This window comes from Triturus cristatus, chromosome 3_1, assembly GCF_964204655.1.
Source record: "Triturus cristatus chromosome 3_1, aTriCri1.1, whole genome shotgun sequence".
NCBI classification, from domain to species: domain Eukaryota; kingdom Metazoa; phylum Chordata; class Amphibia; order Caudata; family Salamandridae; genus Triturus; species Triturus cristatus.
The window spans coordinates 1012673653-1012745741 of record NC_140583.1 but is presented as its reverse complement, the minus strand read 5'-3'; positions in this window follow the sequence as shown (position 1 = coordinate 1012745741).

Below are 72089 nucleotides of genomic sequence, written 5' to 3'. Positions count from 1 at the left end.
AAGCAGTAGTGGTTTGCTGTATACACTCACATTTGTCACCATAGTCATCTTTAGCCTTATGTAGAGCTGAGTAGGGGTGGTTCTGACGAACATGTTGTGATTGGTGATATCTCCGGATCTGGAGGGTGCTGGGTTGAGGTGTGGAATGTGCATGGGCAGATATGTTTGTGAAGATCCAGGAATGTTTAACACCACTAGACCACAGAAGGAGCCATAAATCACCTTCTTCTATAGACTATGTAATAACAGTTTAGAGAACGGCTTAATAATGCTGCAGAGTTTACCAATCATATGTTGCTCTTGTGTGTACTTTGGGTAAAATCACGTTTCAATCTATTGCTTTTGTTGTGAGGACCAACTGGTTGGTTTGTTACCTCCAGGTAGATCAGATTGGCTCCATTTCTGGGCAGAGATGTTTGGCACCCCATCTTCAAGGTGGAACAATTTGGCACCCGGTAAGCTGCTTGGCAAGTGGTGCCAACGGAAGAGCCAGTTGGCATCCAACCCTCAAGGTAGAACCGGCTGGCACTTGAACCTAAAGGTCGAGTGGGCTGGCACCTACCTTTGCTCCCATATCCCATGAGTAGTCAGCTGCTGGTGGTGTCATGCAGTTAATACAGGGTTTGCTGGTCTGAAAAGAAATGCTTTGTGAATATCCATCACTCGTTTTGTCATCTGAGAAGATAACTAGTCATGGGCCAATGTCACTGAAATCATTCTTTTAAGTGCGCCACAGATTTACGAATCACTGACAGAATATCGACGTGAAAAACATCAACGTCAAAAATATCGGGGCCGAAATATCGATGTCAAGAATATCGAAGTACTATCTACATTATGCTAAGTACAAAAATATCGGGAAACAAATATCGTTGTCAAATAAATCGTTAAAAAATATCGTTTATTTTAATGTTAAAAAATAATGTAAAATAAAGTAAATAATCCATATATTTAAAATAAACATAGTTAAAAATATGTTTAAAATTATAAGTAATACATATAATGTAACAAAATAATTAAACATATACATATAAAATATAATGTATATACTTAATAATATTTACAATTAATTATTGTAATAACTTAGAAATTGTTAAAAAACATTTTATAAATTATAAATACATACATACACATACAACAATAATATAAATAAAAATATAAAAAATATATATAACAATTTTTTTTTTAATTGTTAAATAAATTATACACAACATTAGCTAAAACAGTAAATATTGGATAGCGTAGGGGTAAAAATTACTATTCCCACTCCAGAGAGTTCACAAATAGGGATAGTGTTGCATAGCGACGGTAAAAATTACTATTCCAACTCCAGAGAGTGCAACAGTAGGGGAAGTGTTGGATAGCGTAGGGGTAAAAATTACTATTCCCACTCCAGAGAGTGCAAAAATAGGGAAAGTGTTGCATAGCGAGGGGTAAAAATTACTATTCCAACTCCAGAGAGTGCAACAGTAGGGAAAGTGTTGGATAGCATAGAGGTTAAAATTACTATTCCAACTCCAGAGATTGCAACAGTAGGGAAAGTGTTGGATAGCGTAGGAATAAAAATAACTTACTAATAATTAAAACATTTTTTTTTAAATAATTAATTATTAAATAACAATAAATTAATTAACAATATCAATAAATAAGTAATTACAAATAATAACCAATTAATAATTAATTAACAATTACATTGATGATAAATACAATTAAATAATAATTATTAACAATTAGGTGCCGATTCCAATCCGGTAAATATAATTTGCGTACGACCCGTATCCGTATTTTTTTACGTACGAGTCGTACAAGTACCGTACAAACTGCCAAGTACGATTCGTCCGTGAAAAATAACTACGAATAGTGTCGGGAAAAGTCTACGAGAGTGCGTCGGAAAGTGTTCACGTCCGAATATCGTCGGGAAAAGTGTACGAAAGAGAGTCGGACATTTTTAGGTGCAAATCGTAAAACACAAGTCCGAGCGCGCAAGTACGATCCCGACCGTCCGTCCGAATACACAATTGCACGTAAAAAGGCCCGTATGGAGCCAACGCAGGAGCACACATTTACACGGGTAAACTCATGCCTGTGTACGAGCCGTACAGCCCCCCCCACCCCCAAATATGTCAGCACCGTACACCACCCTGTCCGCACTGTACCCCAGCCCCGCAACTGTATGTGCCGTACCCCCCATGTACGCGCCGTACCCACCCATGTACGTGCCTTACCCCCCCTGTCCGCACTGACCCCAGCCCCACACCTGTATGCGCTGTACCGCCCCATGTACGCGCCGTACCCCCCCTGTAGGCGCATCACCCCCGCATGTACGCGCCGTACCTCCGCATGTACGCGCCATTCCCCAGGGCCGCACGTGTATGCACCGTACCCCCACCGCATGTACGCGCCTTACCCCCCATGTACGCGCCGTACCTCCGCATGTACGCGCCGTACCCCAGGGCCGCACGTGTACGCACCGTACCCCCACCAAATGTACGTGCCTTACCCCCATGTACATGACATACCTCCGCATGTACACACCGTACCCCAGGGCCGCACGTGTATGCACCGTACCCCCATCGCATGTACACGCCTTACCCCCCATGTACGTGCCGCACCCCCCCATGTACGCGCCGTACCCCAGGGCCGCACCTGTACGCACCGTACCCCCACCGCATGTACGCGCCTTACCCCCCCATGTACGCACCGTACCCCCACCGCATGTACGCGCTGCACTCCAACACCGTACCCCAGCACCCTCACCCAGCATCGCGTATGTACGGATCGTACCTATGCAAAAATGACTCTTACAGAACCAGAACACAGTAAAACAGCACAAGGAGGGTCAATTCGACTCGCACAACACCACAATACACGTCTACATGCCAAAATACATCTCAATGACTGACCTGGCACATCCAAACAGGCAAACAGAGGCCCCAAATCACAACCACCACTTATAACACACCCACCAAAATTCAAACATAGCCACACCCAAAAATGGACCAATAAAAAGGGCCCACACACAGAACCCATGAGCCTTTGCAACAGACCTACTGCTGCCAGACCCCACTGAGAAACAACTCCACATAGAAACTACTCCACATCACTCATACCTCCACTACACCTTCACTCACACACCTTCACACAACCTCCTCCACAAACATCCCCCTCTTCACATTCACACACACACCGTCACATTCACACCCACACACCCACACACCCACAACCATCCACACCCACACCCCACACCATGCCCATAGACAAGAATCCAAAGTTCACAACGGCGGAGCTGGACCTCCTTGTCAACGAAGTAATCAGAGTCGAACCAGAGCTGTTTGGAACATTGGTCAGACAGACCAGCATGTGGCAGAGGATTGTCGACAAGGTGAATGCTGTTGCGCCCATCCGAAGGACCAGGCATGAATGCCGAGCCAGGTGGTACGATCTGCACAGGGCGGTCAAGAGGAAAATGAATGAAGAATATGCCCAGACTAACATCACTGGAGGTGGGCCGCCCCGCAGACCCGTACACTACCATCCCTGGGAGGAGAAGGTGATGGCCCTGCTACCACCGGTGGGAGTCGAAGGAGTCGCAGAGCCTGGTGAGTACACAAACAATTCACGTAACATGGGGTCAATGGGGTCCACACCACATACACACCAAATGCACCCAACTTCCCCCAAGCACTCACTGCAAACAACCACACTCAAAAACCACGCTGATGCCACTAACGTCACCATGCACCCTTCACAAATCAAGGCTAGGCCATGTCCAAGCCTACAACAACCACAAACACAAGACTGGATGTCCGGGAGGCTGGGAGTGTGGGCCCCACACAACACATTGTGAACATGAGACGCAGACACCAATGCCCTCAGCCCATATGGCATAGGTACATAACCATGCACAATGCACAGGGACTGGCAAAGTACTGACAAGGTAGATGACACTTGGCCCTGCTGTATGCAGCACAAGGCCCTCCTGGGACCACTGTACACTCAAACACCAACTCCACAAGCACAGGTATCTAGCACAGGAACTCACACTCACTGTCATGCCAGCATGCACCATGAGGGGACAGACACATCACCTGGGAGACCCAATGACAACTCACACTACACACAACAGCAGGCCCGGTCACAACCCCCCTCCCTAACACAAGCACACACACCCGGTGCAGGCAACAGATTTACACACTCCCACAATGGACATGTGACACAACAAGACCGATCCAGAGCCAAATAAGCATCAGAGCAAACAATCTACAGGTCAAACACTCAGGAGAACATCCCAATCTGTCCCCCGCAACATACCCATCCCCAAGTGGACATTGAGAGGAATGCTAGGCACATCCAACTACCTGGAGGAAATGTGTCAACTTGAATATGTATGAAACATAGATGTCGCATGAAACACCATTAATATTGTCTCTCTCTCACACACAGGGCAACGTCGTCGATCTCCCCCCAACACTGGGGGGGAAGAATCACAGTCCCAGGCACCGCGTGAAGACGATCCCACCGGCAGCGACGACTCTCACCACTCCGTGGATGACCCCGACCAACCTGGACCCTCTGGTGCCCAAGCCCCTGCAGCACCTGCGTCAGGTACATCTGTGCCAACAACCACCACCATTCCTGCCACATCCCAGGACACACCCAGGAGCCCTGCTCACTCTGAACAACAGAGCCAGTCTGACCAGGAGGGACAAGGTTCTCCGGGCACCCAGGAGGAGGCAGGCAACCCTGCAAATGCCCTCCCTCAGGGGTCCCGTAGACCCGATGTGCCCACAAGGGCAGGCCAGGCTCAAGTGGGCAGGGGTGGTGGGAGTGGAGGCAGGCGGAGGCGCGAACCTGACCAGCCAGCTCAGGACCCCGGTATGGCACGCATACTCAACATCCTGGACTCATACCGGCGAGACACCAGAGGCATCAACCAGGTCGTGTCAAGACTCTCCGAGATGCAGGGGACCCTCGATGACATTAAGAACCTGCAGGTCGAGCATCATGCCAGTCATCAACAACACCAAGGACGGATGGAGGCAAGACTGGCTGAGCTCCTGGCGGTGCACAGGGACGTTGAACCAATCACTCCGTCAGATCGCCCAAAGCCTGGCAAACCCTCCCTGTGCCACCAGGCGTAGACCAGCACCAGACACAGGGAGGGAGGAGGAGCAGGATTCATCTGACGGGGCGTCCCCAGCATCGTCAAGGCCTGCATCTGAGGGTCCCCGGAGGAAGGTGGGTCGTCCACGGAAAAGACTGTGAGAGTCAGCGGACCATCCCCATCTCCCAGGTCACCTGGCCTGGCACCTGGCCCTCCGGCGTAACAGCAGCACCTCATCCAATAACATTCTCTGCCACATGGACTTGCTGGTCACAGTCTGACCAATGATGACCAACACTGTGGTCTGGATTCTGATGACTTCCAATGCCAAGGATACCATCTCCCCCTGTGAACTTTGGATTTTATTCCCCCGGTACAGCACCCAATTGCATCTACCAAACCACTTACCCCACCGTAAATAAATATTTCTCTGTAAACATGAGACGTTCCTGTCATTTTGCATCATTGAACGACATATGTGTGTGGAAATGTCAAACTATGGCTGAGTGTTGAACCAACTCCAGCCATCCATACCCGGGGATCAGAGTCTGGTACAGGACACACATGGGTCACAAGGTATAATTCAATGTAGGCATGGAGCACAACACTCACCTGTGATGGCCTCTGGCTGCTGAGGGGGGGCTTGCTAAACTGTGCGTAGAGACCTATTTGGGAGATCATCATCAAGGCGTAGAGGTCATGGCTCATGTGGAGGTTCCCGGGGAGGGAGTCCCAGGTATGTGTGGCCAGGTGGGAGAACAATGTCCTGTATGCTGGAGTACGGTGGATGTGAAGAACGGTGGCCAGGGCAAGGTTCGATGCACGGAGATGGCCCAACGGGATCTAGGATGACAGACGTACAAGGTTGGTTGGGGTCGGGGATGTGGACTGCCTCCTGAGTGTGGGTGGGGAGTGTGGAGGTTACCCTGCAGCAGACCGTGATCCATTGCAGCTCTCCATGGTGGACGGTGAGGTGGCTGGGGTGCAGGGTGTTGAATCTGAGGTGTGCAGATGCCCCCTGGAAGTGGACCAGTTTCCTGGGAGTTTGGATGTACTTGCTCCGTAGAGGGCAGGGCAGTATTTGACACGGATGTTGTCATGGACCTGGGGGATGGTCTGTCTTTTCTTGGAGTGGATCCATCTGTGGATCATGTGCATAATGCAGAGGGCGTTGCAGCATGAGGTACAGATGCTGTGGACTAGCACTGCATATGTGAGCGAGCCAAACATGATGCACACCATCTTGTGTGTGTGGTACTGGGTGCTTGTGCAGGGCTCTTGCGGGTGGGACACAGGCACTTGACCCAGCTGGAAGGGGACAATCCTCAGATGTTCACCTCAGTCCTGTACAAGTCCAGCCTCAGGTGCCTCGTGTGCAGCCATCCATCAATAGATCTCATGCATACTTGAATGATGGAACTGCCAATGTCTGTGTCTTTGTTGAGGGTGAGGAGCACCTGGCTGTCAATGGCATACGAGCTGATGATGAGGTGCTGTGCGCAAGTGATGGTGGAGAGGGGGGTCCTGGACACTCTGTAGAATGACATGCTGAGAGATGATACCTGTGCCATGTCCCAGACGATGACACCATACTACATGCTGAAGCCTTGAGTCCCACTCCCATGCCCTTGCTGGGCTACAGAGCCGGTGGGGAGTATCAGGGATGTGACCTGGTTGGTGTGACAGGGCCTGGAAGGCGGGACAGCGCAGTGTAGGCAGTTGGAGTTGCACACTCAGCATGCAAAGGTGTCGTGTGTGTGCCCAGGGTATGTCTGACAGCAGGCGTTAGATGTGCGGATGGACATAGCTCGGAGTGTGGCTGATACATCAGACTGTAGTGTGATGTGGGTAATGCAAGGACAGGATGGTTGTGCAATGTGCACCTTGCATGTGCTGATGGTCCAGCCTTTGGCACTGCGTGGAGGCAACAGTGGCATAGACAAGCTGAGGACAGCAAAATGAATGGGTGGAGGGAGGAAGTGAGGAGCATCCTGGAGGCGTGTGTGTTGCCAAATCTGGATGCTCTGTTGGCCCTTGCTGCAGAGGCCGCAGCAGCAGGCGGCATCTCCTTGCAAAATGACAGAATGTGCACACATAGACTAGGATGTCAGAAGGACAACTGCAACAGGCGCGTGTGTAAAGTAAGGAGTGTCCAGTGTCACATGGCACACCCAGAGACAATGCATGCACAATCACCAAAGAAGCATGACACCGGATCAGGAAACTGAAGGCCGACCTGCGCATAGGAGACACACCCTCAGCAGCTGTTGGTGGCCCATTGTGTGGACCAACATGCCCAAAAACATACACGACCATGTACTTCATGCCCAATAGGGAGCCTAACCCATGAGCAACTGCATGCATGTTGCTAAACTACACATGGACTCCTATGCATAATCTTCCACAACTATGCCAGATATGCCGCATGCAAAGTGGCAAGAGACCTGCATTGACAGAGATGAGGCAACTTGGAGTGTGACAAACACCTTTATTACTCAGCTGCACACTAAGGGAAATGCATCAATTGGTACAGACTTACAGGTCATTTGGCTGACCATGTGTGACCTACACTGGACACCCCCTTCAACACACAGATGTGTAAATCCTACTGAGCTGGCACACAAGTGAAGGGGTTGAGCCTAACACCCCTTGCTGCACACGGAGAGTCTACAATTCCCCATTGAGCCTCATATGGGGATGTCCCACACAATGTCCACCATTAGCATCCCATATGTTCCTTGGAGCCGTTATACACACATTGATGCCTTCATCAGAATCCACACACCATTACAGATGACTGTCAGGAAGGGTGACCATCAATTCATGGGCGCCATGCAACACGTCATGTGGCCCATGGTGAGTCGACATGTATGCATGGTAACACAACATGCACAGGAGCAGTCCCCACATATCACAAACACGTACCACCCACAAAATGCCTTGCTGCACTCCTTACCCCAAATGACTTGTCACCATGTCTGTGCATGTAACTCTGATCCAGCACACGTTGCAATACTCATGAGGAATAGCAGGAGGGCAATGATGACATGAGCAGACGACAGCTGCAAGAACCTGGGGAGGACAGACACACAACAAGTCAGCGAAGAGCTAGTAATCCTCAGACATGTACATGTACTCTACAGAAATGATGTTGTCACCATGCCCTTAACAAATTTAGTGTCCCAGCTAATATGTGTGGAATGACATCATCACTTGAATGACACATCAGAACACACCTCCAAGTCACTTAGCACACAGTCAGCTGGACAGACACATTGCAACACATGCCACACAAGGCTCAAAGCGTGCACACTCAGACACAGGGGGGCCGATTCACAGAACTAACTTAAGACAAAATCCTAAACTTACTACTTTTGGTATTCACAGAAGTTAGGATTTTGTCTTAAGTTTGTCTTAAGACAAACTTACGACAGACTTAAGACAGACTTAAGACAAACTTAAGACAAACTTAAGACAGACTTAAGACAGACTTAAGACATACTTAAGATAGACTAAAGACAGACTTAAGACAAACTTAAGACAAAATCCTAACTTAAGTCTGTCTTAAGTCAGTCTTAAGTCTGTCTTAAGTTTGTCTTAAGTCTGTCTTAAGTCTGTCTTAAGTCTGTCTTAAGTTTGTCTGAAGTCTGTCTTAAGTCTGTCTTAAGTCTGTCTTAAGTTTGTCTTAAGACAAACTTAAGACAAAATCCTAACTTCTGTGAATACCAAAAGTAGTAAGTTTAGGATTTTGTCTTAAGTTAGTTCTGTGAATCGGGCCCAGGGACTCACCATCATGAGAAGAAGTTGCGGATAAGCTGACTCCGGATGTCCTCATCCTCATCCTCATCCTCACTTGCCCCGTGCCCGAGCCCTTCATCCTCCACGGGTGGATGATCCTGCTCATCCGGATCAAGGATGAGTGGCACGGCCTTCTCCACTGCCATGTTGTGCAGCATGCAGCACACAATGAAGATTTTGCAGACCTTCACCGGGGCATATGGGAGGGCGCCGCTGGTCTTGTGGAGGCACCGGAATCTGCTCTTCAGGAGTCCAAACGTCCTCTCAATCACGCACCTCGTCTGCCCATGGGTGTCGTTGTACCGGTGTTCTGCGGCTGTTCTGGGGTTGCGGAGAGGCGTCATCAGCCATGGCATGTTGGGTTAGCCAGAGTCCCCTACATGGCAACATCATGTGAAGAAGTGGGTCAAGGGATGCTGGAAGATACAAAGATAGCGCTGAACACAGGACTAACAGAGTATACCCACCAACAAGACATGCTCGTTCCGCGTGCAGCTGCAGCATCATTTCTGGCACCCTGCTAAGCCTCATGATGTATGCATCGTGTGCAGACCCTGGAAAACGTGCACAGACATGGGAAATCAGCATGTTAGCAAGACACACCCCAAGGGCATTAATGGAGTGGTAATGTTTACGGTTACGGAAGGCTACCTCCTGTGCCTGTGGTGGTACCAAAGCCACATGTGTCCCATCAATGGCCCCAATTACATGAGGCATCCCTCCCAGGGCATAGAACTCACCCTTGACACCTGTCAACTGCTCACGAGTGGGAAAATGGATGAATTCATCCAGGTGCAACAACATGGCTTCTATAACATCATGCAGGACACGGCTGACCATAGTCTGGGACATGCCACCGACATCAGCTATGGTCAATTGAAACGTGCCGGTGGCAAAAAAATGTAGGGCTGCCATCACCTTCACCTTGGGGGTCAGAGCTGTAGGATACCTGTGTTGTGGTTGGATGTGTGGTGCAAGCCGGCGGGTCAAGTCCTCTATCAACTCTTGCGAGAATCTGCATCTGCGTATGCAGTCATGTTCACGCATGGCATCCAGGTCTGGCATTCGTCTGGGGAGAGGCGGTGCCCTGCAGAGATTTGGAAGGAATAACGAAGAGTGAGTACATTACCACACCAATGTCACTGAGGTGAGCACATGTTCAACAGCTAATACACATCTGCTTAATACAGAGTCTGTGCTGTGCAATACATCCAGGACACGCGGGCCAGCCAGGTGATACTCCTACGAAGAGCCAGCCACAATAATTGCATGGCAATGTTGACGTGACATGCCATGAAATAGCTGTTGGCCAGTGTAAGTGACAAGCCAGACACATTACATGAGTGACAGACATCCACATATCAGCATTAGAAGGATGTCATCTCATACAGACAGCTGGCGGGAGTCTAGACGCACAGGTCACATGTAATCTGGAAATGGACAGATGACACACATTTCCATTAAGGGGTCCATGTCAAAAACTGATGTCACAGAGATTGAGACAACGCAGACATTGCCTCATGTCAGGAAGGCATCTTCGAACCATCATGACACATGTAACGTGTGAGTCCACATGTGGCATGGTGTGCGTATATGTGTGTCATGCACAAATGCACACATACACATGTTGGATGCTGCAACAGCAGATGGAGTTGACGGAACACCAACGGAAAGCTCATAGGGAACACATGACACACACATGACATAGTCACATCGTGGCACACTGGGAGTCACATGTGAGGTGTAATTATACATGTACCTGCCATCAGGGGACAGTTGCGGGTGTTGCTGACTGTGCCATACCAGTGATGCAGTGCTTGACACGTGTGTCGCACATGCACACATGTGCAAAGTGTGAAGGGGAAGTGTGCCACGTAGTGCCCCATCACACATGACATGTGTAAACAGCTCATCACACATCTATTGTGCCACAACATGAGGAGACATGTGCCACATCACTGCCTGACACACCTAGGCCCTGCACATGAAGGACTGCACTGACAATGACTTGATGTACAGCCTTGTGCGAGTCTGACACCTCTATTCCTTTCGTGTGCGCCTCCTATCACCAGTGTAAGCAGTGAAACGCAGTACACACGCTCTGAGGGCGTGTTAGGGCCCGTACTCACGCGTATATGGGCCGTACACGTGTGAGTACGTGCCTATCACTATGGTTGGGGGTACCGTAGGGCCTAGTGATACGGCACGTACTCACGCGTGTACGGGCCGTACACGTGTGAGTATGTGCCGTATCACTAGGCCCTACGGTACCCCCAACCATAGTGATAGGCACGTACTCACGCGTGTACGGCCCGTACACGCGTGAGTACGTGCCTATCACTATGGTTGGGGGTACCGTAGGACCTAGTGATACGGCACGTACTCACACGTGTACGGCCCATACACGTGTGAGTATGTGCCTATCACCATCGTTGGGGGTACCGTAGGGCCTAGTGATACGGTATGTACTCACGCGTGTACGGCCTGTACACGCGTGAGTACGTGCCTATCACTATCGTTGGGGGTACCGTAGGGCCTAGTGATAGGCACGTACTCACGCGTGTACGGCCCGTACACGCGTGAGTACGTGCCTATCACTATGGTTGGGGGTACCGTAGGGCCTAGTGATACGGCACGTACTCACGCGTGTACGGCCCGTACACGCGTGAGTACGTGCCTATCACTATCATTGGGGGTACCGTAGGGCCTAGTGATACGGCACGTACTCACGCGTGTACGCCCGTACACGTGTGAGTATGTGCCGTATCACTAGGCCCTACGGTACCCCCAACCATAGTGATAGGCACGTACCCATGTGTGTACGGGCCGTACACGCGTGAGTACGTGCCGTATCACTAGGCCCTATGGTACCCTCAACCACAGTGATAGGCACGTACTCACACATGTATGGGCCATACACGCGTGAGTACGTGCCATATCACTAGGCCCTACGTTACCCGAACCATAGTGATAGGCACGTACTCACGCGTGTACGGCCCGTACACGCGTGAGTACGTGCCGTATCACTAGGCCCTACGGTACCCCCAACGATAGTGATAGGCACGTACTCACGCGTGTACGGGCTGTACACGCGTGAGTACGTGCCGTATCACTATCGCTGGGGGTACCGTAGGGCCTAGTGATACGGGCCGTACACGCGTGAGTACGGCCCGTATCACTGTAGTGATGGTGCCCTAGGGGTACGTGTGAAAAGCGCCGTACCTGTGTGTGGATTTAAGAATTACAATGGGGACACATGAGGGACAAGGATTAGGGCCTAAATGCATGCTGGTTGTCATGGATACTGAGTTTCAAGTTCAACATTTTTCACCATGTGATCTGGAAAAATCAGTTGGCCACATTTAACATTGTTGCAAAGTGGTTGTTGACTTGACATGATGCTGCAAAATCGAAAGATGCAAAGGCTGTCACTGGTGTATGTTTAAAGGGATTGGAGGAAACGTAGGATGCAAATGAGTCTGACCAATCACTCTGTACTCCTGTTTATGAAATAGGCCAGCAAGGCAGATATAAGGCAGGCAGAACCCATGAGAGGGCACTTGCCTGCACAACATGTCAGTCGATACCACTGCTGCTGTATTGTCTCCCTCTGGCACCATGTCAAGGACTGTGGAGAGGGCCCAGCCTTTCACCCAGGAGGAGAACGAGGCCCTGCTGGATGTGATCCTCCCACAGTACCCCATGCTGTATGGTCGACCAGGGGAGCAGGTGAGTGCTGACTCCAGTACCTTTGCCTGTGCACCGTTATTGTGTCTGTCACTTCTGGCATTGTGGCCAGGTGTGACAGACATGCAATGTTGGGTGGAGTGGGTCCCAGGGGGGGGATGGCTTATGTCTCTCATGCAGGGCTTGATGTAGTTCATGTGTGCACTCCTCACTTGCATTGTGCTTACTGTGACATTCACTGCATAGTGCATGGCACATTCCGCCAGTCAAATCCTCTTGGGCATTCTTGTTCTATTGTCCTGCGGTGATTCAGTGGTCACCCCGGTGTGACAGGTGACTGCACCCACAGATGTGTGTGAGAGTTGAGTGGAGCTGTGGTGAGAGTGGTGAGAGTGTCCAAAAGATGTGTACGCTCCCCTGGACATCGATGTGTGTGAATGTTTCTTGTCATGTGGATGAGTGTCTATGTGGAGTGTTGCACCACAGCTGCATGGAGGAGGCAACTGCTCAAGCAATCTGATGTGTGAAGTAATACGTGCTTTGTGTCTGACTTGCTGAGCTAGCCCCACACCTGTGACCCCCCCTGGCAAGTGGCACATGTGCAGAGTGAGGTTTGCATCCGCTGTTGCCAATGGCAGGTGATTGATGTGTGCCTGTGTGTGTCTGTGTACTCTGCTGAGGTTTCGTCAGTGGCCTGGCGCATGTGACTGCTTTGCGTTGCTGTCCATCAGCCTTGTGTTGCTTGGGATGCACAGTGTGTGCCATGATCAGGGATTGGTTCGCACCCCTCATGCCACCTGTGTACTTACTATGCCATGTAGTGCATTGCTGCGTCCCCAGTGGAAGAAGTCCCTATGACTAAGGTGCTATTACTTGCCAGCATACTATGCCCTGTTGTACAAATCTAAGATGGTCAACTGTGTGTCTCTGTGACATGGTGCAGGTGTAGTGATGTTGTCCCACTTTGTCATCCACACAGGTATCCCCCTACCACAAGGGGAAGATCTGGAAGGACGCCGTCAAGGCTGTGCAATCGGCGGAGGGTCGCAGTCGGTGCCTGCCACAAGTGAGGAAGAGATGGCAGGCCATCCGGTGCTGGACCCGTAGGATCGCCCGGGTCATGCTGAAGGAGGAGGCTCCTCGCAAGGATGGCAGGCACCGGCGCCTGACCCACCAGTTGCGGCGCGTCCTGGCGGTGGTCTTCCCTGACCTGGTTAGGCGGATACGGGAGTTACAGCAGCAGGAAGGGGGTAGGTACATGTGTGTTTGTTGTGTGTCGCAAGCTTTTGTTGCTGCTCAGTCGCCTGGAGACACTGCCAGGGTATATATGTGCAGTGCATATCCTGTTCCCCCACAGTCAACCTGTGCTGTTCTTCCTCCCTTCCCCTCCTTGACATGTGTTACCTGGTCTGTGTGTGATCATTATTGCACATGGTCATCTAGGCTGCCAGTTTATCAAGGTGCACACTGCTTTCAGCATCATGTGTGGGGGTGGTCTGCCTGTGCCCTGTCCTGACAGTCATTAGGGGGTGCATATTTGTTGCCACTGATGCTGAGTCCCAACATAGGAGTGTGAGGTTTATAATGAACAGACTTGCTGCATGCATTACCAATGTTGTGGCCTCAGACATGATGTGCATGAGTGGGATATATGCATAGTGCCGGGACGGTTGCTCCTGTAACAGTCATCTCATTCCAGGACCATGGAGCAGTGTGCACACTACAGTCCCCTGTCACAGCCTGCCCTCCTACTCATGTGTGTCATCCAACACTGTGCACATTCACTGTGGGTTCATAATGGCTCTGCCTCTGTGGCATTGTTCCCTGGCCTAGGTAGTAGTTTTCACATGTGTGATACATTTGCCCACTGGACAGGGATACACCACTTTGCTTGTGCATACTCACACTGGGCAGTGCCTGTGTGGCTATTCACAACAATCTGTTGATGTTTGTTTGTGACCAATATGTTTTGCCAGCCCTACAAGGTGATGTTGTGTTAATGAAGCTAGTTATCAAGCACAGTTATTGTAACCCTGAATATGAGCTCTCACTTCTTGATTGGTATTAGTCACATTGACTCAGGTATGGGTGGGTGTGCGCAGGAGGGGCATACATGTTCAACCCTGATGTTTCATTGCCAGTTCTGACTTGTGTGTGAGGATTCAAAGTACAGACAGTCATCGTGCAGTGCCCCCGTGATGTTGGCCAGAGCTTGCTGTTGGTGCTTCATTGCCTGTGTCAGTTCTTGGCAATCATGTATCCTGCTTGGACATTTTTGGCACCTGTGTGTGGTTCATATGCTACACAGTTGTGACTTTGTGTGCTGAAATCTGTGGGTACATTCTGGCTTGCCATGAGGGGGAACCCACAGTACAGCTAGGCTGTTTTGCTAAACAATTGCAGGCACATTAGCTTATGCATTGTCCTGGGTGTAGACATGTGTGCCACTCCAGATGACAGTCAGTAGGTCATATGTGTAGCCAACTGTGTGATCAGGTGACGGATAGCCATGTGACAAATGACATTATTCAAGTTGTTACTCAGAGAAATTGTCCCTTGGCAATCACTACACCTGTTAACATGTCTCAATGTTTCATATGCTTGACCTTGTTGTTTGGTTGTGAAGGACAATGATGTGCCTGCATGACAGATGTCTCCCAAGGAAGTGCACAAGACACCACCTTTACACTTTCCAGGGACACACTGGCACATTTTACAGTAATGCACAGTTTGGACAACACTTGTTTGGAGTTCATACATATGCATGTTCCCACAGTGTGCTAGCATTTGGGTTAGTCCTTGGTTGTTGCTGGTACCAAATAATGGTGTCAAGTCATCCAGCCACCCTGGTGCCATGTATATGTACTTACTGCTACGCCATTTCTTCCTAACAGTGGCTGATTTGAATGAGTCTGGCAGCTCAGACAATGACTGTGTACATGTAGTTTGGTGTGCACCTCCTTGTGTGACTTCTGCTACACAGACACATGTGTGTTGTGTTCACAGAGTGCCACATTCACACATGCTAGACATGTCCATTTTGTAAAGGGTTGTGATTCTCCAGGAGTCACAATGTATTTCTTTGGGGTGTAAAAAGTACTCACAGGTCTCTGAGTGTGGGGACACCTTCTGCATTGGCATGTGGTATTTGGCCTTGGGTGCGACAATACTGTTTGTTTCCCAGTGAACAAGAGGTGGCATGCCTTCATAGTCTTGCTGTGCTCAACTGATCCCAGACACTAGCTTCTCATGATCTTGTGATTTCGAGTTATTTGCTGTTGTGTCCTAATTTTCATTGTTTGCAAGTGGCATGGTGCGTCAACCAACTGGGGATTGCAGGGCTTACATATGTGGGGAGTATCCTAGATGTTACTCCTGATGCCTTTCCTGATATGCACTGTTGCCTATTTTGTTTGGACTCATGTGTCAGATGTATACAGGTGACTGATTTTTTCCTGTCTCTTCACCTTGCCCACAGCATCATCGGAGGACACCGAGGGAGACACCAGCACGGACGTGGAGGAGGGATCGAGCAGTGGTGCCACCACTGCTGTGGAGTCGGTGGAATCTAGTGGCACGGAGGGCGAGGGGAGTGAGGCGGAGGACCTGCCCAGTACCAACACAGACTACAAGGCAGACGGGTCCGAGGCTGAGCTCCCAGAGGGGGCGGAGGCTGCTCCCAGAGCTGAAAGCAGCAGTGCATCTCTCGCCGCCCCCTCCATTCCCATCACCGCCCTCCCACTTGCTCGGGTCCCTTCTGTCCATGCTAGGCCACACCGTGTCTCCTTCGTGCCAGGCACCGCACCCCCTGCCCCTGTCCCCCCTGCTGCCCTCACTGCCGAGTCTGAGGACATTCAGCGGCAGTTGCAAGTTGGGCAGACATCGATCCTGACTGTCCTCCATGGCCACACCAGACTGCTGACACAGATGGTGTCGTACATGGAGGGCATGTCATCAGCGATGTCTAACCAACGGATGTTGCTGAGGTCCCTGGACTCATCACTGACGGCAGTAGCGATTCACCTGCAGCGCTGCCTCCCCCCCTACCCCTGGCCCATCCACAAGTCCAACACCCATGCCTGTCCCAAGCACACCCAGACATCCACACACATGCACCCCACCAGACACAAGCAGCACACCACCACGTAAGGGCAAGCGCACACCTCCTGACACGCACACTCAGGGGGTAGCAGGCAAACCCACTGGGTCTGGGGCACACAGGCAGGCACGCAGCCACAGTCCTCATCCACATGACTCACTCCCCAGTCCCTCCGATGTCACTCCCCTTGGCTCCCCTGCCCCAGATTCAGGGAAGGAGGCCTACTTTGCTGGGCTGGGCCTCAGCCCCACTAGTTCACCTGGACGCAAACAGTCACGGCACTCCACGGGTAGGGGAGTTAAGTCCCCCAGCCCGTCCACCACCTCCCCCAGTAGCGCTGCAACCCATCCCTCTGACCCCCCCTCCTTGGGGCCTGTTGTTTCTCCGGGTGCAGGGGAGAAGCTTGAAGAACTGGCAGAAGTGTGCAGCGCTGAGCTCGCCTCCACCTTTGGCGCTGCCCCCACCCCCTGTGGTGGAGTCGTCCGTCCCTGCACCCACAACACCTACCCTTACCCCTCCTGTCCCTGTGGTGACTGGTCCTTCCCCACATGATGCCCCCCCTCAGTCGACGAAACACTCTTGTGATGTGCAGGCAAGCTAGGGGAGACGCATGGCCATGTGTCCCCCCCCCAAGGACTGCTGATATGGACTGGCCATTGGCCTTTGTGAATAGTCTCGTTTACACATTATTATTTTCATGCTGAATAAAGCATTTTCTTTTGAAAAGTCTTGTATTTCAGGTATTGATGTTGATGCTGTTGCTACAGGAGTTGGGGTTGTGGGCATGTGTTATGTTTCAGGCAAATGTTGTGGTCTGCTGCTCATGGGGTGGAACCTGGTATCTGCGTGCCATCATGCGATCTCTGCAAAGATTCTTTGTCGTGTATGCTCTTTGTGTTTGGAGACATTGTCCCAAGGGGTGTTCCTTCCTCTGTGGCACTTGACATCTCCCCTGCAGAGAGTTGCACAATTGTTGTGTTGCCCTGTGTCTACATGTCCTTTGTTGGTGATGGATCCCTTCAACTCTGGGCATGCCTGCTCAGCAATGTGTCCGCCTGCATTGTCTGTGCCATCCTTGATACACACTGTACTTGTGTATAGAGTATTTTGCCATGCCATCATGGATAAATGGTCCCTTTTCCGCACAATGCATGTGTGTAATCCCAGCCTAGTACACATATGGTACTTGTTCTGCTGGGTATTTGAACACCTGACTCACAATTGTGGGCATTGTATCTGTGGGAACTCCACACTATTCCTTCCATGACAGACAACATCTTGGTGGCTAGCCCAGCACCTGAACATTCCTATCAGTCCTGGGATGTGCGTGACAGTGTGTGTTCTCTTTGGCTCTCTTAGTTTGTTAGGCAGTGACATGACTATACAGTCTTGTGGCATGATCTCAGTGTGTGTATTGTGCTGCATCTGCCAGGGGTGGGTATGCATGTGTTATTTGTCCTCACACCCACATGTGGTGTGTCATGCAGTGGGGGTAAGACCTCCTTCCTCCTGGGAGTGGGACAATGCTGTCAGTGATGTGTTGTTATGGCACTAAACTCATTGTCCTAAGTTAGGAATATGTACATTCACCCATGGAGCTGTGGTCATCTGATAATGATGTACACCCCCCCCCATGTCTCTGTCGACTGCTGGGAGTCCTCTGCACCCACCCCTCATATGTCTGGGCACTGCTGGGAGTGATAGGCACCCACCCCTCATATGTCTGGGCACTGCTGGGAGTGATAGGCACCCACCCCTCATATGTCTGGCCACTGCTGGGAGTCCTCTGTACCCACCCCTCATATGTCTGGGCACTGCTGGGAGTCCTCTGCACCCATCCCTCATATGTCTGGGCACTGCTGGGGGTCCTCTGCACCCACCCCTCATATGTCTGGGCACTGCTGGGAGCGATGGGCACCCACCCCTCACATGTCTGGGCACTGCTGGGAGTGATAGGCACCCACCCCTCATATGTCTGGGCACTGCTTGGAGTCCTCTGCACCCACCCCTCATATGTCTGGGCACTGCTGGGAGTGATAGGCACCCACCCCTCATATGTCTGGGCACTGTTTGGGGGTCCTCTGCACCCACCCCTCACATGTCTGGGCACTGCTGGGAGTGATATGCACCCACCCCTCATATGTCTGGGCACTGCTGGGGGTCCTCTGCACCCAACCCTCACATGTCTGGGCACTGCTGGGAGTGATAGGCACACACCCCTCATATGTCTGGACACTGCTGGGAGTGATAGGCACACACCCCTCATATGTCTGGGCACTGCTGGGTGTCCTCTGCACCCACCCCTCATATGTCTGGGCACTGCTGGGAGTCCTCTGCACCCACCCCTCACATGGCTGGGCACTGCTGGGAGTGATAGGCACCCACCCCTCATATGTCTGGGCACTGCTGGGAGTGATGGGCACCCCCCCTCATATGTCTGGGCACTGCTGGGAGTGATAGGCACCCACCCCTCATATGTCTGGGCACTGCTGGGAGTCCTCTGCACCCACCCCTCATATGTCTGGGCACTGCTGGGAGTGATAGGCACCCACCCCTCATATGTCTGGACACTGCTGGGGGTCCTCTGCACCCACCCCTCACATGTCTGGGCACTGCTGGGAGTGATAGGCACACACCCCTCATATGTCTGGGCACTGCTGGGAGTGATAGGCACACACCCGTCATATGTCTGGGCACTGCTGGGAGTCCTCTGCACCCACCCCTCATATGTCTGGGCACTGCTGGGAGTGATAGGCACCCACCCCTCATATGTCTGTCCACTGCTGGGAGTCCTCTGCACCCACCCCTCATATGTCTGGGCACTGCTGGGAGTGATAGGCACCCACCCCTCATATGTCTGGGCACTGCTGGGAGTGATAGGCACCCACCCCTCATATGTCTGGCCACTGCTGGGAGTCCTCTGTACCCACCCCTCATATGTCTGGGCACTGCTGGGAGTCCTCTGCACCCATCCCTCATATGTCTGGGCACTGCTGGGGGTCCTCTGCACCCACCCCTCATATGTCTGGGCACTGCTGGGAGCGATGGGCACCCACCCCTCACATGTCTGGGCACTGCTGGGAGTGATAGGCACCCACCCCTCATATGTCTGGGCACTGCTTGGAGTCCTCTGCACCCACCCCTCATATGTCTGGGCACTGCTGGGAGTGATAGGCACCCACCCCTCATATGTCTGGGCACTGTTGGGGGTCCTCTGCACCCACCCCTCAAATGTCTGGGCACTGCTGGGAGTGATATGCACCCACCCCTCATATGTCTGGGCACTGCTGGGGGTCCTCTGCACCCAACCCTCACATGTCTGGGCACTGCTGGGAGTGATAGGCACACACCCCTCATATGTCTGGACACTGCTGGGAGTGATAGGCACACACCCCTCATATGTCTGGGCACTGCTGGGTGTCCTCTGCACCCACCCCTCATATGTCTGGGCACTGCTGGGAGTCCTCTGCACCCACCCCTCACATGGCTGGGCACTGCTGGGAGTGATAGGCACCCACCCCTCATATGTCTGGGCACTGCTGGGAGTGATGGGCACCCCCCCCCTCATATGTCTGGGCACTGCTGGGAGTGATAGGCACCCACCCCTCATATGTCTGGGCACTGCTGGGAGTCCTCTGCACCCACCCCTCATATGTCTGGGCACTGCTGGGAGTGATAGGCACCCACCCCTCATATGTCTGGACACTGCTGGGGGTCCTCTGCACCCACCCCTCACATGTCTGGGCACTGCTGGGAGTGATAGGCACACACCCCTCATATGTCTGGGCACTGCTGGGAGTGATAGGCACACACCCCTCATATGTCTGGGCACTGCTGGGAGTCCTCTGCACCCACCCCTCATATGTCTGGGCACTGCTGGGGGTCCTCTGCACCCACCCCTCATATGTCTGGGCACTGCTGGGAGTGATAGGCACCCACCCCTCATATGTCTGGGCACTGCTGGGAGTCCTCTGCACCCACCCCTCATATGTCTGGGCACTGCTGGGAGTGATAGACACACACCCCTCATATGCCTGGGCACTGCTGGGGGTCCTCTGCACCCACCCCTCATATGTCTGGGCACTGCTGGGAGTCCTCTGCACCCACCCCTCACATGTCTGGGCACTGCTGGGAGTGATAGGCACCCACCCCTCATATGTCTGGGCACTGCTGGGAGCGATGGGCACCCACCCCTCACATGTCTGGGCACTGCTGGGAGTGATAGGCACCCACCCCTCATATGTCTGGGCACTGCTGGGAGTGATAGGCACCCACCCCTCATATGTCTGGGCACTGCTGGGGGTCCTCTGTACCCACCCCTCACATGTCTGGGCACTGCTGGGAGTGATAGGCACACACCCCTCATATGTCTGGGCACTGCTCGGAGTGATAGGCACACACCCCTCATATGTCTGGGCACTGCTGGGGGTCCTCTGCACCCACCCCTCATATGTCTGGGCACTGCTGGGGGTCCTCTGCACCCACCCCTCATATGTCTGGGCACTGCTGGGGGTCCTCTGCACCCACCTACCCACCTGCGCCCTTGCTGTGGTACACTGCTGTCCTGGCCATACACCACCCCCAATTTACAGCTGATGTGCTGCACCAAGCCGTACACCTACATCCGTGGCGTGTGTACGCCTTGTATCCATCATGTATTGGGGCTCTAGGGGTATGCGTGTACGGCCCGTACCCACGCTCTGGGGTCGTGGGTACGGTCAGTACACGGGTACCCCTACATCACCACTGCAATGGTGGTACGGCCCGTACCCATGCTCTGGGGGCGTGGGTACGGGCCGTACCACCATTGTGGCGGTGACGTAGGGGTACGCGTGGTACAGCCCGTACCCACGCTCTGGGGAGCGTGGGTACGGGCCGTACCACCATTGTTGTGGTGATGTAGGGGTACGCGTGTACGGCCCGTACCCACGCTCTGGGGGCGTTGGTACGGCCTGTACCACCATTGTGATGGTGATGTAGGGGTACGCATGTACGGCCCATACCCACGCTCTGGGGGTGTGGGTACGGTCCGTACAGCGCGTACCCCTACATCACCACTGCAATGGTGGTACGGCCCGTACCCACGCTCTGGAGAGCGTGGGTACGGGCTGTACCACCATTGTGGCGGTGACGTAGGGGTACGCGTGTACTGCCCGTACCCACGCTCTGGGGGCGTGGGTACGGGCCATACCACCATTGTAGTGGTGATGTAGGGGTACGTGTGTACGGCCCGTACCCACGCTCTGGGGGTGTGGGTACGGTCCGTACACGTGTACCCCTACATCACCACTGCAATGGTGGTACGGCCCGTACCCACGCTCTGGAGAGCGTGGGTATGGGCTGTACCACCATTGTGGCGGTGACGTAGGGGTAGGCGTGGTACAGCCCGTACCCACGCTCTGGGGGCGTGGGTACGGGCCGTACCACCATTGTGGCGGTGATGTAGGGGTACAAGTGGTACGGCCCGTACCCACGCTCTGGGGAGCGTGTGTACGGTCCGTACACGCGTACCCCTACATCACCACTACAATGGTGGTACGGGCCGTACCCACACTCTGGGGGGCGTGGGTACGTCCCGTACCACCATTGTGGTGGTGACGGGTACGGGTCCACATCCACTTCCGTTGTGGCGGGACGTGGGATTGGTGGACACGCACCCCAAAGTGACCAGACCATGGAGGTAATTAATGTGCAGGATGTATTAGTAATTTGTGGGGTGTGGGTTATGTTTCCTGCCCCTTGCACACACACCCCCCCCTTTGCCCCTGGGGGTTGTTCTGACCTTCTGCGGCGTCTGCGTCGTTTCTGTACACGAGGTGGTAGGCTATGAGGGCCGGAATGACGCGTAGGTTGGGGTCCATCGCTGCCCGTCGCGTACCGGGGCTCCTTGTTCGCGTCGTCCTCAATTTCCCGGCAGTTTTTGGCTCCCGTAAAAAATGCTGCGTGCGGAGTGACGTCGGCACGAATCGTACTTGCTGGTCCGTAGAACGCTGCTTGACTCCGTCCGGACGTCGCGTATGCGCCGTCCAGATTCAGATTTGTATGTATTTTTTTGCCGGTCGGTGTTTTTTACGACTCGTACGGAAATGGTATTTCTGTGCGAATCGTACTTGCGAGTTTGTAAGCTGTTTTTCCCGGGTACGAGTCGGACGGAAAAAACGCTCCGTACGACCATTCGTACCCGGGTTTTACCGGATCGGAATCGGCACCTTAATTACCAAATAATAATAAAATACAAAATAATTAATTTCCAATACTAAAAAACAATAATTATTAAAAGATATTCAGCAATTAATAATTAATTAACAATACATTATTGATAAATACCAATAAATAATAATTAATGACAATTAATTATCAATTATTAATTAATGAACAAATTAATTTCCAAACGTAAAAATATTAATTATTAAAACGTTATTCCCAATTAATAATTAATTAACAATACATTAATTATCAATACTCAACAATTAAATAAATAATTAAGTAATTACAATTAAATTGCTTCCCACCCTATTGCCCTATAAACTCACAACACACTTCAATATTAAATTAATACACTTAATATAATTACCGATTAATAAATTATTAAAAAATTAATTACCAATTAATAAAAATAATTACCAATTAATAATTATTTAACATAAAATGAATTATCAATACCAATAAATAAAAATAAATAATTACTTAATTAAAATTAAATTACTTCCCACTCGATTCCTCTAGAAATCCACAACCCGCTATGTTACTAAAATGCATTGAACATTTTTTACTAACTTCTAAAAATGTTATACATATATTCTAAAACTAGTACAATCATTAACAAAAAATATAAAATAAACATAAAATACATAATAAAATACATAACACTGATATAAATATGGATATTAGTAACATCGATAGGCTATATGTTTGTTCACTATCTTCTTGTTAACTTGTAGCATCCCGTTTCATTATTTTCTTTTAGGAGTTCTGCAAAACTCAGACCATTATTATTCTCTTTTATATTTCCTACAGACTCGCTTACAAATAATGGTGGCTTTGAGATTGGTCTTGTCCCGGGTTCTGATACTGTTCACAGTGGTGACGTGTATCTCTATGAATGTGAACGCTATCCATGATTCTGGTACCTTTAGCTACGTGAAAGTGACTACTATACGTGATGCTGTCATCTTTGTGTGGTTGTAAGTACTGCATATCGTGCTAACATTTTCATTTATGTGAATGTGTGTGCAGTGGCGGCTGGTGATATTTGAAAGAGGTGTGGCGTAAAAGTCACGGGCAGCTCAATGTGGCGAGCGAACGAGCTTCACCCTATGAAGGGGGGCTCGGGGGTTTCACCCCCACAGAAAATTTGGAAAAAAGAGCGGGCAAATGGTGCATTTTCAAGCACATTTCAGAAAGCGGCCGGGCTCGAGAGAAGCCACCCGGAACCGACAGCTGAAGGGAGCTTAGTACAGAAGCGGGTGTGCAGCAGCCCCATCCCTGCCAGCCGTGTGCCAGAAAGGCCAGTTACAGCCAATACAGCGCTTAGAAATTGCCGAATTGCCAAACAAGGGGGTACCAAAAAAGTTAACTTACACCACTAATGCTCACACAGTTGATCTAAACTGCACTCCAAAAGGTCTACGTCTTCATATAGTAAATATGAAAGAAGGGAAATAATCTAATTTGAATAATTTAGCCAAGGCTCTTGTGCCCCAAAAAACCGAAAAAAAACCAAGGACTCCGAAAGAAAAACAGAGTGAAAGGAGAGCTTGCGCAATTAAAAAATAGATCTTATTTTCGTCAGAGAAGCACCATTCTCGAGTGGAGTTAAGAACAAAACCTTATGCGAAATTTTGAAAGGACAACTGTGGTTCTTTGAAAGCTGTAATATTCCACAGTCTAGTGTTTGTACCTTTCGTCACACCACATCCGCGTGCCAGGCGTGATAAAAGGGGCCGCCCGCTCGGGGCGTGGTTCTCCAACTGCAATTCATTGGCGTGGTGTGTGGTCGCGCGCTAGCTCCGCGCTGTGCGTAGCATCTGGGTTACCCCCAGTGTCCCCCGAATAGCAACTCTACACTGGCGACGAGGGTGGGGGACTCAGAATACCTGCGCCTGCAGACCTGCGCGCCGGAGAGGCTCCGAAGGACGTCGCGAGCAGCGAATCCCGGGTGCGCGCGCACGTGCGCCGGCCGTCTGACACGCCTGAGGCCGCGTGTGCGGTGCCGCCTCCGGTGCGAGGCCCGGAGTGACTGCCTTGACCCCCGCTGCCAAGGGGCCTGCTGCTCTGCATGCCGGTAGCGCTGCTGCCCTCCAGAGGCCGGCCTGTTTGCATTCCTTTTGCTCTGCAGCCCCAGCAGCAACACGGAGGTTGCTGAAAAGTGGAACCAGAAGAGGATTCAACGAGGGAGCTACCAAGGGTCAGAGCACTCGCACCAGCCACTAGAGGGGACCTGTAAGGTGTGCAGAGGAACGACATACAAATAAATAAATAACAAAGCAGACGGAGGTGAGCATTTGCACCTACCCACCAGCGCTGGGCCACAGCTTTATAGCTGGAGGGAGAGCGGAAAGCGCCTTAAAGGGGACACAGGCCCACTACACAAACAGGGGAACACCACAAGGGCTAACACGGCCGATCAGGAAAGGGGCCCACCGCATACTGCACTAGACAGGCCAAGTGCCCGCCACGATAGTTGATAATGCCCAGAGGGGCGCACAAGGACCGGCGGCTGCGCCTGCTCCGGCCCCATTCCAACACGCAGCGTCAGGAGTGTTACCCCGTTCAGCGAGCTGGAAGACCCTCCGACAGCGTCGCCCAGATGGCAGATCTGGATCAAGCGGCTCAACAACTACTTCATCGTGACGAGGGAACCGACGACGCCATAAAAAGATCATTGCTCCTGCACTACGCAGGAGATGAGATTTTCAAGCTGTTCAAGCACTTACCTAACACTGGAGTGGCGGGGGATTACGACGCAGCGGTTACCGCCCTGAATGCTCACTTTGATCCCCAACTGAACCCAGACTTTGAACGGTTCAAGTTGTGCCAGGCCCAGCAGAGGGAAGGGGAGTCAATGGACATTTTCTATGCCCGACTGCGCGAGCTTGCAAGCACGTGTATGGAAGATGACCAGCCGAAGGAAATTAGAGCGCAACTAATACAGAGGTGTCGGGATAAGACGCTGAGAGGACTTATTCTGCGCCAGCCGAAAATCGCACTCGAAGACATGCTAGTACTGGCAAGGTCGCACGACCTGTCGGCAGCCAGAGCAAACGAGATGGACCAGGCGCTCACCAAGACCCCAGACAAACCCGAAAACTTCAAGGTGGAGCGGGCGGACGCCATTCGCGCCAAGCCACGAGGAGGCCCGTCCAGGAGCCAGAACACAGAGAAGGCAAAATCAAAGTGTGGGTATTGTGGGCATGAACCACATGCTGCGAAAGACTGCCCCGCACAAGGGAAGGTGTGCACCAACTGCGGGATACCGAACCATTTCTCCTCGGTATGCCAGAGACGCACGAGAGACCGTGAATTTTGAAACAGAATACCCCCGACGAAGGCAGTAAGACACCTGTTGGTGACGGACGGGAGGCCACCCGAAGACTCAAAGAGAAGAGGGAAAAAGTACCTAGACACGAGTGAAGAGTCATCGGACGAAGAGGAAGGAGAGGCCTACCTCATCTCGTTTGCGCGGGAACTTAAGTTGCGCCGCAGGCCACAACCAACGTGCGTCATCCACGTGGCAGGAACGGAAATACAGGCGGTCATTGATACCGGAGCCAGAGTAAATGTCATGGGCCTGCAACAATACCGACAGCTGAGGCCCCGGCCCGTGGTAAGACCGTCCAAGACCCGCATCTATGCCTACGGAGCCGACACACCTTTGCCGTTGAAAGGAAAGATCACCGTACCGATCAAGGCGGACGACCTAGAGGTAACAGCGACGATACACGTCATTGACAGAGAAGCGGACACCCTTCTAAACAGTTACACTGCAGAAGACCTGGGTCTGGTCGCATTCGCAAGGCGGGTGCAGACTCATCAAGTCGAAGAACTGCTTAACCAGTTCCCAGAACTCTTCCAGGGACTTGGACGCATCAAATGCAACCCAGTCAAACTGCACATTGATGAGACAGTCGCCCCAGTCGCATTGCGACACCGGAAAGTCCCGTTCCACTTGCGGCCGTGGTGGAAAAAGAGCTGGAAACTCTGGAAAAGCAAGGTGTCATTGAGAAAGTGACGGGGCCAACCCCATGGGCGTCGCCGATGGTCATCACGGAGAAGCCGAAACAGCCGGGAGCAATACGCCTTTGCATTGACATGAGATTGCCGAACAAAGCAATACGGCGGGAGCGGCACATCACGCCGACCATGGATGACATCATCGCGGATGTGAATGGGTCAACTCCCACTAGCCAAGGACAGTCGATACATTACCACGTTCAGCACCCATCTGGGGCTCCAAGAGGCTCAATTTCGGCACATCGTCTGCCGCGGAAGTGTTCCAAAACACGATAAGAGAGATGCTGTCTGGGTTGCCCGGCGTGCTAAACGTCAGTGATGACATTCTTATTCACTCGGCAACGGCGGCTGAACACTACAAACACCTCCGCAGCACACTGGCGCGCCTCAGAGACCACGGGGCAACCCTACACAAGGACAAGTGTCAGTTCTTTCATCCATCATTAGAGTTCTTCGGGTACGTGTTCAATCAAGAGGGCATCCAGGTGGACCCGAGGAAATCCCAAGCTATCAGAGACGCACCGGCTCCGCTAACTCCAACAGAAGTATGCAGCTTCGTAGGGATGGCGACCTACTGTGGGAGGTTCATCCCAGGACTGGCCACGCGGGCGGAACCACTGCGAGCCCTCACCAAGTCAGACGCCAAGTGGGAGTGGGGACAGAAAGAAGAAGAGGCGTTCCAGAGCATCAAGGACTCCCTACTAGGGGAAGCTACACTAGCGTACTTCGACCCCACAAAACCGACGGAAGTACTCGTAGACGCCAGACCGGTGGCGTTGGGCACCGTCCTAACCCAGGAGCAAGAGCCGGGACGGTGGGCAGCGCTGTCCTTCGCCAGTAAGTCACTGACTCCCACGGAAGCCAGGTATGCACAAATTGAACGCGAGGCCCTGGCGATCAAATGGGCCTGCAACCATTTTCACCTCTACCTCAAGGGACAGCCGTTCACGATGGTCACCGACCACCAACCACTTGTGCCCCTTTTCAAGGGAACAGTGCCTCATCCCCCACCGTGGATCGAGAGATGGGCGGAAAAACTGCAACCCTACGAGATGGAAGTAGTGTACCGGCCCGGCGCCAAATACCCAGCCGACTTCCTGTCCAGGCACCCGGCCCCGGCGGCCGCACAAGAAGACACCAAGGACATTGAACAATACATCAATTTGGTTTCCACGGCGGCCTGCCCAGTGAACATGACCCTAGAGGACATCAAAGAAGCGGCCGCTACAGACGAGGTGTACCAAAGGACCCTAGCCGCTGTCCAGGCAGGAGTATGGACCAACTATCTGCGGCCAGCAAACTCCTGGGGCCCGGCCGAGACAGAGTACTCGGGGAAGATGTGGCACGTACGACATGAACCGATGAGGGGATCCTGTTATGAGGTGCACGGTTGGTGATCCCTCAAGCCTTGAGACATCAAGCAACCCGACTAGCCCACGGGGGCCACCAAGGCATCACGAAAATGAAGGCCAGGATGCGGGAGAAAGTCTGGTTCCCCGAGTTGGAAACCATGGTGGAAGAGTATGTCCGACGATGCCCGTTGTGCCAGCTGACCGGGGGGGCGGAAAGACCCGCACCCGTGATAACCGAAAGCGCCAGCACCCTCCCGTGGTTGAGGGTGAGCATGGACTTTGGGAGCTTCCCCGGAGGAAAACACACCTTGGTACTCATGGATGAGTTCTCGACGTACCCTGTAGTGGAACTGGTGACCTCGACAGCCTTCGCTCACGTGGCGCCCATCCTCGAGAAAGTGTTCGCAATGTTCGGGTTCCCCCAGGAAATCCGCAGTGACAATGGACCTCCCTTCCAGGGGACCGAGTTTGCAACATTCCTCAGCCAGAGAGGGGTACACCACCGACGAGTAACTCCCCAATGGCCGCAAGCAAACGGCGATGTGGAGCGTTTCATGCGCACCCTAAACAAGGTGTTCCGTATTACAGGAGTGGAGCAAACGGACCCCGAGAGACGGCTCCATGAGTTCCTACGGGAGTACTGAAGCACACCCCACTGCTCCACTCAAAGAAGCCCATGGGCCCTGATGTTCCAAGGACCCCGGAGAGACCTTTTCCCTACGTGCCCCGGGTGGGCATCGCCACCCATAGACACGGATGAAGTACAAGCCCGAAGAACTCGTCGAAATCAACAGGCGAGCCTCCACTGCCGGGCCACGTACAGAACCCTTCGGACCGGAGCTACCGTTCTGCTCAAAGACCGTCGCCCTGGGGGAAAATTCAGAACGAACTATGAACCCGGACCATGGACAGTAACGGCCAGCCGAGGGACCATGGTAACTGCCAGGAGAGGAGGTGAAAGAAGTGCCATCGGGGCAACAAGAGAGACCCGTGGGAGAACCCACGGAGGGCGCCACCACCGACGCCCCTGGGAGTCCCGAGAATGCGGGGGGGCCAGCTCACCCACTGAGGACGAACACCGCGCCGGTTCTCGGATGCGGGGATCACCCCAAAGGTACTGCCTAAGGCCCAATCCGCGCCCCAGCCAGCGTCTGAAAGTCTTTGCCTGCTGAAGACCGCCAGACGCTGACGCCGGAAGGCACGCAAGTATTCGCCACTCACGTGGTTGGAACTCTAGAACCTTTTGAATTGTGTGAACTATTGTAAAGTTGTTTGTTTTGTTCCTTTAACCAATTTGGATAGGGATGTAATATCCCACAGTCTAGTGTTTGTACCTTTCGTCACACCACATCCGCGGGCCAGGTGTGGCCCGCGGGGACATAATAAAAGGGGCCGCCCGCTCGAGGGCGTGGTTCTCCAACTGTAATTCATTGGCGTGGTGTGTGGTCGCGCGCTAGCTCCGTGCTGTGCGTAGCATCTGGGTTACCCCCAGTGTCCCCCGAATAGCAACTCTACAAAAGCCACGCGGATAGCTGGCTAGCCGCTAAGCTCACCAAAATATGTTGATGGAAATATTGCGTCCTGCACACACGGGTTCTCACAGTAAACAGTGTTGAGTCACGTGCACAGAAGAGCTCTGCAACATTAATGATTATTTCTATCTTTCCATCACTGGCATTTTCAAGAGAAACGCAACACCGTCTAGCTCTCAATTATCTGTGCTCAGCCTCCTCCTTCCCATTCCCCATGCTAAGTGTGCTACGACAGGGGTCTACTCAATTACCAAATGCTCTGGTCTCCTCGGCCCAAATGAACATGTTTCAGCAGTCAGTCTTTGCGCGTGCGCTGTACAGGAGCTTCCCACAAACAGGCATGCGTGCTTAGTAGACAGGGGGTACACAAGTTCTTTCCTTGAAGTATATGCATGGGACCGACCTGGCAGGTTGTCATGGTAATGCAGCAGTAAATGCGCTGGAACCCTCGCCGAGCATGATTAGATGTAAAGAAGTATTGGCTGCTTGTCACTGTAACTTTGAATGTATGTGCTGCTTTCGGCTAGAAATATTGCGAAGAGTGCTCACAGTTCTAAAATAAACTACTAAGCATAACATGTGGACGTCTGCCAAGAACACAGCAAGAGTGAATAAATGAATGAATGACATTTTTTATTGTATTAATTAACATAAATTGTTACATAAAGTTTCCTATAAATATTCACAAAACTTGCTTGCTACAGTAGCCACCATTAACTTCTACAAATTTGATGTACTACATCCCTAAAACAAATCCTTATAATGCAGATCATAGATAATAAAAACACGAAAATCCATACATCAATTGTGAAAAGAAAAGAGAAGAAAAGGTAAAATGTGGGTAAATACAACAATTTTTTTGTTTTTTTGTTTTTTAAACAAGGTAGTTTCCCCTGTGTAGAAACTTCACGAATCAAGCAAAATCATATAAAATTTCCAGATAAAAGAGACATTCAAGGACCTATCTTGGAACAGAAATTTCAGTAAAATGCAGAATACATAAATCATGTCATAACATGCAAATCAGAGTCTAGGCATACCCAAAATGCAGTCTTGAAGTTCTAAAGTGCAATGTGCGTTACTTAAACGTTCTTTACCTTTGTGTGCAAATTTGGCAAACCCAGCCAGTTCCATCGGTGTCTCCAGGCTGAACAAGAGTTTCATAGCATCATTGCAATTGCGCATCCCATATTTGAAAAACAATGGCCTCCTTAAAGTGCGACGTGCGTGTATCAAGCAATGGCATATGCAGACCAAATGAACCATAGATTCCTCATACTGGTGACATATTCTGCAGGTGGTGATCACCTCTAGGGATTTCCAGCGCCTGTTAATATCTTTTATCGGCAATGCCATAAGCCTCACTGTTAGCATTTGCTTTAAAATGATCTTGTTTAACGCAGCGTCGAGATATGCTTGCCTTAACCGATCTTCATAGGAGCTTGCAAGTATCCCAATGTTGCTTTTGGAACGATTCAATTCCTTCATGTCTTCTTCCCTAGATAGTGATCTAACTTGTTTTTTAATATAGATTTTAATGTGCCAGGCTGATAGATCAGATCCTGCAATTTGATCATGTCAAGCTGTAATGCAGTGCAGGCGGTTTGCAGGCCTTTGCTACATGAATTGTTGGCTTTCATAAAAATTATTTTCAGGGTCGACTTCATTGCGTTCGGAGGGGCCACACAAACCCCTCGGTAGTACTGCACAAACGTTACCCAGTGCTTGTAGCTTTGTTTATTCATCTCAAATTCCAGTAGCACCAGGATATTTTGTGTATGTGCAGGAATCTGGAAGATTCGCTAAAAGGCTCGGCAGTTGATATGTTCAAAGCTATTAACAAAAGTTGCAGGAAATGCTAGCTGGCCATATGTAATTGAGGGGAGCAGCTTGGCCCTTATAACCTTTCTAATTTTGTTGTCGGGCTATTTAGTTTAGAATTAAGCTTGGAAAAAGCGAATGTCACTGCCTTGGCCTTTGTTTAGACTGAAGCGAGGTGAGCGGTTGACTTCCCATTAATCCTCAGCCACGCCCCCAGGTAGTTGTATTTGGTCACTGTTGTTATCTTCAAGTTGCCCAAACTCCAATATTGTCTGAGTTTGTTGGCATACTTTCCGAATATAATTACCTTTGTTTTTCCTGCATTTGCTCTTAGGTCATTCTTGATGTTGTAAAGATTTAGTGCGTCCAATAATCTTTGCATTCCTACTTTTGTGTGATCTAATAGCACCATATCATCTGCATACTGCATTAAAAATAATCTATTTGAGCCAATTTTCGTAGGTAAAAGATTTGCGTTAAAAACAGTTTTAGCGAGGTCTGCCGTATATAAATTAAAAAGCAAAGGTGCCAATACACAGCCTTGTTTTAAACTACGGTCTGTTGGGATCTTTTTAGTAGCTGAATTCATCAAAGTTTTCACCCGTACCCAGGTTCCAGTGTAAAGGATAATTATTGCCTTCAAAAGCATCTCTTTTTCTGTGTAGTCTATTCTATCATATAAGCAAGGGCTAAAATATTATCCATTGTAGATGCTCCTGGCCTGAAGCCATTTTGGTAGAATTTAATTTTCATCGGTCCAGGTCTGCAGGTCTCGTAGAAGGAGACTAGCATATCCTTTTGCTTCAATGTCTAAAAGGACTATCAGCCTATAGTTTGAGGGGTGCCCGGTATTGCCCTTTTTATGGATAGGTTGTAATAAAGATCCTTTCCAAGTCTCTGGAATTGTTGAACTTGCCAGACAATGCTGGTACAGCGGCGTGAGCATGCTTCCCCAGAAATCGCGATCTTCTTTAAATAGTTGTCCTGGTAATCCATTAGGGCTTGGTGCCCCGTCCTTTCTAATGTTTTTTAAGATTGTTGTCTCACAATTCCCTATGACCGAGGCTTCTGCAGGTACCTCCATATTTAATGGGTTCTTTACCACCACCGATCCATGTTTGTCTTCTGTGGATACTAGTGAGGTTTCAGGCAGAACGGTAGTGGTAAAGAGCTCTTGGTTGTGTGCTGATGTCAGATTTTGTGCGCAACAATATAATGTTGTTACATAGGTTATCCATATGTCACTGGCAACCACGATACACATGTCTTGTACATGCCCAGAAAGCTTGGTAATATACGGCCAGAGTTCTGCCTGTTTATTTGGGCTTAGCAAGGAAAAAATATGTAGCCACTCCGAATCTTGTTGTTTTCTTTTATAGTCCCACTTGTTCTTCCTATGGATTTTCTTTGCTAGGAGTTGGTTTTGATATGTTTCGTATTTTCCGTCTCACTTATGGATACGTGTGGCTATTCTAAGCGACCTCTTACTTTGCTCCACTTTTTCGTATCGTGGTTGAAATTGGCGACAAGACCTTTCTACAGAGACTGGAGGGTGTTCTTTACTTTTCAGAAGTTGGTATGCCATGGTCGTTAATTTAGTCCAGTTATCACTAATATTACCTGGCGTAAATTCTTCAGCAGTTCCGGGCCAATTGCTTTTCCACCTTCTTAGGGCTGCTGTATCTATTTTGGTCCACTTTTGTCTCCTTGGCAAAGCATACATTTCTTCCCCGTTGGTGTTGCCCACGGAGGTGATAATCAGAAGACGGGCCGTGTGTAAGGTGATAGTAATGGCCAGTGGGAGATGATCGCTGGTCGGGATAGAAAACCTTTGGAATTCACTTGCCCATACAGGCGACCACACGTGAAAATATAATCAATTATTAATTTAGATAGCCCCTGTGTATCTTTGTTGGAGGCTGATTTGAGACCGTAGCGCTTTTGTGTTGATTTTAATCTGTGTATATTAAGGAATTTATTCATCAACATTCCAGCCTTATCTGTAGGCAATACTTCATCTGGTTCCATTCCAAGATTTTGCGTGTTAAAATCTCCAGCCGTTACAATCCCACAATTTGGTTGGCTGCTCAGTAATTCCTCAAGGATATCCACTAGCGCTCTCATGTCACTGTGTCTGGGGGCCTCATTATTATTAAAGTAAATATTCAGGAGAATGATCTTTATTGGGCATCCGTTTAATTTCAATCCTTGCACTAGGGCTGCCTGAACCATATCCGTGTTTAATAGAGGTTTTATTTTTATGTTGCTACTAATTAGCGTGTATATTAATAAGCCCCCCGATGGTCTTCCAAATATATTACGCTTTTTTGCAGGCTGCTGAAATTCCATTAAGCCTGGTATAGCCATTGGGACAAGCAACCAAGTTTCTTGCAGACATAACAGGTCCCCAGACTGCAAGAATTCAAATACATCCTTATTATGTAGTGAGGTTTTTAGCCCGTAAACATTCCATGAGATTAATTTTAGCAAGTTGCCTGGTTTATTGCTCAGGCAACCATGTCCTTGTGTGCTAGGAGCACATGCGCTTTGTTTGAATGGACTTGGGCAAAAACAGTATTTTTATGTTGGGAAATGCTGTTGCGCGAGGGACGTAAATTCTCCCTTTTAAAATTGACTTTCGTGGACACAGTGTTGAATTTGGATAGAATCCTCTTTTTAGCATAAATGGGTATTTATCTCCTTCTGGGTTGTAAACATTGATCCCCCACTTTACGAACCGATCTCTTTCTTTCATAATTTTTTGTACAATAGAGCCGTTGGTCCATTTTAGTATCGTTGACTCTCTGGTTGAATTGTTGTCCAAAATCTTTAATTGTACTTGGATGAGGTCTTCACTGGAGATGGTAGAGAGCTCTGGGATAGGATGGAAAATTTGAAAAATGTTGGACCTATTTAATGTGTCCAAACTTCCCCGTGATGTATATTCAGGTGTATAAATGATTGTGTTATTCTCCTCCTCTTTATACCCTTGTGCTGTTTGGCTGGCCACGAGAGAGTATGCGGCTGGTCATCCCGTGTTTGTTGGAGTTACTTCATGGTCCTTATTAACATATTGGGAACCCTAAAACTCACTGTTGTTCAGTGGTATAGATACTATCATTTCTCTATCCAATGCTGTCTACTGAACTTTCCTATGTTTTTCTTCATGCTGTTCCTTATGCAGACTGCCAATACTGACCAATTGCGGAGTCACTTCTGGTTTGTACTGTGACTGCTCTTCAATTTTGTTGGCTGGTCTATTCAAAATTGGTTGGGATGTAGGTGTTTTTGGTATGGATTGATATTTCGCCTGGCTTTCCCTTTGGAAAATCAGAAAAATTGTCTGTGATTCCAGATTCTTTTGTGTGGGAGCCTTTGTTGTCAGTGATTTTTTGGTTTGAGCGTCGATGAGTTCTCTAGCGCCCAGTTGTAAGTCCTTTGCCTTTCTTTGTTGTTTTAAGTTTTTGGCCTGTTTTTTCAGATGTTTCTTCTCCCTTCTTGAAAGATTTGTACTCGGTTCTATAGGATGCTCCAAATTTGTGGCCCCACTATTATTACAATGCACCTTCTCATTGATTACAGATTCCTCAGGAGATGATGTGCATTGACGGGAAACTGAAGGCGACTGCAGACCTAGTGGAGATATGTCCGAGCGCAAAATTGGTTTACTGACTTGTGTGTTCGTCAGCATCAAATTAATTTCTGCTGATCAGGTTTTCCCCTCGGGATTGTTTACACTGCTCAATACCATTGCAGTTTGTGACTCATTGGGGGGGATTGTTGCACCTATAGGACTATTCATGCCATTTTGTATGCCTTCTATTGCAGCTCCTTTGACTATTCTTTGGAGGCTCTTAATATGGTTTCATGTTGTCTTTGCTTTAGTTCTATAATGATGGACGTTATTACTTCGGGCAAAGTGCTAAGTTTCTCCACAATTGGAAGGTATGAGCACCTAGCAGTTGGCTGCAACCTCAGCGATTCCATCTTTTCATCTAAGATGTTAATTTTAGCTTCGAAGTTAATCATGGCAATTGCAAGTGCCTGTATAGTGTCCATTTGAGTTTCCAATTTTTGTGTTTGCCATGTAAGCGCGTTGATAGTTGTTGCTAATGTAGAATTTATTGAGGATAGCAGGGTATTTTGGTTGTAACATCCATTGTGGAGTGTACATTTTGTTTCTCCCGAGAGACTATTCTCTCTCTGTTCCTCCTGCAACAAGGATAAATTTTGATCAAGAACAACACTGTGAATTACAGATGAACTCCGTAACAGGGCTGGGGACAGAGACAAAGTATGCTGGTTGTCCCCTCTCCCTGCCAGTGAATTTGTTTTAACCTCTGCATGCATTTGTTGGCTGGCTCTATTTATTTGCTCCAATGTTGACGATATTTTCAAGACTTCCAAATTTCCCTGACTTGATTCCTCTTGTATCCCTCTCTGCTGTTCCGTGTGCTCTAATACTGATGAGATTTCCAATATTTCCTGATGCACTTGCCCTGGTATGTCTTGTTCTTTCTCCCAAAGCAAAAGAAGATCTGAGGCTTCAAGCCTTTTCTCCTGTGCACCTGAGCACTCGGACCGTGTTGCTGTTTCAAAAACATCTGAAGCTCCCAGCTCTAGCCCGTCTTTCTCCATTACAACACTATTCCCGTAGGGTAGCCGTGTCTCACTGTCTAGACTTCCTGTTTCGCGATTCGGGCCGTTAGCGGTTTGTGGCGTTGAGTGTGCTAATGCACTGCTGTAGGACATACTTTTTCCTAATGGATTTTGAGCAGACGTTGCTGGGGTTGGCGTTGTTGGCGTCGTTGACGTAAAATATTTACAAATTGTCTTATTGGTTGAATGTAAGTTTGAGGTTGATGATTGCACCGTGGCGGTAGATTCCAACCGCGCTTGCCCCCTTGTCGATGGCTTTGATCTAGTACCTGTACCATTTCCTGCGCCGGTTGGTTTGCCTATTCTGGTGTATGTTTTTAATTTATTTATTTTTATTTTTATTAATTACTGCCTTCGCCACCACCCTTTCCAAGACTCCTCCTCTGGGTGGTAGGTGATTTATATGCTTCTAGAGCAGGGTAATGTCCACAAGATTATCTTTTGCCCTTCCAATGCTCAGAAACTTATTCAAAGGTTGAAGTTTGGAAAAGCCAGCTGACGGGGGAAAAATGACAATGACTTACACGAAGAGTCCTCCTGGCTGATGCAGATGCTGATGCTATAACGCTGTTAGCTCTTGCTTGCTTGCTCACGTACCGCAGCAAGAGTGACACTAGTCCAGTGGCGCGGGGGAGGGGGTCGCACAGGGGTGGGGGCCAGAGGAGGGTTTAAAAATAAAGTTAAAAAAACAAACAAACTTAAACTTACTTTACCGGGCGAGTCCGCACCGCCTCTGCTGTCTGCTCCTCCTGGGCCGGGGTACGTCCGGTGCATTGGAATGGCGCCTTCTCAACCTCTTGCGTGAGTGGCTGGAAAGCCCTGGCTCTCAGCCAATCCAGACGCTGCTCCAGCAGCGCCAGGATTGGCTGAGGGCAGGGATACTCTCTGCCCGATAAGAGGCCGTAGGCTGCGCATGAAGCAACCCTCGGTCTCTTAAGGGGAAGGCTAGTGCGCATGTTCAGGCTGATCGTAAAAATGATCAGCCCAAAAACGAACATGCGCACTATTGCGCTGTCCGCTGACACTCAACCCGGAGGGTGCTGCCACAGCAGCCCCACCCCCTTCAGCGTCCGTGTTCTACTTCTGACGCTAATTCCAATCAGGAGTCCTGATTGCTGCAATTAGCGTCAGAAGTAGAACGATGGGGCCGTGGCATTAGTGGGGCAACGCCCCCAAAGGATGCACCGCCACTGTGTATGTGCTGTCTCCGATTCTGACATTTTTGACTTAATTTGAGTGCTAGTTGTGAAGTGGACATCTATGTGAGTGTGAGTGCTGCACATGGTTCTAGAATCGATATATATGAAAATGCAAGTCCTGTACATAGTGCTGTATTTACATCTCTGTGGATGTACGTGTTGTTTGTGACCCTGACATCATTATGAGAATGCGGTTGCTGTCCATGGTTATGACATCTTTAGTACTGCGAAAGTTAGTACTGTGCACGATGCTTACATCTTTTTCTGTGGTCACGTGGGCGCAGTCCAAGTGTAACAGCCTGGTGGGAACGTTGCCCATGGAGGCCTACACTGACTACTCCTGAGGAGGGCCTTTTTTATAGCCCTCCCCGCCCTTATACTCTTCCTTGTCTTCTTCCTTCTGGTCTCGCTCTCTCGTTTCTCTTTCTTATTCTCACAAGCAGAGCTCTCAGAAACTGATTGTTTTACAAAAGTACAAATTATTCTAAAACGAGGAGGAAAAAATTGGAGACCGTGCTTGGTTTAAGTTTAATTACATTAGTGAGTGGGCAATTAACTTCTTGTCCTTTGTCTTAAATAAAATGCTTATAAACTGGCAATTGGTTTCCCTTGACGCTCATTCCATTGAATATCTGAAAGGCAGACTACTTTTGTTCAAACATTTATTTTTCCTATTCTTGGAAAATAACAGCTTGTGCAAACATTATTTTCCTTCTTGATATTTGTACCTGAGTCCCCGTGGGCCACACATTGTACATTCTCAGAGCGCTAGAACAGCCTCAAGAAATTCAAGCACTAAGGGGCTTATTTACAAGCCTGTTGCTCCGCCGGTGCGTCACTTTCTTTGACACACCAGCAGCGTAGTGTGCCTGCCCATATTTACAAGGCCACATAAAGTCACCCTTCATGACTTTTCATGGCCTTGTAAGCATGGGGCCCTTTTACACATTACTCTGAGTGAAATGGGCTTTATATGGGTGTTGCTCTGGGTGTTCCCATGCAACATCCATGTAACCTGACACACTCCCAGATTTACAAAGTGCTGTAAACCTGGGAATACGTCAGAATCCTATGCCTTGGTAGGGGAGACATAGGAGTAGTGCAACAAGGGTAAATACATTTATTTCTCTTTGTTTTTTGCATTCTGCAGCACACATAGAAGAAGCCAAATGCCATTAATGATGGTTTTTGAGTAGGAAGGTGTCCCTTCCTGCACAACAAGGTTCACGGGTGTTTGCATGGTGCAAGTGTGCCTGCTTTGGCGCCCGACTGTTGTTTGTGCATCGAGCCATGCAGGGGAGGACAGGAATGAATGTTATCTTGCAGATACGGCTCATTCCTGTCCCTTTATTGCCTGTCTCAAAATATAGTAAATGAGGCCCTAAATACTGTGCAGTACACTGATTTATTGCTCATTCATTTACTCATATTTTGGGACTACGCTTCTTCTCTGCCTCGAGCGTCCCATGAAAAATATACATTATCACAGTTCTTTACGTACCTCTGAAGGAGTGACACAATCTTGCACATGCTTCCATTGTGCTATAATGAGATTCCAATTCCTGGAAAAGATGTCATCATAATTAACTCCTTAATACTTGCTTCGTAATGAAACTCCTCCACGTCAGTGATGAAGCATTCGCATCAATATATAAATAAACCTGGAGGATAGTCTTGCACCTGGTAAAATGGAAGCTCCATTCCCTTCTGCACTTTCATTGTCATCATTCAGAAGGCTCCTTCCATCACTGGTGGGAGGGAAGACTTGCGCATGGAAGCCACACCGCAGGCTGGGTATTCATCATGCAGACTAGCAGAATGACCCTCGCTCAGACATGCGCACTGTGAGCAAAAGGTGTGAAGAGTTAGATAGGAAAGAGTAGCGCTACTCTACAAGGTGCTAGAAGGCTAGAGCCGCAGCAGGGAGAGGCCCAATTTCAGCAAGGGCCTCCAGGGGACGGGCCAAAGACTCCCAGGGACCTGTTCATGAGCCAGAATGTGATCATAGTCAGTTCGGAATGGCACTGCTAAATTTGTACAAGAATAAGTGCCATGGCCCTAAGTTGTTCAAAAGGTCGCAGTGGACACTATCGAATCTCAAGCTGCCGAATACCAAGGTTGCCTAGTCTTAATTCCACCCCCTGCCTCTTCAATTCACCACTCGGCATTCCCTGCCTCTTTATCACACTCTTGCAGGTCCATTTTTTCCTTTACTTTCTACCCTTGTCACTGTTCTTCATCCTTCTTTGCCCTTTTGTGCTTTACTCTCTCTTGCTCTGAATCAAAGTCTGCTGACAAAAACAACAGGTGCCGGTTCCCAAAAATGAGTGCTGTTGGGCCCAACCTGGTAACAGAGGCTCAAATAAAGCCCTGGCCGCAACTGGTGAGTGAAGGGCGCTTCTAAGGAGGGGATGCATGCACAGCGTTCACCTCCCTCCACAGCCTTGCTTCAATCACTGTGTTGCCATAGGCATCTTTGTCTCGGGTCCTAAGGTCTTAAGAGGGTACAACAGTCCCGAAACTGTGTGAGAGGGTAGGACAGTCAGAGTGAGTTTCCAAGAGGGCTTCCCAATTCATAGGAGGGTGTATGGAGTTTTTCTTTGAAGGAGGGTGTGCTACATACACAGCCAGTGAAGGAATGTTACATACTCTACGGAACTGAAGTTTATTGAAGAGTGATGTGGGTCCTTTCAGAATGAAAGACATGTGATGTCTGAATAACACAGACTATAGAATCAAGTACAGTGGCAGTAAGAGAGCTGCATCTTATCCTGTATTTAGCAAGGATGCCATGAGCCTCAGTGCAAGCATGCCAAATGGTCCATTTGACTGCTTTTCGGGTGGTAAAATACAGCAATTGTCCGGGTTCACTGGACCCCACAGGGATAGAGACCCCAGTGCTGCTGCACCTGCTGCACCAATGCTAGATACCCTCCTACTCTTATTGACCACAGAGATAAGACATTAAAGCAAGAAAAGGGACACTCTTTGAACTTGGATACACATGCACTGCTAGAAAGAAAGTGGCCTCCCACTCACCACAGAAACAAAACACATGCGCTGTCAGGAAGAGAGGTGACTGTCACTAACCACAATGAAGCTAGAGGTGCATCTAAATGACCTGGCAATCATACACCTCGATAGTAAGAGAAGGCCACCTACCTATTGAAACATATACACTGACCATATTTAAGGTGCATCTCAATGTCTCTAAACACATTAAAAGGGGCCTGGCGCTGGCAACCAAGATACTGGCGCTCGTGGAAAGGGATCGCCTCTCACATACCATTGCAGCCTGGTAAGAAGGCAGCCACTCACACTCACGACTGTCAGCTGGCGACTCATGTCACAGACTAGTGGCATAAAAACAACAACTCACAAAATGGAAGTCAACAAGTGTCCTTTCATTTGGAAAAAATTAAGATTTGCCATTAACCTATCCCCAAAGCAGGCATCACTGTGCTCCAATCGCCTCTGTTGCCCGACAGATGGCCTTAGCCCTCTGCCTTATTTAGTTTATAGAAGGAGGGAGTATCCCACTTATTTGAGTCCTGGTGAAAGCTATCTGCTGGAAAGTGGATTATTAGTAGCAGTAAATATGCATTTACCACTGGCCAAAAGGCCACTAACACAGTCTAGGGCTCAGATTAGGTCTCAGAAAAGTATTCCCATGCTCATCCCTTGGTAGCTTGGCTGCAATCAGTCAGGCTTAACTTCAGAGACAGGTATGTAAAGCATTTACAAACACAAATTCAGTAAATAATTAACACACAATAAAAATCCAAGAGCAATTGATAAAAAAATAGAGAATATTTTTATCTTTAAAATGACAGCAAAATGTAAAAAAATCCCCACGGAAGGGAAACGGAGATATGAATTTTCAAAGATTTAGCACTATATAGCAAATAAAAACATAAAGGGGCCGATTCTGATCTGGGTCGGAAGGGCACTGAACACGATCTGGCCGGAAAAACTACGAGCCGTATGCGTGTTTTCCGCCCGACTCGTACAGCTGTACGAGTGAGCAAATACGATGCGAGCTACGTGAAATTCACCGACTGAGTCGTTTCCGGGTCTGAACCGCTCCGTACGTCTCGGTCGTAAGCCAACTGTGGCATGCAATGGATGCGATTTACGACCGAGCCAGTACGATGCATGCGTCAGACAGCCTGTGCGAGCCGTAGTGTCCGGCTCACAAAACATCCGGGTGGTTGCCTTTGGGGGTCGGACCCCCTGTCACCCGCAGCCCTGCGACTCGGACACAAGGGGAGACCCAAGGGTCCCCCCAACACAGGCGTGTACGGTGCAGATGGCACCGACTCATACCCACTGTAGGGGGCGCTCTTGCGCGAGACGTACCCATTCAGTCAATGGGAGCCCATGTACGCGTCGTATGACCGGCTCCCATTGACTTCTATGGGAGTCCGACCGAACCGAGTCCGGCAGCATACGGCCGCATCGTACTCACTCGGTCGGACTGCAGGACTCCGGCTCGGTCGGAAACCACTCCGGATCTGGCTCGGTCGGAATGCTTTCCGACCCGGTTCGGAATCGGCACCATAGAGCCTGTTGGGACACCTGATCGCATTACACTGGTCAAAGTAAAAGTTTCAGGCCAACTGCGATGGAGACCTGTGTGGCTACCCCTCGTGGTAGGTATCGTCAAAGTTTTTACCTTCAGACTTAGAAACATTTTTGGAGCTTTTTCTGCCGGGATCTATTGATGCTCTCCACCAGTCGGGCTCAGTGAAAGTTCGTCAGATTGACTTTTGTCAAGCTCCCTGCGAACCTTGGAATTTGGACCTCTTGAGCTTTTCAGCATGACAAATCAGGGATCTAGGCTGGCTCGCGGTTAAAGGTAGGCAGCTTGACTCTTGCAGTGGAGTCAGTCAATTTTTAACTTCAGTCTTAGAAACTTTCCTGTGGCTTTTTCTGCTGGGGCCGCTCAATGCTCTTCACCAGGCCAGGTTCAGCGAGGGTTCACCCGCTTAACATTCAGTGAGCCACCCGGCAAACAGTGGGATGAACCAGCAGGGCAGGCCGGCTCACGGTTGAGGGTCGCTGGCTTGGCTTGCCAGGTTGAGTTGGTCCACTTGTGAAGCTTTTTTTCAAAGTTGCTCCAAAGTTCTCCAAACTTCAGGAACTTCTTCATGACATTCTCCTGGGGGTCCTAAAGTGTCTAAAACACAAACGAAGGCTCTGGGATGCCCGAGTTAATCCTTGAAAGCTTTGGACTTCAGGTCCCACAATCCACTTTGACAAAACTCTTACAAATCCACTGGACACACTCCAGGCTCGTGATTCTTGGTCGTGATGGTCCAGGTAAGCTCTGGTAACCTGTAGCCTGCAGGGAGTCCACTCTTTATTCCTCTTGTAGCAAGTTAGGCCCACAGGGTTGTAGTTCCAGATTGTGCAGCAGGCGCAGTCAGTCAGAGTGCAGGGCATAGTTGATGCAAATCAAACTTCCAGCATGGACCCTTCTCCTTCTCTTTGTTTCAAGCAGCATATCTGGGAGGCTCTGACCCTCTCAGAGACTTATTCAGCATTTTCTAGGGTCAAGCAGGAGGGCCCTTCTGTTCAATGAGGTGCAGGGCAACAAGCCAGAACATGACCACTTCCTCCAAATGTAGCATAATGCCTCCCTAGAAAGCACTATTCCTGCAAAATTCATAATGGCTGATGTCTCAGCAGAGGAGCAAGAGATAGCTAAATCAACCTCAAGTATGGCTAATTTCCATAGCGCTCCTTCCCCTGACATCTGCAAATTCTTTCCTTAAGCCTGCCATTTGGCTGGGTCATAGGGTATGGAGGTAGATGGACCTGGCTATTTCGGCCTGTCCTGTCAGAAGCCCCATGTTTTATGCTTCCTCCCCCTTGTTACCCCTTGCTCTTGCATTCCTCTGTACCGGGGCTCTTTACAACAGTTTAGCCTCTGTGGGGAGCCACCTATCAGTTCATCAAAGCAACCTGGCTGAATTTTGGCTTACAGACAAGAAAGTCTTATACTTTATTTTCTGTAAATTTTAAGATAAATTCAACAATAGCATATTTTTGGATTTATCTCTACTATTCTCCTAAGTTCTTGAATAATATTTTTGGGTAATCCCTGGTGATAGTTATTCATTAATAGACTATTGCCATGTTAACCTATATGGCTTGGGTCTCAGTGGGGAAAATGAAATGTGTGATTTCTCCACCAGGGCTTATAAACTATCTTTTATATGGACCCTGCTTATAGCTACATGCCCCCAACCCTGGGACACCTAGGAGAGACTTTAGGGGTCCTGAATATGTAAAACAGTATAGATCCTTACTCCATAGCTCTCTATAGCACAAATGTCAATTTTAAGACGCATTTTCTTATGAGGGGAGTGAAATATGCAATTTCTGAATCCACAGGGCATATGAAACCTCTTTCATAAGAGTCCTCCTTATAACTACCTTACTGCCCACCCCTTGAACATCTAAGGGAGACACTGGGGGTACCTATTATTCCAGAGTAGTGTAGTCTATCAGTTTCCAAGTGCCCATACCACCAAAGTTGAGTTTGGGCACAATTTACTTTTATAAGCAGTTCTGCAACACAGGGCTGCTTTTAGAATGACCTTAGGCTCACAGCAAAGCACACATGCAAGTGCTGAAACACTGCTGGCCTCTAAACTGCCATGCCTATTATATACTAGGGACTTAAAGGTAGTTTCAGTCCCCCTGCCCCATTATGAACTAGTGACTTATAGGGCAGGTCATGCCAATTATAAGTGTACACTAATATATAGTGTACCCTCATGTATGTAGGTGTATTCACTGTATTCTCAGTGTGTTTTCACCATAGCACTGGTCCTGGACCTTCCTAGCAGTGTCCAGGATACAACCAGAGTCAGTTACCACTAGTACCAGTCAGCAAAACAAAGAATGCTGGTTAACACAATACACAGCCTGACTATGCAACACTCACTGTCTCTTTTACCTGAGTGAAGGTTTTTTTTAGGCCACAGTTCCAGCAAAGAAAGCTTCCCTAGCCTCTGTTGTCTGAGAGGAAGCCAGTGCCCTGTGAACCGCACTGGCAGCCACGAGCACTGCTCGTGCACTCCCGGCTACACATCTCCCTCCTGCTTAAAGTACAGTTTACGGTTCCACCACAGCTAAAATGTGAATTACCTGCCTCAACATTATGTTTAACCCACTTACAATTAGGGCTCATTACGGTAGGTTGCTTGCTGATATAAATTGCTGTTGCTTTTTAATTATGGTAACTTTAGCAAAAACAAGCTATTGGCTGTTCTTTTTAACAGTGAAAAGATTTTACCAACAGTCACTAAGACAAAAGAACAGAATGAGCTGCAGCAATGCAAGCCAAAATACGGATAAAACATAGGTGGAATCAACAGAAGTTGCAGTACAAGCTTCCCTCACATACACAGAACAGATAAAACGTGAACAGCAATGCAACCTTCTTTCCATACACAGAACAGGTACAGATTTGGCATCAACACAACAAGCATTCCTCACCTACAGAGCACAGTTACAGACTAAGCAACGCAAGCAAGCTGTACACACACACAAAACATTAACAACAAAAGTAGCAGCAGGGCAAGTTTCATTCAAATATACAGAACACCTACAACACAGGCAGCAGCAGTTCAAAAATTCCTCACATGCACAGAGCTGATATAGCACAGATAGCAACTGTGGAAACATTGCTCACAAGCAGAGAACAGGTACAACATGTGCAGCAGCATTGTAAGCCTCTGTCACTTTCACAAAACAGCTGTAACACAGGAAGTAGCAGTACACATAGCCCTGGCATGCACATACCTGTTACATTACAGGCATCAACAATGAAAAGGTCCCTCAAAAGCGCAGGGAAGTCTCAGCGGGTGTAGCTGCATTACAGTTCTACCAATCATACATAACAGTTTCAGCACAGGCTGCTGAGGTATTGCAAACACTGTCTACACACACACAAGAGTTAAAGAAAAGGGCACATTTGCAGGATAAGCTTCCTTTGTAATTGGGCATCTTTGAGTTCTCAGATTGGATACGTCTTGGTAGCTAAGTGATCCAACAAATCAGCAGGGAGAGCAATGTGAATGTGGAAAGCTCGAGATACCAAAGGTAGCTGGAAAGTTAAGATATGCTTCAACTCTGGAGAGTTCCAGGAATTAGTAAGGCTGGATCGAGAACATTATGTACAGCTCTGTCGGCATCATATGAAGCACTTAGCTTTCGTCTTAATACCTTGGCATAAGTATTGCGTGGATCTCGAGATACACACTGAGGGGCATACTTAGAAAAGCATTGCGCCACTTGAGCATCACTTTTAACGATGCTCAGGTGGTACAATGCCCTGCTCCATTTTGACAATGTGAATCTAAGCCACTCTGTGTGGCTTAACGCTGCATTGTAAATAACGTACCATTTCACACAGTTTTCAGCATCAAAGGAGCGTGCAATCGGTGTTGCAGTGGGTGTTCCACCGCAACACCCATTGCTTTTTGACGCTGCCCCAGATTTACAAGGATCTGTAAATCTGAGACAGTTCCAAAACCAAACACCATTGAAAAGCAGGTGTTCGAGTGGCGCAATGAGGAGAAGTACTCATTTGCTTTCTCAGTGTGTGTTGCATTCGGCAGCACACATAGAAGGAGCAAATTCTCTTTAATGATTGTTTATGTGCAGGAAGGTTTAGCTTCCTGCACATAAACAATCATCTCTGCAACCCAGGCACCATTGCACCATGGGTCAAGGGAAACTGCTTTGGCGACAGGCAGCTATTTTAGTGCCGGCGCAAGAGAAAACACATTAGCATGCTGTATTCTTGGGAATACAGTGCGTCCCTGCATTTTTTCAATGACACAGTGCGGTGCTGCAATATTGCTTGCACCATTTCTTTGTAGATATGCCCCTAAATCTCTTCATGAAGGTCTTATCTTGAAATTCATGTTCAATTGGTGATGTCCCCTCCTATTTGTTGTGTCCAGTTATTAGGACCACCTCTTTCATATTGTGTCTGTTATGAGGGAGAGTAGAACAAATGTTGAATGGGTGCTGAAAAGTGAAGGGTGAAGTAATGGTGGAAGGTGAGTTGAAAGTTGAGGGACCAGAAAACAGTTAGTGAATGGTGACTGGATGGACAAAAGGTTGTACAAGCGGAATGGATAGTGGATGATGAATTGTGAATGCATGGTGAATAGTGAATGAATAGTGCATGAAATGTGAATGGCAAATGGATTAGATGACTAATGGTGAAATGCTGGTTTTATTCATATTGCTGGAGAATGGATTGAATAGTGAATTTATAGGAAATGTTTAATGAATAATCGGGATAGTAGATGAAGAAAGACTGGTGACTGGATAGTGGGTGGATGGTGAATGAATGGTAGATGATAAATATTTGATAAACGGATAATCATACCTTGTGACTTATAAAACACTTTTGACATTTTATGCACAGTATATAACAAATGTATTCATTTCCTAAATTAGGATTCTCAATTTACCAACCTAGAGAAGGATTTAAGGGTAAATGTGCCTTTTCAGAATGAAAATTCATGACCCAAGCCAAACCGTAGCTTGTCATCAGCAATAGGTCTTCTCGTTTAGCCGCTGTGCTGGCATCCTGATAGTGAGTGGGTGGATGGATTGGATAAAAGACAATTTCGTACTAATGGCCACTCAACTGAATTCCCAGGAATTCTAATGAAGCAAATATCCCTCTGAGGTTAACCCTTCGTATCAGAAGAGATTACTGACACCAACAACTGACCGTTTTGAGGGGGGGGAAGGAGGGTTGAGGAGAGAGAGAGGTGGTTCTGGTGTACCAGAAGCTCCAGTGGAAAGTATGTCAGTGTGTGTTGATCCATTTGAGAAAGACCCTTCAAGTTCTAGTGGTAAGGTGCACTCCTTCTGCCAGGAAAGGTACTCTGTGACAAAAGCATACAATCACTTTAGGCGCCATACATGAAGACTTAATAATAAGCTTGAACAGGATTTTCTTGACCCCTTGAGTTTTTTGTGGCTTACTTCCACAGTCCCTAAACCCTGTTGCGGAGACCACCACTAACTTTACGCTTCAATTCTACATGAGGTAAGATTAGACTAGGCAAAAAATTGTTCTTTTTCAAAAAGGTTAATTTATGGAGTGTCTTGGGTGTGAGATGTTGAGAAAATATGAAACAATAATTACTGGAAGAAATCCGAGTCCAATCGTGGGTCCTTTAAATACTGATCACAGCGCAAAATCCTAAGCACATATTTTTAGCTTCTACCCTGATGATAAAGACCAGTTTTTTATATTGTGTTACTTCACACAACTCCCACAAATTTTCATTTTGTCTTTATCTTATGCTAAAACTTCCTAATTACAGTTAAAACGGTAGGGTTTTCCTTGAAGAAAGGAGAAACCAAATACAAAACGCCCCTGGTTGGTGCACTAATCTAAGGTCTGAATATTGGGCCAAAGTAGCTGGAGCGTTAGGCTGCAGTGAGAGAACGATGGCTGTAGTCAACACAACGGAGACCCAGCAGCATTGGATGAAAGACCAGATTCCAGGGTTCCAGGTAGTAGAAAGTTATCTCAAAGGGATGGGATTTCAATTGATAATGCAAACCCACAGCTTCAAGCTGACACAGTTCCGCCTGCTGTTGGGCAGTGATGGCAGGAGATACAGCTCTTTTCAGACGGAATGACGAAGCCAAGTGGGCAGCCATACTTTGAATGTGGTATTTGTAGCCTGTCATGCATGTAGACAGTGCTGCCTGCCAATCAAAAACAGTCTTCATCAGGAAGCAATGACAGGGCATGCACATGAGGTTTTTAAAACATGTCTAAACATGTCATTTCAGGCCTGTGTGTTCACACTTGTGCCTTTGCTCTTTTTAAGCATGTGTCAAGCCTGCCATTGCAGGCCTGTGTGTGCTCAATTGTAATTATGCTCAGGTTGGCTTTTCTAAACTACTGGCCAACATTGGGGGGACCTTTCACTAGCACTATGGTATCCCTAGGATATGTCCTGAGGGGTGAAGTAAGTGGTCGGTGAAAGGTAGGGCAGGTACACAGATGTGATCTCTGCCCATGTAGTGAAGAATAATCATGCATGTTCTACTACCTACAAGGTTTGCTCCTCCCATACAATAAAATGGGGGTGGGTGGTTGAAATTACTTCCAGCTGCAATAGTGGCTTACTGTGGAGAAACCACATCATGTTTCATATTACTGGATTCACAATAACAAACCATCTCCTGTCATAAAGGTGAATTCGCCATTAATAGCTTAGAAATTCCACTTCTAGAAAGTGGGCATTTTTCTGCTCTAAAACTTCATGGGTGGCTTTTAATTTGGCCCCAGTCCACACTGGAGACTGGAGGAGCACATCTGTGCATTCCCCAGTGACAGCTACCAACATTGGGCATGCAACTGGAATGGCAGGCCTCTGCCATTTGGGGGCCTGGATGGATAGACTGGAGGGAGAGGTTTTTACACTTGGCCTCTGGAAGCCAGATCATGGCCCCACTAAAGATAAAGATCTGCATTCCGCAGCATGACACCCAGCAGGGAAGGATAAGAATCATGATTGACAAGAAGAGCAGCAAAGTGTGCTGTGACAAGCGTGAGGTGCAGCTTGTGCTGTAACTCAACAAGGACCTAAGAAGTTTAGAGCACAAAGCAAACATGTCTATTTACATGTTTAGCATGATGAGGAGAGATGGGCAGAAGTAGAGTAGGTAAGTGATGGAATAGAATGAGCAGTGAAATGAGAATTTCAAATCTTCAGGGACACTAGTGGTTGGAAAGACAAGGGGGCAGAAAGCTACCATCTTAAATTGAACAGTGAAGTATGTGGCAGAAAGGGAAAGGAGCTGCGGAGGAGCAAACCCTGAACAGTGCAGGCACACTGTAGCATCTCTGTACTGAACAAGCAGGCTGAGAAGGTGACCAGCAAGACCTGCATGGAAGAAGTAATAGATACTCAAGTGGGTAGCGGCAAGAGGGGTGGAAAGTGACATGAAGAGTTTCAGCTACAGTGTGTGTGTGTGTGTTTGTGGGATCAAACACAATGATGAGAAGAAAAGTTGTTCAGAATCCAAGGAGGTGGACCATCACAACAGTGTTGCATGCAAACTGAGAAAGAGCAATTAAATCAAGAGGGACACTAGAGATCAGGTGCAGGTGGCTGAAAGCCACCAAAACAGTTGAGTTGAGAGCATAGTGGTTGTCATGTTGGTGTGTAACAGTGAGGCAAAACAAGGGTGGTGGTTTGAGGGTGTTGTGGGCACATATGGTCAAAGCTAGGTGTTGTCTGCAAAGATGAAACAAAGTGAGGGCTGTGATATTTTTGTTTTTATTCAGGCAGAATCTCGCGTAATTCTCAAATTTTGCCTTACATGAAATATGTGATTTAAAAAAATATTTCGCACATTTTCTCCTTGAACCAGTATCCTGCTGGTTTCTCACATGGCATTGCTGTGCAAAGCAGATCATCATAGAAAATATTTGCTCAGGATACCAGCAAAATGTATTTTAGCGTAATTTTTTTTGTGTATTTCTAAATAAAAATGCAAATTTTCCTAACTATAAAATGCTTTTAGCCCTGACATGCTTGGCTATTCATTCAAGTGAACCCTGCATCAACTTACAAAAAGTAAATCAGCTATCCCCGTTTATAATACGGTTGGCTGCAGTGACAGGCATAGCAATGTGAAACACATGACTGCGGATTGCCCTGAATGCGGGGATTTTATGTAAATCCAGCAGATTTTACTTTTATTTTAGATTTATCAGTTTTAAAGCAAAGCCAAGTGTGTGAAAAAGCAACAAATGCCTTTAGTGGGAATCCTCAAGGCATCCATCCTTTTCAAGCTTCCAGACAGATTTTTCGACTTATAATGACTTCTGCAGAGAAAGCCATTAAAATGTAGCTTAATGGCTCTATCTTTGGAATTCAAGGACATTCAGAAGAAGTAACAGAGGGGCATATCAGCAAGCTGGCGATAAAAAATTATCGCCGCTTTATCGTCCGTTTTCGGACGAAAAGCGGCGATAATTTATTCGCTTAATCAGTAAGGTCACGCTAACGCGTGATTCCTTGATTTAGCTCCCTTTCCCATAACGCCCACATTTGCATCTCTATTGAGATGCAAAGTGGGCGTTCCGTCCCAAAATAACTGGAGAAATGTCACTAACCGACATTTTTCCAATTATCAAGGGAATCGCTAACAGGCATAGCGATAAGAAAAGTAGCGCTAACCACAGTTAACGCTACTTTCCTTACGCCTGCTTTCACCCTGACTTAGCCATTATATCCAATGTAAGGTGGATATAATGGCTAAGTATGCCCTGCCTTATCAGCAGGCTAATGCCAAAATGTGTGAGATTATCGCTGGATTTCCAGCGATAATCTCACTTTTGGCTGTTAGCGCGAGGAATTTTATCGCTTTTGAGATAAGCGTTGCTGATAGCATGCTATCTCAGCGATAAAATTCCACGATAGCCGGCGATAATTATCCTAGCGCTAAGTGCGCTTAGCGATAATTATCGCCGGCCCTTGCTGATATGCCCCAGAGTTGGGTGTAGATTTTCAGAACCAGTCACACAGCTCTGGAGAGCTCTTGCTTGGGCTACCGTAGAAGGCAACTTGTAGATTCCTTAAATAAATAAGCAAAGCCAAAATGTCTTACTTGTTGACCTACTCTCTTTTCCAATGCTTTTTGCTGATTCTGTGCAGAATCGTCAAAAAGCAAAAAGAAATGTTGCTGCTGTGAAGCATCAGGAAAAACAAATGAAAAAAGGTGTAGTGGCATAATTCCATAGGCGTACAGATACCTGATAAGACGTGCATCCGTCACCATGCCTATGGAATGATGTTTTCTATTATTTTGTTGTTGAGATTTTCTGATCTAAAATGGTAGACTCCATTTGGATCAGTAAAAGAAAAATACATGGCAAAAGAACATGGCTGCCGGATTCTCCACAAACTTAAAATTAAAAAAATATTAAAGGACTTCAAGTGTGGAGGAACAATGGAAAAGGAGACGGGATCGTGAAGGGATGAATGCAAAGGGGAGTCGGCGGAGGCAATGGAGCAACAAAGGTACTTGAGGCTGGGGAAGAAAAAAGTAAACAAAAAAGCCTTGCCAGTGTGGGGTGAGCAATGGACGAGATGGGAGGGAGAAGAAGAAGAAACATGGAGCGCATACAGGGGGGGCAGGTGTTTGTACATAGGCAGCAGCTTATGAGTGAGAGTGTGAGTAAACTTTTACATAAAGAAAGATGTACGTTGACATGTGGAGTAGCCCACAAGCAAGTGGCAGCTGCCGAACCCTCCACACACTTAAAATTAAACAAAATGAAAGGACTACAAGGGGTGTGGGAGCAATGGAGGAGCAGGTGTGGGAGCGTGAAGTGAGAGAAGCAAGGGGTGGTGGGCGGAGACAAAAGGGCAACAAAGGCACTTGAAGCTGGGAAACAAAGCTTAAAAACATTAACATGATCTCGCTCAAAGGACTCAGGGGTTTATCACATACAGTGAGCATTGATAGGGATAAGTGTATCACATAGTGTAAGCACTGCAAGGGATAATTTAATACAGGTCTCTGCCGCAGTTTTGGGCAGACTGGTGTCTTAACTAGTCACACAGCTAGCGCAACACTATTTTACCAAACTTAGACTGTGATAAACCGCTGCAGTGTTGCCCCTATTTATCAAGGTTTTGTATCTCCCATGCACCAAGCAAGGGGAAGCAAGGGTGACGCAAACCTAAGTGAGATTTATCAAGCCACGCACGGCCACCTTGCGTGACCCTGCATGGCTTGATAAATCCAGAGAAACGCAAGGCAGCACAAATCGCTTCTGGTGCATTCCCAGATTTACCGTAAGTGGTGGACCTGGGAATTCATCAAAAAGTTACGCCTCCCCAGGCGAGGCTTCGCAAGGAGAAATCTATTTATTTCTCCTCGATCTGCATACTGCAGCACACATCAAAAGAGGAAATTACCTCTCAGGATTGTTTTTGTGCAGGAAGATGGGCCTTCCTGCGCAAAAACTATCCTGCCTACAAGGCAGGCACCCTTGCAACATGATGCAATGGTGCCGGTGTTGGCACTAGGCAGCCAAAAGTGCAACAGCGCTAGGACAGGAATATGCCCTATAAAGGTAAATACAACATTCCGATCCTTTCCTTTTCACACAGCATAGCACAGTAAGTTGGCTTGCTGCCTTGCCCTGCGTGAAAGAATGATAAATCTGCCCCTGTCTATCTAAAGTCTGTGCATAGCGGGGTTCACCACTTGTGAAGCGCAGACTCTGGCAACAGCCTAAGCCCTGTGTAAAAATTGTTCTACATAAGGCCAAAGATTGTGTGCAGTGGTGGTTTCATTGGGATTGGGCGCATGACCTCTCTGGAGCCCAGGTACCTAGTCCAAGTTCTGATGCAGATCAGATGTGGATTTGGCCAGATCCTAGAACTGAGATGCAATAAGTGGCAGCATCAATAATAAAATTTAACATGTCATCATCAGTAATGTAATATGTGAGGCCATAAAGAGTGCTCAGTGGGGCATAAATGATTGATTATAGTTAGCTCAGTAAACTATAACTGGTGAATTTAAGTATTTTTGTTTTGTTAAATGTTAGGTTTCAGCTTATTTCTTCATCTAACTATAACATCACTTCAAACTTTTTGTTAAATATATATTTATATATATGTATAAATATATATTATTCACTGAAAAAAACATAGGTTTCAGGGGTGTTATAGTTAGCTGGACTTTTCACTTGTGCAAAACCATTGAAATTCCCCCGTTATAGTTAGTTCAGCTAACTATAACTCGCGCGCCCGCAATGCACTGCTGATGACGTCACATATTACATCACTCATGACATGGTCAGTGACATCACTCATGACATCACTGATGACATCTCAAATGACATCACTGATGACATTATCCAGTGAATGTGTGTTTTTCTGAAAATTAAATATGTTTTATATATGTATATCTCAAGGTCGATGGAAGAATAAATGGGTATATAAGTGTCTAAATGGATGATTTGTTTTTGAAAAATTGATTGTGTAACTGACTGATTAAGTGTATCATAGAGAATACATGGCTTAGTGAGTAATGTTTAAATATGTAAATATCTGTATCAGTCTCTCACTTTGTGTATAAGTGGCTGCATGGGTTGGTGAGTAGCTACATGGGTGTCTATATAGGTTATTAGTTGGTTTTTGGAGTATCAGTCTGAGTGTCTGCATGGTTCGGTGGGGGGTATTACGTAGTGCATAGGTGCATGAATGAGTGACTCACTCTTTGTATGTGTTGAAGACAGCATGTGTGCAGGACTGTATGGGTGGATGAGTGTGTGTATGGGTGTGTTAGTGAGTGAATGACTGTCTCAATAGTGTCTTTATGAGTAACTAGTCTAGGGCTGGGCGTAGTTCGCGAAGTAGCACTTCGCGAAGCTACGCAAAGTGAAGTTCGCACTACGCGAGCTACGCGTAGCACTTCGCGAACTGCGTAGTAACATGTTCGCACTGTGCAAGATGTTGTTTTCAATGATTGCACAGTGCGGACAAGCAACCGGCACTGTGCAATCATTGAAAATGGCATCTTGCACAGTGCGAGCTGTAGTTTTCTGCTGCTCGAGTAGATTTTTACTCGAGCGGCAGCTTTCTCAACGCGAACTGGTAGTTTCTCATCGCGAGCTGTCGCGAGCATTCGCGACCCCTCGCAATGAGAAACCTGACCTCCTCGCGTTGGGAATCTCGCCGGGAGGTTTATTTTCCATGCTCGCGATCGCGAACAAGGAAAAAGTCTCGCCGGGATGTCATTTTGCTTGCTCGCGGTCGCCAACTTGACGTTGAGGACCGCGAGCAAGCAAAAAATTACCGCAGCACTACGCAACACTACGCTACGCGTGTTCGCACTGTGCTACGTGCAGTTCGCGTAGTGCGAAGTAGCGCGAACTTCGCAAACTACGCGAGCGTAGCGTAGTGCTTCGCCCAGGCCTAGTAACTACATATGTTGTAAACTAGTATATGTGACTATTGGTGTATATAAGTGAGTATATGTGAGAGTGAGAGATTGAAAGAGTTCCTAGTATGAATAAGTATGTGTTTCTATAAGTGATTGTTTAAAAGACTAAGTATGTGTAAGTTTCCGTAGAAGTAAGTGTGGTGGTGTGTGTATAACTGTATATGCAAATAAATGTATGTTTGATTCTTTATTAGCATGAGTGACTATGTGTGTGAGTAACTCTATGGATGAGTGGCATTGTGTAACAGGATGTATAGGTGTATGAGTGCATATGATGGGTGAATACATGTATGAGTGACTGTATAGGACTGTTGGTGAATGAGTTGATGTGTATGTGGATCTTAGAATTATTGAAGAGGTGGTTGTAACTGGTATTGGTATGTCCATTGTTTTGAAAAGTTTAGTCTCTATTTTTGAATGTGTGTATCAAGGGTTATATTAAGGTGAGAGGAGGTCTGCCACTCTATCACAAGGATGATGTCATCAGTGATGTCATCAGTGATGTCATTTGAGATGTCATCAGTGATGTCATGAGTGATGTCACTGACCATGTCATGAGTGATGTAATATGTGACGTCATCAGCAGTGCATTGCGGGCGCGCAAGTTATAGTTAGCTGAACTAACTATAACGGGGGAATTTCAATGGTTTTGCACAAGTGAAAAGTCCAGCTAACTATACCACCCCTGAAACCTATGGTTTTTTCAGTGAATTTCTGAGGTTTTTTAAATGCTAATTCCTAACTATAACGTGCCTGAAACCTATGGTTTTTTTCTGTGAATTTCAAAGGTTTTTTAAATGCTAATTTCTAACTATGCCTACAGAGATAGGACATGTGAAGAAAGAAGAAAAAATGCACGGAAAGAAAAAAAAGAAGTGCAGAAAGAAGCAACAGAAGTCCTCAAAGACGAAGAAAAGTGCAGGAAGAAGGATAACGTGCAGAAAGAACAAAAAGAGGAGCAGAAAGAAGCCTTGTTGCAAAATCATCCTGTACCCTCAACTTTTTCAGACGGATACTGGTGGTAACTGAGTCTGACTAACCAGTCCTAGAGCCAGTGCTATGTTAAAAGACACTTAGAATACAGTGAAAACACCTACATACACTAGGGAACATTATGCGTTGGGGTCCCCCTGTGATTAGCATGACCTCCTCTGTAAGCCCCTAGTATATAATAGGGCAGGGGGATTAAAACTACCTCTTAAAACAGGCCACAGGGCGTTTTTGCACACGTTAACTCAGGCCCCGTCCCCTCCCTTCACCACTGTGTAAACACGCCCTGTGTCCGTTTTTAGTTGGGAGATTAAGTTCATTTGAATCCTGAGGGTCCCTAGGGTCCAACTAGCCCACTAGGTACCTCCAGTAAGTGCCACAGAGCTGCGTTGCAGAGAGGTGTAAAAAGTGGCACGGCCTGGACCACCTCTCTGCAATGCAGCTCAGTGGCGCTTACTGGAAGCACTTGGTGGGCTAGTTAGCCCCCAGGGGCCCTCAGTATTGAAGGAAAATGATATCCCCAATTTAAAACGTGCCATAGTGCGTGTTTGCACACGTCACCTCAGGCCCCGTCCCCTCCCTTCATCACTGTGTAAACGCGCCCTGTGGCTGTTCTAAGTTGAGAGATTAAGTCCCCTTGAATCCTAAGGGTCCCTAGGGTCAAACTAGACCACTAGGTACCTCCAGTAAGCACCACAGAGCTGCGTTGCAGAGAGGTGTAAAAAGGGGCTTGGCCTCAGAACACCTGTCTGCAGCGCAGCTCCCTGGTGCATACTGGAGATGCCTGTTGGGCTAGTTGGCCCTCAGGGACCCTCAGTATTGAAGAGGAATTAATTCCCCAACTTACAACTCGCCAGGGGGCGCGTTTGCAGAGTGCTGCAAGGAGGGGGCGTGGCCTCCGGTATGATGCCAATCTTTTATTTATTTTGATTTTTTAAGAAGGGGGGCTGTGTGGTTCCCCTTCTTATTCTAATTTATTGGCCCTGATGACCCCATCCCCCAGGGCCTGTCTCCTAAGTATATTTTTTTGACCCCAATCCCCAGGGCCGGCCACTGTTTTTTATTATTTTAAAAAAATATATATTTATAGACACACCTAGGACATGCTGGACAAACCGTACGTACCTATCACCATGACGATTTGCGTGATATTCATTAAAAGGCGACTATGCATACAATGAATCCACGTGGAATGTATTTACACCACTAGTGAAGCTCTGACATGTCTGATGCCCTACCGTGCCTAATCCCGGTAGACACCCTTGTCGTTTATTTATACAAACATGGGTAGCTATTAACGGGCACATTTAATACACATGCACCCCATGCCATTCAAAGGGGATTCGACAAAAATTCGACCAAAACTATGCAAGAAACCCCCCTCACAGTTAATAAAACACACATCCACTGCCGGATGTGTAATACTTTTTATTTTACTCTCTGGAAAGGGGACGAACATCACTTGAGAGTCACAGCAGCACGCTCCTGGCAGAGCCCAATGCTGTGTTACACCCACCATTGCCTGCTGAGTGCCACACACCTCTGTGTTGTATTCCACTAGCTAGTGCATATGCTACGACACTCTCTAGCCCATGTGCACTGTAACACCACCCCGTGAATATGTCATGCCACACTTGTCTTCGCACGGGTTATATTGCCCCATCTAACGTGCCTTCCTCGATGCCTATGTTATAACGCACAGTGTTAAATGGTAGCGGCAGTTTCAGTCGATAACCTTTCAAGTATTTGCCCGGCGGTAATCGCCTCTCATACCACTCGATAATTTACCAATAAAAGAGGCAGGCGCCGGAGACTGGAAGGCAGGAAACAAAGTTTTATTCCGTCGGAGCAGAACACATCAGATCAGACAGCAAGGTATCGTCACGAGGTGCTCTAACTGCATCTCTGAGACCTGGTCTCTTATACACTGGTTTATTGCTTTATTACACATAGTACATTCTTGAGATTCCCTTGAAGTATGGGGGAATATCCCCTGAAGCCCCGGTTCAGATCCGATCCCACACATAGATACTGTAGAAGTTCCCACCCCACCCACAGTAGGAGATGGCTATTGCGCAGCAGGGTATTCCGCCAATTCCTGGAGGGTGTGTGTGACCGGTCGGGTCTCAGGGGGTAGGGGCTTTGATCTACTGTAATCCCTTTGATACGGGGTGTTTCCCTTACAGTAGGGGCAATAAACTGCATCCGCAGGGCTAGGTGATGGCCTGGGACCAGTTCGGACAATGGGGCGCAGAGGAAGGGGGTTATTAAAGGAGAGGCATGACCATGTATGGGATGTCGGTCGGATGTGGTTCCGTAGCAGGGTCGCGCAGAAGGAGAGGGTTTATGGCCTGTATGAGAGAGCGGGGGTGGCCGGCGCGCGGGGGATGCTCGCAGCGCCGGGGGAAAGCGCTGGTGATCGAGAGTGAGCGGGGAGAGAGAGTGGGGTGCCTAAAATGGCGGCCGTGCATTCGCTATGCGTGGCGTTGGGGAGAGGCAAGATGGCGCAGATAATGTTCAGTTTGCACGCTAAATTTCCACAGTCCTCCCTTTTAACATGTCTCGCCAGCTTGCCTGGTCGTCATTTATTCTTCGTTAACCTTCAGCTATAATATCGTTAATGTCTTTCGTACATTCCTTAAAGATACAGAGTTTTTAGGGCATGCAGGAGTAATCTGACACATTTGCTTATAGTTATTTACAGGTGATAAAGTAGGCGAGGAGGTAGTACATACAGAGTTACAGTGTAGTCGTGTACATGGCTGGTGTTGTATGGATGTTACTATACAAAGTTACATTTCCTTAACTTCTCAGTGTACAGTCGGAAGTGATTGATGCAACACCATAAAAACTTGATAAGAAGATAGTTAGTATAAAAAGGTGGTTGGGAGAGGATTTTCGACTTTGACATGGGTTCTTCTTTCCAGTGTCCTTTTGATAAAGAGCTATCACTGGTAAGCTCTCATTGTTGTTCTTCTTTCGTTGGCACTGTTGAGCACCGGCGGTGGAGCTAAGGTCCAGCTCAAATCCAATTTCTCACGTTGCAGGGTGTGATCATTCATTGTTCTCCGATCACAGCCCTGTTCCTTAACACAGTTCACCATAGGTACTTTGAGACAGGGTACCTGCCTTTTGTTCTTCTGTGGGTAGGTCAGATTCATAATCCATATAAAAGATGGTGAGAGAGAGAAGGGTGTGACGTGCTTCGGGACGCCGAGGGAAGAGGGGGTGGAGTGGGATCAGATCAAAAATGTGGACCAAGGGGAGCAGAATCTTCCAGCACTGGGCCCATCAATCGGGCCCGATGGGTTGGGACTTCAGGCACGCTGGTCGGTGAGCAGGGGGTCTTGATGTAGCCCCTCGCGCTTATCATCCTGAAAATGGTGTCTCGTCCCACGCCCTTTTTGCTTCGTAGCCTCCCCCTTGGTCGATGTCATAGATGTTCCAAGGTCTGCAGTCAGGCTGTGCGTCACGTCCGACCCCTCCCTTCCGATGGCAGCACGTTATCTTTAAATGGGTACAAGAAACAAAAAGTCTTAGAGAGTTGGCAGGGAAGACATTTACATACTTCATCCTCTCTCCCAACCACCGAGTAGTTGCGGACATGTTTTTATCGGTTGCTGCATGATTGGTGTCTTTTAACTCTGATGTTAGTGTGTGCGTTACTAATCTATTAATCATTGCTGTGGTGCAAGTTTCTGTGGGTGTGTCTGTCCATCGTCTGGCCTTCTAGGTGTCGGTTTCTGCGCCCTATAATTGTTGCAGGAAGCCTGACATCTGTCAACTTTCTGGTTTATTAAAAATTCGAACCGGCTTCTCCGGTGGAGGCTCATTCGCCTCAACATAAGGTTTGGTAGTACACATCTTCCTCCGAGGACTACTAAGTTTATGAAAAAGTAAGTGCGAGGTGCTACTGTCATGCGTCCACGAGTATCCCTTTCGGGGAGGAACATAAGCTAAGCATTATCTTTGTTGGGGACAATAGGTAACCCTGTATCAGTTTAGGCGATGGATTATTAGAAAATAGGGCCATCAGCCGTTTCGTTCGAAATACTCTGAGACGGCTAGTATAGGGCTGGGGTTATTTTTGGGAGAGCAGGGTGCTTTAGACATTCTATTTCGGGCTAATTGGTCAGGGGTAATTCTGGGTGGTGGAGATGGTATCCTTTAAGAACAAAAACCACTGACATATAGTCCCCGTGTTGAGGGTCAGATTGGGAGACATCAGTCGTCTTACCTGTCCTTTCCTTCTCAGCCGATTAGGCTTAACGTTTGCAAAAAGGAGAGGTAGTAACGTGGTAAAGTATGGTCGTTTTTGTTTCTGTCAATTTGTTCGAACACCACTGTGTTCAGGCCAATTATACACTTACAGAAGAGGTATGTGTCGTTAATTTATTCAAAAAGAGAGAGAGAGAGAGCAAGGAAGAGCCCTTTTTGAGAGGGAGGGGGAGAGAGAGAGAGAGAGAGAGAGAGAGAGAGAGAGAGAGAGAGAGAGAGAGAGAGAGAGAGAGAGACGTGTGCATCAAGTAGGCTATTTGGCATACATACGACACAAGACGAGAGAGAGAGAGACATGGGTAAGATAATAGGCCACTTGGTGCACACCCAACATGGAGTAGCATGGGTCTGTTCCATGTAAGAAAACACAAGCGGGGAAAAGACATAAATTCGGTGATCACGTACACACAAATGCCGGATAGGGTGTGACAGTACATGCATCAAGACGGAGACTTAAGACGGAGACTCAGGGCTGCGTTGAGCATGGGGACCTCTCCTTTCCTGTCCTCTATTCCTATGCATGCTGCGTACCTTTAGTATTTTGTAGTTTATCTTAGGGGGTGTCTGACCCTTTATTCTCCTCCCTTTGATCGGTGGACGAGCGCTTCAATCATACAGTGACGCTCTCTTCAAGTGACCCAAATATAAAATGCATACACATTCATGCCGTGTAGTCGTAGTACACACGCACAATCATATCATACAGTTTTTCATGTCCCCAATGGTGCTCTGTAATTTTACGCACTATCTCACAACGTTTGTCTATGTTTTCCCTGATATTGAACTCGGTGCGGTCCATGTCCACTCCACTCTCCAGTCGGAACTTCGTTGTGACCTATAGAGGGGAAAAAGAGGGGAGGGGAGGTGCAGTATTCAAAATACCCCAGCGCGCGCAGACACGAAAAGGTTCTACCTACCATGTACCAGGCTAGCCGCAGGGGTGGGTAATACCACGGACCTATTATTCTTTAGTTCGAGGCAAAGATGCTCTAGTTCATTCATCTCCTAAATTCGGGTTCCCTGGTCGTACATGTATTTCTCAATTGGTCGTGCAAGATACCATACCTTGCGTGTGGCATATACCTTAAGTTATAGTTGATTATTGATTTGACAATTCTTGGAAAAAGGGGGAAGGCGTGATGGGTACAAATTCCGTTAAACAAAAATATTTTAGGCAAATTGAGTCTGTATTATCTGTATGCTTTCGCTTAGGAGTGACAATCTTTTATTTAAAAGAGAAACCTTCAACAACCCAGATGATTAGTCATGACGCTGATTCCGTAATTCCTTTTTAAGAAGCCCTTTATTTAAAACAATGTCAGTATAGAAATACGGGCCTACAGCCGCTATAGGCCGGCCACGGTGTGAGAGGCGTCGAGCAACATGAGCAACACTATATTAACATAAAAATCGGTTCCCCCCTTTCCCCCACCATCATGTGTGAAAGCATCGCGTACATATATATATATCTCTTTTTAACACAAATGTCACGTGACTGGAACGCCACAAGGAGTTGTAGGCCACTCCTACATCAGCGCCATCTTGGGGCGGGGTCGGGCCAGTGCACAGTCTAAGTCTTTCCATGAATTAGATGTTGAACCAGAATTCCTTTCGGTAGTTCGAGAACTTTCGTTAGCGTCAACTTTGCGTCAGCATGGCGTCACTGCAACCTTGTAGCAATGCCATGGTTCGTTCTTAGGGCGGGGCGGCAGGCGGGTTCTTCCGCCGACGTTTTACTTTTTCACTGCACCAAGCGGAGGCAAGGTGGCCGTCGCCCGGGGGGCAAAAGAGCAATGGCGGTGGTTTTGTCCTTACCGGAAGTCCGCGGGAGTCGAGTGTCAAATGACTCCAGCCGATTCTGCAAGGCTGAGGGGAGCATCTTGTCAAGGGTGGGGCCCATGCCCAAGCAGACAAGCTTTTGAGTCCAGAATTGTCTCACGGTGGGCTTTAGGCCTGGATCCGGAGGAGTCGACCGCCGGAGTTCAAGGGCAGCAGTAGCAGCAGCTGTTCGATACAGTCACCGGAGAGGAGCCAGCAGCAGTAACAGCGGCAGTTCGGATGGTACTGCCACCGGGGTGATTCCAGTAGCAGTGACGACAGCAGTTTGGATGGTATCACCACCGGGGTGGGTCCCCGATTACCTTGCTGCGGGGGCCCACTCCTCACGTCGGGTGCTTGCGGCAGTCCTGGTGAACCCGGTGCTTGGGTGGTTGCCTGGCGGCCACGTGCAGGGGCGCCGGCTCAGCCGAACGGCGAATGAAGTGGAAGGGCGCAACTCAGCTGGCTGACGTGTGAAAGATGCGGTTGGGGGGCCCTCGTCTGCTGGCGAGCCTCCACCTGGGGAGGCGAGGGAGGCCCGTCCGCGTCGCCTCCCTCCGCCAGGGCGTCAGCCCTTAAAAGAAGAGGAGAATGGGAAGGTCCGCACAGCGTGCCAGGGTGCAATTCAGCAGATCGATGAAAAAGATGGTTGGGTGCAGCTTAGCTGGCCGGCGAGTCAAAGACGGTTGGGTGCAGCTTAGCTGGCCGGTGAGTCAAAGACGGTTGGGGTGCCCTCATCTGCTGGCGAGCCTCCACCTGGGGAGGTGGGGGAGGTCCGTCCGCGTCGCTTCCCCCCGCCAGGGCACCCCTCCGTTAATTGGAGGAAGAAGAGAATGGGAAGATCCGCACAGCGTGCCAGGGTGAAATTCAGCAGGCCGATGAAAAAGATGGTTGGGGTGCCTGGCGAGTCTCCACCTGGGGAGGTGGGGGGAGGCCCGTCTGCGTCGCCTCCCCCCGCCAGGGCATCAGCCCTCATTAAAGAAAGAAGAGAAAGCGGAAAGGCCCGCACAGCGTGGCGGGCTCCGCCTTGGGGTTGCCAGAACTTCGGCGCTTCGTATAGCCTCCGGCCTATTCGCACAGTCGTCCGCCACTGAGGTCGATGGATTTTTGCATGGCTTTTATAGCCCAAAGCCGACTAAAAGAACCGCCCAAAACAGGCCAATGTTGCAATTTCGAGGAAGGAGAGGCGAGGACGGTGTCACGTGGACGTTAAGGCTTTGGGATGGAGGTTGCAGCAGACTGTCATGTAAATAGTTGTTTTAAAACGTGTTTTAACCTGTTTACCCTGTTGGTGTGTTTGTTATATCCTATAAGTTATTAAAATGTTATAACTATACTACTTCGTTGGAGTGTTTGTACATATTTGCAATCTGATAACGAGCACAAGGAGGTTACTGTGCAATCGGAAAAATAACATAGCCCAATTGTGCGCGATCTAGTCCTAGTTTGGTGACGTCGATGGTGGGTGTCAGCAGGCTTCCGTTTGTGCGGGATTTTGTCATGCTTATTGGGCGGGGTGGGCAGTAGGGCAGACATGTTTAGGTAGCGAGAGTAATGGAGTCGGGCTACCTCGTGGTCGTCTCGACCGTGAGCTTGACTCCTTCCCTTGGTTTCATATGTCCCACAAAGGGCTAACTCCTAGCGTTACTTTAGTTTTTGTAAGGTCAAAAAGGATCCTACCAGTGCCTTTACTACCTTGTCGATTCCTGTTCGTTCATCCTTCGCTAGCCAATTCATTCTGGTGGACTCTTTCTTTCTCATCTCTGGGTCGTCTAACGTTATAGCCGACGTTGTGTTCAGCACAGGAGGCTCGGCCGGCGCGGAGGCCGTGAGGACCGAGGCCCCTGTACTGCTTTCGCTCGTGTTCGGGGGTTGTGGGTGTTGCACTACTGACTGGGAGGGTGCATATGGAGGGGGCATGTAAATGATCGGGGGACCTAACAGTAGTTCGTCATTCGTTCGCTGCTTGGAGGACAACTCAGGGTAGAGCAAAGAAGGGGTCCTAACAGCGTACTGTCCTGATGTTTCGGGCTCCTGTCTTAATTTAGTTTCCCTTCTCTCCTTTATTTCTTCTTCTAACTTTCTAGCGGCAAGGTGAGCTGCCTTTCGTAATTCCTTTTCTGCTTTTACTTCTTCCCTCTTTTTCCGTTGCGTTGCTTCTTTGCGCCACATGCCAATACTGTCAAGCATAGTAGGCGTGGTCTTATTGCTACGCAGAGCTATTTCTAGCGTTTCTATCTTATGGTCGTCGAAGGATCCCATCAGTGGCCACTGACTCTCGGGGTCCTTCTTTGTATATTTATGCCATAGCTTGGTATAAGCTACGGCGACTAGTCCATATTTAGTGAACATGTCCTTATTAGGGGTGCCCTCCAGTGGAGCCGGATGGTTCACCTCTAATAAGCGGTCCGGGCAGAACCAACTACCAATCAGTGGGGAGAAGATAGGCATGATGGGTTTCAACGGGGACAAAAGTCAGCACTACCTATCTTTTCACTGCTTGCAAAGACTAGACAGAATATCTCTATTCTTCGTTATTTGCAAGCAGAGAATACCTCCAAAGAACCAATATCGAACAACTAGTGTTCGGACAATCAATCAATCAATCAATCAATGGGAGATAAAGATAGGCATGACGGGTTTCAACGGGGACAAAAGTCAGCATTACCTACCCTTCACTATTTGCAAAGACTAGACAGAATATTCCTATTCTACGTTATTTGCAAACAGAGAATATCTCAAAAAGCACTATTCTCCAAAACAATCAATGTTCGGACAATCAATCAATGGGGAGATAAAGATAGGCACGACGGGTTTCAACGGGGACAAAAGTCTGCGTTACCTACCCTTCACTATCTGCAAAGGGAGAGAGAGAGAGTATTTCTACTCCTCCCCGTTTGTAGACAGCGAATATCTCAAAGAGAACAATCAATGAGCACAATCAATGAGCAATACTAGTATTTCCAAAGCTTTAAACAATCAATCAATTATTTCGCATTTTGTCGTGTATCACGACCTTACCCGGACCGCGTGGACAGTTTCTCGTCTTCCGCCTCCAGCGCCCGATCGTCCTCTACTCTCCGTATTTGCCGCGGCACTCCTGATGGTTCCCAGTCAGGACCGTAGATCACTCGAGAGAGGTCTGCTCGGAACCAGTGAAGTTCGGATGATCGGCTGCCAGACGAGGGTCTATTGGGCAGGAGCTCTCCCGATCGTTGCAGTCGTTCACTCTGTCGTCGGGACCTCTCCCACTGGATCCACGTGTCGCTGATGGGCCCCACGTTTGGGACGCCAATTGTTAAATGGTAGCGGCAGTTTCAGTCGATAACCTTTCAAGTATTTGCCCGGCGGTAATCGCCTCTCATACCACTCGATAATTTACCAATAAAAGAGGCAGGCGCCGAAGACTGGAAGGCAGGAAACAAAGTTTTATTCCGTCGGAGCAGAACACATCAGATCAGACAGCAAGGTATCGTCACGAGGTGCTCTAACTGTATCTCTGAGACCTGGTCTCTTATACACTGGTTTATTGCTTTATTACACATAGTACATTCTTGAGATTCCCTTGAAGTATGGGGGAATATCCCCTGAAGCCCCGGTTCAGATCCGATCCCACACATAGATACTGTAGAAGTTCCCACCCCACCCACAGTAGGAGATGGCTATTGCGCAGCAGGGTATTCCGCCAATTCCTGGAGGGTGTGTGTGACCGGTCGGGTCTCAGGGGGTAGGGGCTTTGATCTACTGTAATCCCTTTGATGCGGGGTGTTTCCCTTACAGTAGGGGCAATAAACTGCATCCGCAGGGCTAGGTGATGGCCTGGGACCAGTTCGGACAATGGGGCGCAGAGGAAGGGGGTTATCAAAGGAGAGGCATGACCATGTATGTGATGTCGTTCGGATGTGGTTCCGTAGCAGGGTCGCGCAGAAGGAGAGGGTTTATGGCCTGTATGAGAGAGCGGGGGTGGCCGGCGCGCGGGGGATGCTCGCAGCGCCGGGGGAAAGCGCTGGTGATCGAGAGTGAGCGGGGAGAGAGAGTGGGGTGCCTAAAATGGCGGCCGTGCATTCGCTATGCGTGGCGTTGGGGAGAGGCAAGATGGCGCAGATAATGTTCAGTTTGCACGCTAAATTTCCACAACAGTGCTATGCCATACATATTACAATCTGGGATCCATATCTTTGTCACAGTGCATATGCAACGTTACACTCCCCAGCACATATTTTATATTACAACTTTAGAGACTAGTTAGGTTACACAACACTGCCCTGTGCATATTACACTCCAAGGCGCATATCGCATAGCACGTGCTAGTGCCTGTGCTATCTCGCGCTCTCCAATGAATCTGTCATTGCGCACAATGTATTGCATATTATATTTCACGCCCGGTTCATCTTATATCACACTTTTTGGTGCATAGTTTATACCATACACTATATCTAGTTTTCATTTTCAATCGTGCTCTCAGGACTATGTTCTATATTACACTGTGTTCACATACCCTTTTCACGGGCATTACATTTTGCGATAGGGGGTGGAGGGTCAGGGGGTGTTTCTGCCAAGTGAGCCCGGAGTCACAGTCACAAACTTCCTCTTCTTCCTGAATAAAAGTGAGATTATGCTGCATACTTGTTCATATTTTAAGTAGTTCGCACAGACACACGTTTTCAAAACAATAAAGTTCCTAATACCCGCCTTCTCTGAACAGTTAGCTTGCTGCCCCATCCCCCTCCTCCCTATCCTCTGTTGTGTGAATCCATGGACTAGCCTCCTCCCTCCTGCCATGCATGGTCTGATGTGCTGCCACTGCCCTCAATTTAGTATGATGTGCCAGTCCACTCCTCCTGCCCTCCATTGCCCAATTCTATGCCCCATCTTTGACCTCCTGCTTAAACTCTGTGCTTAGCTTGCTGCCCCTATTCTCCTTCCCCCTGCCCTCCGATGTCTTTGTGTATGCCCCTGCTCCATCCTTTTTGCCCACCATGTTCCATGGACCTGCCACTCCTATCTACTCTGAGTGTTCTGTTGAGCTGCCACTCCCCTACCACCTGCCTAGCATTGTCAGATGACTGTAACCTGTCCCTGCCACCTCCACCCTGCCTGTCCACATGCCATGCCCCTATCCTCTTCCTCCTGCCCTACATGGTCCATTGTACTGCCACACCCTTCTGCCCTCCCTGGTCTGTTGTGCTGCAACTGCTCCTCCTGCCTGCCCCGTGCGGTCTGTTGTGAGGCCCCTTCCCCTGAACGTTCTTGTCTGTGCACAGGTCCTGACCCTCCCTTCTATCCTCCATCGTCCTTTGTGCATGCCCCTGCACCCTCCTTCTTGCCCATCATAGCCATTGTGCTACCACTAACCACCCCACTTGCCATGCATGGTCTTCTGTGCTGCCATGGCCCCTCCCACCTTCCCTGTGTGGTCAGTTAGCTGCCCCTGAACCCCTCCCACCTTCCCTCCATGGCCTGTGTGTATGCCATCACAGTCTCACTGTTGCTCTTCATGGTGTGTCTTGCTTCTAGTGCCCATCCTGCCTGACCTCCATGGCTATCTTGCTGCTCCTGCCCTGCCCCCTTGCCCCCAGCCCTCTGTTTACATGTGCAGACCCCTACTCCCTCCCTCCTGGCTTGTCTGTTCCATTGTAATGCCCCTGATCCATCCCTCCTGCCCTTTATGGTCTGTTATGCTGCAGCTTTCTCTCCTGTCTGTCCATTATGGTCCTGCCTCTTGCCCCTCTGTTCTCTGTTGTCCATGTGCATGGTCCTGTCCCCTCCCTCTTGCTTTCTATGGATTGTTGTGCTGCACTCCCGTCCCGCATGCCCTGTGTGGTGTATTGGGCTGCTGTTGCACCTCTCCATGTCCCTCCTGTCCTCTGATATCCAAGTCCATGTCCCTACCCCATTTCCTTCCATGATCCAATGTACCATACTTGCGAACATTTTGAACTTGGTAAGAGGGAGATTTTGAAAAAAAACTGGGGTATTGATTTTCCCCTTTGAGTTACATTGAAAAAGAGGAGATTGTAGACAGGAGACAGATAAAATAAAGCCCATTTGAGCTTAAAAACATTGGACGTTTCCTGGCTGAATCGGGTCTGTTGGCATGTATGGTTGTACTACCATTGCCTCTTCCTTCTGCCCACAATGGTCTATTACATTGCCACAGCCTCTCTTGCAAGTCCTGGATTGTTGGTTTGTTGCCCCTGCCCCCCTTTCCACTGCCCTCCATAGTCTGTTGGGCTGCCACGGCCCTTCCTGCCTGCTCAGTGTGGTTAAATTGTTGCCTTTGCACCCTCCTACCTGCCTTCAATTTTCAGATTCCGTGCCCCCGGCCTCTGCCTCTCAACAGTATCCTAATGAACAACTAGATTGCTAACATTCTATATTTATTACAAAAGTGTGGAACGCCTGACGTCATCTTGATGTAATCAAAACTGTAATACCTAGAGCATTTCCTTTAGAAATTACATATATGAGAAGGTCTTATTGGCATCAAAATTATGGTTAGTGCTCTAAAAGACTAAAATAAGGACATATTTTCTGAGTTTTCAAATAGCGAGAAAGCACTTTTAAATTATGTGTTACCTTTATGTTTTTTTATCCAGTTGACCACTTGATTAAATGTTGCACTTAGGGGAGAGGACGTGGTGTTACTTCCAGAACTGCAGACTTTGCAACTGGGGAACCAGGTTGGAGTTTCTGCTTCAGCTCGACATTCTGTGATTCTGGTCAAATCACTTAGTCTCCCCATGTCTACAACCAAAATGAATTTGTTCTTGTGTGATGTAACCAATGCTCATGTAAAGCACTCCAATACCTGACAAGTCTGCACTATATTACACTGCAAAAACACAAAATAATAAGTGTTTTGCACACTTCTGTCATTGGGCTATATTTGGGCTACATCTGGGTGATTTTGGGCTACATTTGGGCTCTTTTGTCTCCGGTGGCCATCTTGGGAGATTTATTTGTTATGAAGTTTCCTAATTTCCTCATGTACTGCAGTCTCCTCAGTAGGAAATACTTTCAGTTTTTTACTTTGATTCCAAAGGCATTCAGATGTGTCACACATTTGCCATAAATTCAGAATGTTAGCACTCTTTTTGCTCATTAGATCACTGTAGTAAAGCTACTGCTCACCAGGGAAAACTGCTGCTGGTATTGAAAGTGCATGTTTCAGTCTGCATGTCAGAATTTTTTAATGAAATAGAAGAGGATTTGAGAAGTCACTCAAAATGTGCCCTAATTTTTCTTTCTGCAGCACTAATCATACTTTTTATGGAAAAATGAACCCCCTCATTTTGTTCCTTTTTAAATTAAATGTTTTAAGAGTTACCACTTTAATCCAAGCAACATGGCTTCAGGTGTGCCATACGTTTATCATAAGTAGGACTGTTAGCGCTCTAGTTGTTCTTTGGAACACTCTGGGTAGCTGCAGTAGAACACAAAGGAATCAACTGACAGTCTCTGCCCTTGTTGGATGTACATGTTTTACTGAGAATGTCAGACTTCATTCTCACATGACTGAGAAAGATAATGTGAATTTACAGAAAATAAGCTCTCAGTTTAGCTTATAGATCACCTTCCAAACCTCTGTGGGAAAAGCATGAGAAAATATTTTTCTCTCAATCATGATATCCCAGCAGAAGGCTTTTTCATGTGGTGAAATCACCTTAGAACATACCACAATTCCTAAAATGAGTATGGTACCATCAACAAATGATTTATAATGTAACTAAAGTCTTAAAACCTTCTAAAAACTGCAATGATTTTTAATGAGGTGCTATCATGTATATTGGTCCCAAGATGGCTGCCAACACTTCTTGGATGAACTGCTGACAGCCAATCAGATCTCAGGATGAGATGTGTGGTTAGGCTCCGCCCACATATATATATGATTTTACTTTTGATTTTCTCAGGAACTACTGAACAGATTGACACCAGACCTGCAAAAGGCACATCCCTGACCTGAGGACTACCTCTCTGGCAAATTTCAAGTAATTCTGTTCAGCCGTTCGGGCTGTACCTTGGACTAAAGGTCCCTATGGAAAATTGAATGGGGAAAACGCATTTTGGGACCCCCCTTTTTTCTCAGCCCCCGCTTGACGAATCCCCCCGAGAGTTTTAGGGTAGGAGCGGAGCGGAGCGCCTCACCTATTTTGAAAAGTTCGCGAGGATTCGTCAACCGGCGCCAAAGTTATTCCAAATAGAATGTTACGGATTTCCTATGGAAACACGGTCCTAACTATAACTATCTACTGGCGACCGCCAGTAGATAATATATATATATATGTATTTGTACAGTAATCTCTGTTTTGTATGCTGTATACTGTTATTGCTATTTTGACTTTGTCTGTAAAAGCAACACAACTAACTTGAACTAATAATCAAAACTGAAAAACTCTAAAAACAATATTCTTGATTCAATTACCATTCAATTCTTTTTTTCTATCATTGCTACAATTACATTTAAGACCATGTCAGGCCACTGCTTGCAAGACACCCTTTCATCGGAAGGCCTGGTTTCCCCCAACTCAGATGCAATCAATTATGATCGGGGTGTCAGCCCTGATGGGAGAAGCATGTCTACAAGCACAGCGTGTGTATGTGTGAGCAGCACTTACACATCCCGTGTTCTTACTTCAGCCTTTAAGGAACACTATATGAATGAATGAATGAATGAATGAATACACACTTATATAGCGCATGGCTACCCAAAGGCATCGCAGCCCTTTCTGTGACACCTTATCATTCACCACTGCTCATGGAAAGAGAAAGGTCTTCAACTGCTTCCTGAACCTGAGATAATCATGTTCAAGACGAATATAGGCTGGAAGGAGGTTCCAGAACTTGGCTGCGTTGTATGGGAACCGCCGACCTCCCGTCCGTGACCGTTTAATCCTGGGGACTACAAGAAGTTGTTAATTATTAGATCTAAGAGTTCTATTGGTGTGACATAATTGCACCATGGACTGAACTATAGGAGGGCCATTACCAACAATAGACTTATGGATAATATACATTGCCTTTAACCTGATTCTTTCCTGAACAGGAAGCCAATGCAACCGACTAAGTGCTAACTTAGCAGAACTACGCTTCGGGACATTCATTAAGAGGCGGGCCGCACAGTTCTGGACAGTCTGTAAGATCTTTGTGGTTCCTTGCGGCGCACCCAAGTAAACTGCATTCGCGTAGTCCATCCGCGATAGAATAAGAGCTTGGACCAGAATACACCTGGCTTCAAACGGAAGAAGAGGACGAATCTTCCTTATCAATCTAAGAAGACCATAACAGTTAGCAGCAACTTTACGTGCTTGTACTGTAAAGTTGAGGTTGCAATCAATCCCTCCGCCCAGACTCTTAATTTGTTTCTTTGGAACAGGAGGGGGGCCAAGACAGCTGGGCCACATAGGATCTAAATTCGCGGGGGACGCATGGCCCAGTATCATAATTTCTGTCTAGGCACCGTTCAATTTGAGAAAGGACAGATCCATCCACTCAGAGACCTTCTCAAGGCAGGAGGTTAAACCTGGATCCGTTTTATCTTGCTGACTAAGGGCCACCACCAACTGGGTGTCGTCAGCGTACGTGACAGTGTGGATCCCCCAGGGGACCACCACCTCTGCAAGAGACCTCATGTAGATGTTAAACATGGTGGGACTAAGAGACGACCCCTGGGGGACTCCACACTGCAGAGGAATCTGATTCGAAAGAGCCTCCTCTTCGAAGACCGCAAATAATCTGTCTGAAAGGAAGGACTGCAACCATTTGAGGGCAGTCCCTGCTACTCCCACCTCCCTGAGTATTTGGATCATAATTTGATGATTAACCGTATCAAAGGCTGTGCTGAGATCTAATAAAATGATCGCAGCACAGCCTCCATTGTCCAAGATTTTTCTAGATTCTTCGACCACGGCGAGAAGGGCGGTCTCCATGCCCTGATGGCACCTGAAGCCGGTCTGGGTGGGATGGAGGCAGTTATTTTCCTCCAGAAAGGCTGCCAATATGGAATTGGCATATTGTTCCACAAGTTTACTAATTTCCGGCAGCAAAGAGATAGGGCGGTAATTAGCCCAGTCCTCAGGATCTAAATTGGACTTTTTCAGAAGAGCTTTGACTCTTGCTTGTTTCCAGAGAAGCGGAACTTGCCCCGTTATAAGGGAGGAATTTATTACGTCCAGAATAACTGGAGAGACAATCTCTGAAACTAGATTAAGAATGGATGAAGGGGCAGGGTCTGCCGGGGATCCCGATTTAAGCTCCTTCAAAAGTTTCTGCAGAGCCGGGAGGGTCAGCGGAGCAAATTCCTCCAATATGACTTGTTGTATAGGCGATGGAATAGTTGTATCCAAGGTAGTTTGCAGTAACATAGAATAGATGTTGTGGACTTTTGTAGAGAAGAAATGTGCTATTTCATCGCAACGCTTTTGAGCATATCCAGAGTCAGCAAGAGGACTAGGAAGGGAGAGCAAGGATTTAATAATTTTAAAATTT